The sequence below is a fragment of the Pimephales promelas genome, chromosome 24 (assembly GCF_988280905.1).
Source record: "Pimephales promelas chromosome 24, fPimPro1.hap1.1, whole genome shotgun sequence".
In the NCBI taxonomy this organism is placed as follows: domain Eukaryota; kingdom Metazoa; phylum Chordata; class Actinopteri; order Cypriniformes; family Leuciscidae; genus Pimephales; species Pimephales promelas.
This window is the reverse complement of record NC_142792.1, coordinates 25,085,150-25,157,238: the sequence shown is the minus strand read 5'-3', so window position 1 is coordinate 25,157,238 and position 72,089 is coordinate 25,085,150. Positions and strand designations below refer to the sequence as shown.

General features: G+C 38.7%; 2 protein-coding genes and 1 pseudogene across 2 annotated transcripts; 1 reads left to right on the top strand and 2 right to left on the bottom strand.

Annotated features, from left to right (window-relative positions):
• The first annotated feature begins 20,083 nt into the window (after positions 1-20,083).
• LOC120485528 (uncharacterized) lies at positions 20,084-33,205 on the top strand. The gene is made up of 3 exons (XM_039681346.2): positions 20,084-20,155; positions 21,331-21,563; positions 30,798-33,205. Exons 2-3 carry the CDS (start codon positions 21,392-21,394, stop codon positions 32,609-32,611), a joined length of 1,986 nt encoding a protein of 661 aa, XP_039537280.2. The 5' UTR covers positions 20,084-20,155; positions 21,331-21,391; the 3' UTR covers positions 32,612-33,205.
• A 6,952-nt stretch (positions 33,206-40,157) lies between these two features.
• On the bottom strand, positions 40,158-44,643 carry LOC120485539 (uncharacterized protein C14orf93 homolog). Its single transcript, XM_039681368.2, has 8 exons — positions 44,218-44,643; positions 43,994-44,107; positions 42,977-43,288; positions 41,292-41,575; positions 41,096-41,157; positions 40,907-41,004; positions 40,693-40,811; positions 40,158-40,566 (listed from the first exon to the last, which is right to left on the bottom strand). Exons 3-8 carry the CDS (start codon positions 43,173-43,175, stop codon positions 40,258-40,260), a joined length of 1,071 nt encoding a protein of 356 aa, XP_039537302.2. The 5' UTR covers positions 43,176-43,288; positions 43,994-44,107; positions 44,218-44,643; the 3' UTR covers positions 40,158-40,257.
• A 1,427-nt stretch (positions 44,644-46,070) lies between these two features.
• Positions 46,071-47,016, bottom strand: LOC120485544 (uncharacterized; annotated as a pseudogene).
• Positions 47,017-72,089: the final 25,073 nt, after the last annotated feature.

The window sequence follows — 72,089 nt, the reverse complement described above, 5'->3', positions numbered from 1 at the left end:
ATTGTCTTTTCTCCAGGCTTTGTGGTCTTTGCAACAGTTGTCGTCATCATAGCTCTCATCTTCATATTGGGCCCACGCCACGGGCAGACCAACATCCTGGTCTACATCACTATCTGCTCTGTGATTGGTGCCCTGTCCATCTCCTGCGTGATGGGATTGGGCATCACCATTAAGGAGGCCATCGCTGTGGGAAGCCAGTGTTGCGACAACTACCTGAACAAAGCACTGAACATCTTCAACACATCCCTGGTGACGCCTACTACGTCTTCTGCAGATGTTGGCCTTTAACCTTAATGGATTTCCATGGAGCATGTCTGTCAATAACTAGCCCAACTTCGGTATTAAAAAAATCCCATGCAGCTTCAACATCAGGAATTAAGTAGAGGCTATTCCCGATTTATCCTTCGAAGGTCATTAACAAAAAGATTATTATTAAATAATTTAGTTTTCTATACCTTAATATATTTAGGAGGAAGATGAGGAGCTGCAATTTTCCAGATACAATGGATAATGGAATGATCGCTAAAGCAGTCAGAGAGAACTCCAGAAGTCATTATTCTGTTTGGATGAGAAACAAGAATCCAATCAATGAGGGATTTAGTCAGAATTAGAGCAGACTCTGGTGGGCTCAGTGATGATTTGAGTCAAATAAGCAGCATTACCCCATACTACGTTCTTTAAATGTAGAAGAATCCTTCCAATTTAAATTAATATCCCCCAGCAGAATAATTTCTCTTGAGTCTCCTAATAACGATACCATAGCTAAAAGGTTCTTAACAGACTTCAGTTTAGGGGATGTAGGTGGTCGATAAATATTACCTTTATTTGCATGAAGTGTTATCTTAACAAAAATACCTTGGAAAAGCTCAGGTTTCACCTCAGGAATAATTAGCTGTGAACTCAGATTAGATGAAATATAGGTAACGATTCCACCTCCCCTGGAACCTCAGTCAGCCCTATACTGTACATTACATAATTTTCAAGGTGAATAATGGCGTCAGTAGTACTATTAGTAAGCCATGTTTCAGACAAAGTAATTATATTGGGATTAATATAGGATAGCCAGGCTCTAAGCTGATCAATTTTAGGGAGTAAACTACGGATGTTAAGATGAATAGCATGGAGACCTTTACCCATAAAATATATATTTGTAATCAATGAAAATAATGCTAGCTAGCCTTATGAGGTAAAATCGTGAAAGTGAAGAAGAGGTGAACATGAGGGCCAACACCATATACACACACACTCAACCATACCTACATTAAAAAAAAACAACAACAACACAATAATAGACCAACGCTACTTTTGCGTCATCGAAGGGTAACGCCCCCTTTTGGGGGAAAACACCTCTATACTGTCTATGGGAAAACAAACGGATTCCCATGAGAACAGAACTCGCACTAGATCTGCAAAGTTTCTTGATAGCAAAAATGGCACAAACTTATAGAAGCTAACGTTACTGAATACGGGGTTACAGAGGTGTCCCTTTGAAATGGTCGAAAACTGGATTAATGACCCCACACAGCGGCCAAATATGGACTATTCAGACATCTAACGTTACCACTATCTCGTGGAATCACCAAGTAAGTAGCCTTTTTTTTCATTAACACTCACAGTATGACAAACTAGACGATGAATGGATCATATTTAACTTGATTTAAGCTATTGACATAGTCTAATAATGTAACGTTAGCTGCTAACAGCTAGTCTTTCTAATAGCTAGTCGACAACAAAACTGTCAATAGCTTAAATCAAGTTAAATATGATCCAAGTGACATGGCCTCATCGTCTAGTAGTTTGTAATAGGCTACTGTGAGTGTGTAAATGATAAATAAATAAAAAAGGCTACTTACTTGGTGGTGATTCCACGAGATAGTGGTAACGTTAGATGTCTGAATAGTCCATATTTGGCCGCTGTGTGGGGTCATTAATCCAGTTTTCGACCATTTCAAAGGGAAACCTCTGTAACCCCGTATTCAGTAACGTTAGCTTCTTTGAGTTTGTGCCATTTTTGCTATCAAGAAACTTTGCAGATCTAGTGCGAGTTCTGTTCTCATGGGAATCCGTTTGTTTTCCCATTGACAGTATTGAGGTGTTTTCCCCCAAAAGGGGGCGTTACCCTTCGATGACGCAAAAGTGGCGTTGGTCTATACAAAAATCCACACACAAAAGCAAGATAACAAATTCAACTAAACTGTCTTCATTCACTCCCCTGATAATAGAACCACTAAGTTACTTTCCGCAACGTAATTAAGTGCTTCGAGATTTATAATAAGTCCCTTGAAATGAATAGGTAAAATAAATCAATAAGAAAAAGAATACACACTCAATACATTTTTGTTTGCTTTATACCAAAGACCCAGTGGTGGAATAAAATAAAACAGCATATATTAAGCAACCAAAAAACAGCAATCTTCAAGGTCAGAGAAAATCAAACACTCAAGTACACAAACTTTCTTCCTTCCCTTTTCTTAAAAAAAAAAAAAAAATCATCTCTCTCTATGAGAACAATTCTATCTGTCACCACGAAGTGACTTCAGGCCGTACGACAATAAACAAACAAGCATGACAGCAGACGTAATTGATCTTTTTACTTAATGAATGAGGATCAGAAGAGTCAAAAGAATCTAAGTACTTGACAGCCTCACTTAAATCACCAAACTGGATTTGGTCCGACCCTCGGCTGAATTTGATAATAGCAGGAGACAACGAAAAAGCCTCAAACCCCAAGAGCCCGGTTCATTACTGGAAAGCAGGGATGTCTAAGTCGAGCGGTGAAATCACTGTAGTCAACAGTAAAGCGGATAGTTTGACCATCAACAACCACAGGTGTTTTCCTTGAGAGGCCCAGGATCCTGTCTCTGTCAGTGAGGCGAAGACAATTAAAGATCATGTGCCGTGGGGAAGAACACGGGCGGCCAACGTGATGTGCTCGCGGAAACTCCGGAAGGTTGAAGGCCAACTCAGGAAACCATGTAGGAAAGATGCTCAACAGGTAGGACAGCGCATTACTATGTTCTACTCCTTCTTTCAGGTTGATTATACGTAAGTTGTTCCTTCTGCCCTAGACCTCCATTGTGATTAATTTCTCCTGAAGTTTCTTTAAAGCCTCAGACTGCACAGTTACGGCATCCTCAGCGCGTTTCACTTGAGCATGAAAAGAAGTAGTAAGCTTACGTTGGGAGTCCAACTCTTTCGAGTGTTCCTCCAGTGTTGTTTTAATGGAAACAAGCTGATTTTCCAGACGATCAAAGCTATAATTAAAACTATAATTAAAAAAAACACATACTTTATATTTTTGTTTCAGGTTTTCCCATTTCTTTTTTCTCTGAACAACAGACATTTTACCCTCAAGGCTCTGCTCTGTGACAGAAAATCTGCAATAAATGCACAGAAATCAAGAATTACAGGACTGCAGTAAGACTTGAGTAGAATTATATACATCTATAAATGATGTACTACTGAATCTACAGCACTTGGATAAAATTACATTTGTCTTGTATACTTACTCAAAACCTTTTATTGCTGTGTTTCTTTTGCCAGACACAGCGGAGGGAAAAGTTTACGTGAACTTATAAAAAAAAATTTTTTAAATAGAGTGTGTATCATTTAATTTCTTTATATTTTTTTCGCAATTATTCTAGCAGCTGAAGAAATCTTTCCTCTCTCTCTTTTGTCTCCCTTTCTCTCTCTCTCTCTCTCTCTCTCTCTCTCACACTTCTCTGTCTCTTCTTTCTTCTCTTTCTCTGGCCTCCTGTTCTACTCTCTTCTCATTCTCTCGTCGCTCTCTTTCTTTTCTTTCCTCCTTTTCCTCCATCTCTCCACCCTTTCAATGGCATCTCGTTCTCTTTCAGCTTCCCTCTCCTCCATCTCTCGGATCAGCTCCTCAACTTCTTTTCTTTTACTCCCTACTCTTTGACGCTCTGACCTCACTGAGGATAGAGAGGTAACAGCAACATTCGGGACAGATGAGGCAATAAGGGTGGGTTGTGTGTTGGAGGGTCTGCCCCCTATTTCCTCATCCATGGCAGAATACCATTTCCAGGATGCTGCTGTTACACCCCCATCCTCAGCGCTCACCCCAGTCTGTGGACATTTCAGATCCAACAAATATAGATTCCTTCGAATTTTTTATGGATCAGAGTCAGACAGATCATAAAAACACAGCTTCAGCCATCTTGATCTAGGATCTAAGACGTATAGACTATTTTTATGATACTTTCAATGTGTGTTTTGAGTCCCTTTTAAAGCTTGAAAGCTTCAGTCCTCATTCATTGCAATTGCATCTAAGAAACCAACCAGGACAATGGAATCACACGAGGGTGAGTAAATCATGTCAGAATATAATTTTTTAGGAGAACAAACCATTTAATAAACGTGTGTGTGTGCACGCTTTATAAGAGCTCCAGCATGCTCTTGGTGAACAGTGTTTCCAATGAACTCCAGTCTGGCATGTCAGCTGTATTGCCTTTACGCCACAGTAACACTGCATCCTAACACTTCAGCTGAAGTCATTTCAACAGTAATCAAAGTGTTTTTGATGTTTATTATACTTTGAACCAATGAGATTTCACAGTGGAAGCAATTTACCACTAGTTGGGAACTTACAAGATTTTACAAATTTAAGATTTTTAAGAAATTACAAGATTTGCAATGCACATATGTAATTTATCGCTTTTTGTGTCCTGGCTAGGTTACTGTGTAAAAAATATGACATTCAAGAAGAACTATCAAGCCCCACTAAGAAATCCATTGATCCTACAACACTCCTGTCATTTCCAAAATTTAGTAAGCTGCCTCAATGTCTACTCTCTATACTTTAGAAACCATGTAGAGAGAATAAATGCACATATAAACATGCAATTTGTTTAATTTCTTTGTGCTCTGCCAAGCTGTTGTTTTAATCAAAAGTGTGTGTCCCATGCAAACAGCCAGCATCCCAACTAAAATGGAGCCTAATAAGATTACTAGGTTTTGGTACAGCAACTATGTCTTACTCAAACTAAATAATTACCAGCTCCACATGCAAGGGCATAGCCTAGTAGAGTACGAGTAGAGATAGTAGGCATAGCCTAGTATCAGGCAAGCCAAATCTCTTAGAATCTTTAAATCTCAGCTTAAAACTCATTTTTTTAGGTTAGCTTTTAATTGATTTATTGTCTTTTATGTTTGTTGTTTTTTATGTTAATTTTACTGTGTATTGTCTCTTGTGTGTGTTGTATCTTTGCTATTTTAATTGTTTTTGTACAGCGCTTTGAGATGTACATTTAAAGGCGCTATAGAAAAATAAAGGTTAATATTATTATTATACTATTACGGAAAATAAATCCTACCTTGACAAGAGGGTTAATGGCACCAACATTGGGGTTTGTGTTGAAGATTTTGTTGAAGTTGGTCTCTCTGTTTACAAGCTCCAGTTGGTAGAACTTCTTGTCATCCATCCTTTAAAGAAAAGTAGATGCTCTCACGATTTTCATGGAATTCCATTTGTCTACTGAACATGAAGGGCACTAAACACAAAAATTGTTTTGCAAGCTTAAATACATGAATAAAAAATTATTATAAACTTCTATTAAAAACACTAGTTCATGTGATGATAAAATGCTTGAATTTCAGTTAGTTATAGAAATTATATTGCTTTTTTTTAATGGTTTAAACACCAAAACCATGCCATGAGAAACTGTAATTTGGTTTTTTACGTTTAACATTATAATATAAAATATAAATTCATAAATGTAAATATGAACAATATGGTAACTATGTATGTTCTCCCTACCACTAATGTTCCTCAAAATAATTATAAACTCTCATTAAATTTAACTACATAATGACGTGACCTCATCATTTAACTCACAATTGACATTGATACTGTTTTCTTTCTTTCTTGACTTTCATCAAATATCACTTTTTCACTCTGTCACATAAAACAAAGAAAAATATAACTATAAAAGTAATATATTCAATATCAAATTCATCTTTGGTTTGTTCAGCTAATTCAACTTTATTTGTGATAATGAGTCAGTGAATTAAAAAAACGTTTTAGCTGGTCGGTTGCCAGGGGCAACGCCTTCAGAACTGCACAGAGGCGCGACTAAACATGCCAGAAATAGCGAGAGAGAGAGAGACAGTACAGAGTAGTATTTGTTTACATTTTAGCGATGCACGGCAGTGTCTTTGGAAGATATGGGGAAGGAAGAGAAATGAAAGTGGTTCTATCGGGTTTATAACAATGCTAGCAGGCTTTATTTAGAGAAACTGCTTGTCGATAATCTGACAGCCGCAACAGTGAGCACAGCATGATTTCAAAAAGCAATACTTTCAGCACAGTTCGCCTTTTATTTAACACAAACAAATGAAATGAATACTCTGTTATTCAACTAGAGTTCTTTAATTTGTTATAGATATATCTGTACCTCGAAATGTTAATGAGGAACGATTCACATTGACAGGGGAATGTCCGATCTGGTAATTCTCTCAAATTCTGCACAAACCTACATACACAAGAAAATTAATTTGTTACAATACCCAATATAGTCTAACAGCAAATAAAATTCCAATAAAAAAAACTTTCAATTACCTCTTCTGTTCTGAAAAGAGCAGGCCACCTGGTTTTGAAGTCTGCAAGTGGTTCCTTGATCACCTCATGCCTCCTTATTGAAAAACTCTTGTCCATCAGCATTCTAACATTTTTCTCATTGTTCTTCTTTTTTACTTCATTCAGAAGTGTTTTTCTGACTGCCTCAAGAGTTTCATCCGTTTTCCTTTGTGGATGGGGAGGACAGTAATTGACCTCAGCTTTGCGTGGTTTTTTTACCTTGTATGCGGGACTGGATATACCACCTGGCTTGTGCTTGACTGAATTAACTGCAACTTCTGTGCAGCCAAGATTTCTTAATTTCGTTCAATAGTTGCCAAGTTTATATTTTATACTGGCTTTCCATCCACTGTATCCAGTAACCGAACCTCTGTCTTTCAAGCAAGGATGCTTTTGAACGAGTGCTGCAGATCATATTCTGCATCAGAAGGGTAGACTTTGTACTTCACAATTTCTTTGGCAAGTCCATCTAAAATTGATATTTTCAGTTTTGGGTCAGGACTGAGTAAAGTGCCCCGTGTTTTGAAAGCTGTATTACTTTGTTCCAGTTTGAGCTCTGCATCATATGTGAAACGAGGCACAGTGAAAACAGCAGGCCATGCAGAGGACTTCATGGTAGAGGACGACTCAGGAGAAAAACTCGCAGAAGATTCAGAGTGTGTTGAAGTAGATGGAGCAGATGAAAGTATAAGTGCGTCACAGGATGAGATTGACAGAGCTGGTGAGGAGCATGCACTTCCAGATATGTCCACATGTGGTATGGTACTTGATGCTGTCAAAAATACCACTTTCAGTGTACTTTTATCGTGAATTTCTGATGTGGACATGAGATTCATGAACTCATTGTCAAAGTCTGGATCCATTAATTGCAATCTAAAATCTCATTGGAGATTACACTGCTTTGCAATTTGCTTGGTTAAATCATCAACAGAAGTAGGCATCCCATCCTGAAGGATAACTCTCTGAGAGTTGTTCTCTCCAAGAATAATTCTTATGCTACGTTCACACCGGACGCGAATAGGGCGTCAGGCGCAAATTATTTCAATGTTAAGTCAATGCAAAGACGCTTTACGCGCATGAAAAATTCCTGCGGCGGGAATGAGGCGTAGAGCGCGGCGTGGAAGACGCGAATACGCCTCATTCGCGCGAAAGGCGCGAATTGAGTGTCTGGTGCGTTACGCGCGAATGATTCAGTTAGTGCCATTTGTGCATTCACGCGTTTGACGCGAATTCGCGTCTGCCGCCCGAGTTGAAAAATCTGAAAAAAATCTTGTCACCTGCCAATAACCACTGTTGAGATCAATAGTAGAAAAGATGGCTGCCCCAGAGAGTGATTCCCGAATCTCTGTGATATTGGGAAGAGGGTAAGCATCACTTTCTGTTACAAAATTGACTTCTTTTTTTTATTTTATTTGCAATGTCATGAAGCCATTTGATAGATGTACCAGTGATAGTAACTATAGTAACTATAGTAAAGTTGGCCTAATAGGCTAGTAATAAATGAACACGCATACAAAAATGTCTTTCGTCCTGTAGGCGTCCTGGAGAATATTTCTGTTCATCCTAAACACATTTTCTGTCGTCCCCAGGATTAGGTCCAACACCCTATGGGCGGGTTTGAAAGGGTGGGATCTAGTACTTGTAGTCTTTACTGAAATCCTCTTACACTTCCTCCTATAATGACGTAAAATTTCGATTTTTGCATCATTTTAGGAGGAAGTGAAAAAGGTAAATAGCAGATTTCTCTCATCTCAGGGGAAAATGAGAGAGTGTTGCACGACAATTCAATAGTCCCTTCCCCATAAAATTTTGAATTTAGTAGATGTGATTTCCTGCATTCTGGTGCATTTTAGGCCTTAGACCTATACCAATAAAATAACTTAAACCAGTCAATACCAATGGTCAAATAATACAATAATAATAATAACAGTTTGACAGTTAATGATAATGAACAAGTTGCATGTTTATTATGCTCTGTGTGCTGACAAAAAAAAAGTGCAAACGCATAATATTGATAAATTATAATATAGGTAATACAAAAAATAATAGATAATACAACAATCTAGTTTAATCCATCCCCAGCTGTAGATTACATATTTTTGACAAATTGACAATTGGATAATGGATAACAATGTGTTGATACTAGAGAAAGAGAGAGAGAAAAGGCTGTGAAGGAGAGGGTGGGACAACATTCTTGAGGGTAACACCCAAGTATGAGAAGAAAGTTGATTTTAACTAGTATGAAACACAGTAATCTAGCTCAGAACTTAAAAACATTAAAAACAAAGCAAACACACAGGTATTAATATTCCTATAACTATTTTAATATCAAATGTGTGTGAAACAGTGTTTATGTGTGTGTGAGTGAGTGACAGAGACAGACAGGTCAATTCCCACGACTTACTTTACATTATTTCCACTCGACGTCACTGACGCTGCCATTCTGCTCTCATCTGAGGTAAAAAAAAATGTCCCGTGGTGCGCGTGCACGGTGCACTCCCCTAGTCTGATACTGTGGGCGATATTTTCAGCGCCCCCAAACCATAAAATTTGACTACGCTGATTGGCGAAATATAAACTTTTTTGCATAGCAACCGGGGAACTATTGGCTTAAATTCCAGCACTGTGGGGCTGAGCGAACTGGCGCCCTGAGAAGACAGCCTATTGGCTATACTACCACACCAACATGATAAAAGTAACGAAAGTGAATGCAAATATCATTCTGGTGAGTTCAAAACACTTTTCAAAGTAAAACCATGATTAGCATATAATTAACATTGATTATTTTTCAAAATTATAAATTATAATATATATTAAAAAAACAGACAGACAGGTCGGAGGGAGGGCGGCGCCCCAGCGCCCTCTATGGGCGAGCCGCCCCTGCAAATGGGTGTCCCTTTAAGTACATCCTCCAATGTAATGAGTTTAAGGGTTCATCGTCATCACAAATTTTAGGGAGCCCAAGAAAAAAAATAAGAATTGTACATTTACATCTTGCTCTAAGACATTCTTTTGCCTCTATCCTTTTTCAAATCTGTCTGGATTGTTTTGAAATAGTCCCTTATGACAGTTTGAGAACCTCCCATAAGGTTGATTTAGACACATCTCCTCTGTCATTTATTTAGAGTAAGCTGTTTTCTCTGAAATGTCCCTCATTTGTCAAAATGGGGTTAAAAAGCTAAACATTGTGAGTATTTCTATGTTAAAGTCTACTGAAATTGAGACTGTGCAGTGATGAAATTTTGGAGGGTAAAATCTAGAACAATGGTTCTCAACCTTTATTGAACAAACGCCCCCCTGACCTCTTCATGATCCGGTCGGAAAAGCAAGGAGCAGAAGACGAATCCTCCTCCACAAAAGAGGGAAATGCTGACCATGCGTGGCCCACATGACACGCCAGCTACAGGCCCGAAAGGTTGCCTTGGCCTCCTCATCATTTTGAAGGTCGATGAGAGTTTCTTGAATTTTGGCCTCACTCCTGGACACATCCACTTGAAATGGCTCCATCACCCACTCAGGGACATCCAATTGGCCGAGGTCCTTGAAACTGATCTCCATGTTCTTCTTCACTGCCCTCAAGTGATTGGTGTAACGCAGCAGGTGGTTATCGGTCAGCTCATCAACCACCTGAATGTAAGTACAGAAAGGCAGTCAATATTATTAAGATAACATGTTAGGCTGCCTTTGTAGGTTAAAATATACCTAATACTACTACTACTATTAATAATAATAGGCGACCTTGGCCAGCTGAGGGAAATGACTGAATTGACGCCTGCTCAAATTTTGTTTGTAAACGAGTTTGTTGGCGAGGAAACTGCAGATGGTGGCCTTTGAATGGACAAGTGTCACGGCATCTCTCTGGAGCTTGAGTGACACATCATTCATCTTCCCAAAGAAATCTGCCAGGTAAAAGATGTCACTGTGACACGACCACAGCATGTCCCTTAGGGCTGCGTCGGCACCGGCAAGAAACTCTTGGACACTTGTGAACAACTTTCACAGCTTAGCCACACAGTTGCCCTTGGATAGCCAGCGTACCTCAGTGTGGAGCAGCAAGCTCTGAAATGTTTCGTCATTCTCTCGCACAGCTGCCTGAAGATCTGGTCATTCAGAGCATGGGTCTTAATTTTGTTTATGGCCCTGACAGCGATGTTCAGAGACTGGTGGAGAGAAGAACTCATATTTTTGGCCACTAAATTGTGATGGTGTAACGTGCAGTGCACTGTTAACACCTGCGGCACACACTCCTTTAACAAAGTTGTGATGGTGGGTACCTGCCAACCATAGCGGGAGCTCCATCTGTGGCACAGGCGAGGATGTTGGCAATCAGAAATAGGAATACAGTTCCCCAGCAGGTAGTCACTCAGAGCCCTGAAGATTGTCTCCCCTCGTGTGTCAGTGGAGAGATATACACTCTCAGTGTGACACTCTCAGACATATAATGCACATACGCCATCAGCAGAACATCATTGTCTATTGTCGTGTTTTCATCCAACTGGATATTGAATGGGTTTTTACGGAGTGTGGCACACGACTGCTGCTCTGTATCCAGCACCATCTCCTTTATTCTCCAAGCCACTGTCATTGCTGAGCAGAATGGCCTGCATCATTGGCGATGGGTCTCTATCCATGATGGTGGAGATGGCTTCTTTAATCGCTGGGATAACCAGCTTCTCTTCCCTTTCTAAATGACAACCCAGACTTTGCTATCAGAAGAGAGATGCTATATGAGGCCAGTAACCCACTCTGTGTCTGGTTTACCTTCATAGCAAACATCTTGGAGATGGACTGTTTTGAAAGGTTCTGGAAACACGCTGCATCCTTGGATGCTTTTTTTTTCTGACATTTTCACTGCATGGCTTCTAGTTCACGACACCTGAAGAAGAAAAAAATAAGCTGACCTCATAATTGTCTTAATATTCAACCATACATAACTGAGAAAAAAACAGAGGGAGAACTGTGATTACCCTAACAGTGACACTAATACAACTTACTGTCCAACCACCGAAAGTGAGCCTCTCGGCGGAAACTTTCTATGCTCACAATGCTGTTGAAGCAACTGCAGGGGAGGGCAAGGGAGCCAAGTGCAACATCACCATCTTGAAGCACAACCTGCGGTAAGATTTCACGAAGGACCAGCGGAGGAAGCTATACATTAACAAAACATAACAATCTGAACTTGTGGTTATTATGATTCCCTTACCTTTTATAAATTGGGTAATAACAAACACATACCTCCTGTATGTTCAGGGCTTGGTCAACAGTTGCCACTGTGATGGGACAAATGAATAATGTCAGTAAATGACAGTCAACATTTAGTATAAATAATAGAGCACCTCAAACAAAATAAATCATACCAGTTTTGAGTGGCTTTAGCAGTTCGCCTTCTTTTTCTTTGCTGGATTTCCATGACCAATCTTGATAAATTTATGACATAAAAACACATTAATAATACAGTATATCAAGTTTCATTGCATGACAAAATGACAGCTAAAAGTCACACTAACTGTAAAAGCATTTTGCCATCCATGTCATTATTTTTTAGAAAAGGACTATAAAAATAAAGAAAGAAAGAAAGGTATGTCTTGGAAAGGTAGGTTATACTTTGTATATCTGACTATAGTTGGGGAAAGCACAAGTTTATCAAAACAATTCTTAAACTTACAGAATGTTTTTTTAATGAGCTTGGAAAACCCACCTCTGAAAAGTAAAATGTTCCCCCCAAGATGACATAGAGAGCATACTGCAACATGAATGATGTATTAATAACTGCACATGGGTTTAATTCTGACCAGGCACCTGCAGAATCAATAGTAACCGTTGATCCTACCATTAGAATGAAGACTCCACAGCTGCAAGACATCTCTTATCGAGGAATATCCTAGATATAAGTCAATTACATATGATATGATTTTTAACTAGTACCTCTAAATTCCTAATTCATTAAAATTTTCAATCACATTTGGTGTAAAATGAAACATACCCCAAGGTCCTCAGAGTAGAATTCTGTCCATGTCCAGGACACAGACTCTGAGCAATTTCTCTTTTGTCACAATAAATGAATGCCCCAGCACTTTAAGATATACACTACAAATAGTCAATCAATCAAACAAACAAGGCTTTTAAAAGATAACTACCCTGCAATACTACATATGATTAACAACTAAATTTGAAATAGAACAGAAAATAAGAAAGGCGGAGTTAACTCCCATGGATTTCTTCTCAATGCAGGGATGCATATATTTAATAAATATATGACCCTAATATTAAAGTGTGTTGCAAGTAAAGTGTTTCTTAAATTGTATGCAATGAGAAAAAAGCCAATGGGGAAAAAAAGAAAAGAAAAAAGAACTCAACATAGAACAAGAGAACACAAAATTCTGTAACAGGAAAACCTGTATATGGCAATGTAAGTGCCATCTCCAAAACCTGGAGTTTTCAGGGAACTGAGAATTCACACAATTTTGGCGTCATGATCTGAAAAAAATATGTTTTTACCCTGTGTTAGGAAACGCATAATATCAAGGAAATAATCAGAAATATGTCGTTGATTTCAGTATGCACAACAATTGGTGTTGTGTATGTTTAATTGTATGTTTATAATGTTAATTGTATGTCAATTGAATGTTTATGTATCATTACATTAAAGCAGACTCACACACAGCATCCAATGCCCTGGCACCCAAATGGGAAGACCACAGCATCATTGCTCATAATTTCAATCTACATTATATTAAATATTATAGTATATTAAAATTAGTTTATTACATAAACTATTAAAATGTATATTTTATAGTATATATATGTTTAATGTTTAAAGACATTCAAATTGTCAGTGATCCTTACAGGTAAGTTTTTTTTATCTGTTTCTTACATTTCCTTCCACCTCGCAAAGGTTTGTCAGTGTTAATAAGTTTTTCTGTTTTATGACAATAGAGCCCACAAGTGCTGCTTCATCATCAGCATTTGCAGAACGAACTTGAGCCATCTGTCAAGAGAATGGAAATATTGTATTACTTACAAAACAGATTCTTAGTAGTCTTATTCTAAAAGACCTGGCATTGCACACAGTGAATATTGTTGGCTCTATGATGAATCAGTTGTAAGTTGCTTAGAATATGACTGTCTGAATGCATAAATGAAAATGTTCAATCTTATTAAAAAAATAGTTGTTCTTACGCATTCCAGCGAAAAGTTGTTTTGCAGCTTGTGTGCTCACTCTGGGACAATATGAATCTTTCTAAATGCCTCATTATGCTTCTGCATCAACTCCATGGCGTAGCTACTGCATCGTGGCCATTTTCAGTGTTGGGAGTAACGCATTACAAAAGTAATACATTACAGTAACATATTACTTTTTGCTGTAACGCAGTAGTGTAAGGCATTACTAATCAATTTTCAGTAATATTTTACTCGTTACATGTTCAGTGAGGCTTGTATTACAGTTGTATTACAGTGTATTGTCTGCTTTTACTTCTTAAAGGCAACAGACTATGTGAAAGTTTTAAAGTAGTCTTTTAGTGCCAGTTCAGAGCGGTCGCGTCTGTAACATTGTTTTTTCCTCATAAATGCGAACATGAAAACTAAAATAAAATGAATATTTTAAGTTCTATGGAGACTGGAGAGCCAACCCTTCCTCATCCGATTTGCGCAGTGTAATTAACAGAATTACAAAAAATGTACTTTGCCTCCTATTTTTTTTGTCACGCATGAATGTGTGTCTTTTCCCTAATATTAAAAATAAAACATAGACTGATATTTGTCTAATGTCTGGAGTCCTTTAAGGAAGTAGCCTATATACGTTTCAATACATGAATTTTCTGAGAATTTTTATTTCAAGTTTTGACTGCAAATGTCACGTCCATAATGCTGGACTTCCCCAATTTTAAATAATTTATCCTCAACTAGTTTTGTGGTGTAGGTCTACGTATTTTATAATGTTAACTTCAAATAATACTAATAGCCTAATTTAAAGATAAGGCAGCATTGGATCTGGACGGTAAGGAGAATAACGCTGGAGTTGGAAGAGGTGTGTCTCGATTCTGTAGGTTCGTGGATCTGTCGTGTGGCGAATCGCGATTTCGGTTTCATATTGCATATCGTTACAGCCCCAAAGTTAAGTACTACTTAGTTATTTTGGTGAAAGTAACTCAAAAGTAATACATGTGTAATGTAACGCATTACAATTCTGGGACAGTAATATTGTAAGGTAATGAATTACTTTTAAATAACAGTAACAAGTAATACCTAATGTATTACAGTTTTGAAGTAACTTGCACAACACTGGCCATTTTATGCTTCTGCGTCAGGTTGCGTTGCATCGCGGCGCATTTCACCGCCAGAACGCTAGTGTGTGGTTTGCAAATCTCTTTGCTAGTTTGTTTTGGTTCCGTGCACCGGTTCCGCACTTTGTAGTGCGCTGAAGAGAAATTGTACAGATGGTCGTACTTTCGTACTTCCTCGATAAAACATTCCTCAACTTGATCCATCGTTGAAACAAACAGGTCACTTTAAAATGGCGCTATAGCGGGAGGGGGAAACCGGAAAAGCTACACTCCGGAAATGATCTGACCAATCACCTCGACGCGTAGTAAAATTTTTTGGAGGTGCACGTCGAGCTACGGCAGAAGGGTCGGAGAGGTGTTTGCATCATCGCAGAGGGGTCTGTGGGGGTACGCTGTCGATTCAACGCAGAAGCATTAAACAGGCTTAAGTGTGTCTCGCTTATCCTTACTGTTGGCCTCGTGGGACTTGTCAGATAGAGCAAAGTGCTTGGAAGAACCAGTCACTGGATTGCAATTACCATCCTCATCCATCTTCTTCACTTTTATCCAGGGTAGGCTGATAGTTAGGGTTACGCTCTGTGCAGCGGTTATTGTTTTGTGTAGATTCCGCAATTCGTCCCTCAAAGGGTGTAAATGGCATTGGCCGTTTCTCAATACCAAGTACGCAGACTTCGGACTTGCGTCCTTGGTAGTTCAGACTTGCAAGTTCGACTCCGGAGAACGAACTCCCGAGGATGCGAGGACGCAAGTCCGGTTCTTCTGCAAATGGAACAGAGCGTACTTGATCGCATCACTCAGCACGCTCTACTCTATATTTTAGGCAACAATAAAACGAAATTTGCTACAACTCTGCATCTTTTCGTCAACAATAAGACGAAATATGTTATAAAACACCCCTCTGACTCTTCATTAACAAAAAACAACATAGCCTATAATAGCCTAATGGCCATGTGGTTCAGGCAACGCGATTCTCTTCACTGCATATATTATAACAAAATGAACATGATCTTTTTGTTTTCATTTTAAAAATATGAAACATTGGATTTTTATTGACATTTATCAAACAGAGACAGGGTTATGTCATTTTATTTTATTGTTCATATAGTGAAGACAATATAAAAAAAATAGCCATGAAACCTTAAAAACTATGGAACAAATGGAACAAATGATAGTTTAATTAGACCAAAGATAGACTTATACACAAGACGAGTTATACGTCAAGGTTTATCCACTAGACTAGAGAGATCAGAGCCGGCGGCAAACGTCAGAAGCACTAGCCGAGGATAAACTGTTCCAGTCGGGGTTGATCTCGCTGAGTGTCCGCTGTAGGGTTGGATGTCAGAACTCCGAAAACGTCAGATGCATTTTACAATATAGGTGCTATCTTTATAAAAAAAACTACAGATTTGAGATTTAAACAACCACATTCTCGCCTGAAACACTCTTAAAATTACATTTCATGACTCAATAACAGTAGTATTTTGATATTTCGCGGATTTTCTCCTCTCCCATTTACGCTTGCTGGTTGGTGCGAGGTGCATTCTGGGTTACCTGGCTATCTCAAGTCCACACAAGTCACCTCTCGATGCATCCTCGGTAAACGGGGCGGATCAAGAACACATCCGGGGATTTGAAGTGGACTTGGCTAGATGCGAACTTTGAATTGGAACAGTACTTCGGCAGCGACTGATGACGTTTCACAAGTCCACAAGAACACAAGTACAGACAAGTACGCATATTGAGAAACGGCCATTGTTTCTGGCCTCCTTAACCCTCTGAGGACCAAAAACGCACTCCTGCGTTTTGATCGTTTTTTTTTTTTCACATAGCTGCAACATTGACTTAAAATACTCCGTCATTAAAGGGATCACTTTGAAATTAATTTTTGATATGTTTTAGCTTACCTCAAGGGCATCCAAGATGTAGGTGTCTTTGTTTCCACAGTATTTTCAGGCTAAGGGGGTCCACCAAAAAGCATGCACAGAGAAGTCAAAATTAAACATGATTTAATGACTTGTAAATGTAAGTACACATTGATGGACTAAAACACGAAACGACCGTCTTGTGTGAGAAAACGAACAGTATCTCATTTAACAAAGTTTTTTTTTTTTTCAATAAATTCATCTAGTTTTTGCACAAATATTTTTTCAAGGACTTTAGAAAATTGAGATAATAACGAGATTGGTCTATAATTTGTAAGCATATGCTTATCACCATCTTTGTATAGTGGAACCACCTTTGCTACCTTCATCCTATTAGGAAAGATCCCTGTCTGAATTGAAAGATTAAATATGTAACTTAAAGGTTTAACAATACAATCTATGGTTGTTTTTTTTTTCACAATAATCATATCTACAGTAACCCATCCATATCTGTAGATGTCTTATATTTTAATGCATTTACTATAGATATAATTTTATTTTCACTAACATATCCAAGAAACATTGCTTGGAGTACTCTACTCCCCTTTATCCCTCCATTCTGTGACCCTAAGTTATGTTTTTCAATATTCTCTGCTAGCTTGGGTCCCACATTTACAAAATAAGAATTAAATTCGTTTACTTCTTCGTTTAAGTTTTCAATTTTCTTATTATAATAAAAAAATAATAAATAATGGACAATACTTTTCATATAATGTAAGATATTTATCTAGAAAAGCTTCATATGCTGCATTTACTTCCCCAACATACACCTCTTTCCAGTCTTGGGCCATGTCCACACTAATACGTTTTCATTTGAAAACGTATATTTTTCCCGTCCACACTGAGACGCGGTTTTAAGTCAACAAAAACGTATCGTTTGGAAAACGCTCTCCAAAGTAGATAAATTTGAAAACGCCGTTTTTCGCGTTGTAGTGTTGACAGTGAAACCGGAGGTATTTCAAAACGATGACGCAAGTTAAGTCATGTGATCCATGTAGTATTAATAGATATTCATGTTTATCGGTATTGTGCCTGTTATGTGTTATTCATTTTTACACTATTATTTGTGAGAATAGTGTAATGAAGAATAGCACATATTAAGTAACATGAAAGTAACATATTTTAGCAATATGTTACTTTCATGTTACTTAATGTGCTATTCTTCATAGCACAGTACTGCAAATAATATACTTACATTTGCTGTCCTGCGGCAAAACAGGAGAGCAGTTGCGTTTTAGCCCAAACATATGGTGACTGAATGCGACCTGGACGCATCAGTGATGGTGAAATATTTTGCTAAATAAAATTATCCTGTTATTGTGCGATAACATTATTATTTATTTTCCCATCTGTATCATCTCAGTGAGCTTTTGTGAAGTTTCACGCATGCGCAGTAAAGTGAATTTAGAAGTTTCTCATCCACACTGAAATGTCGGAGAGCCCCGTTTTCAAATGTATCCGGATTAATGTGGACGTAGCCTTGCTCACTCAAATCATTTCTAAATCTACAAATTGCTTCATCTGTCCTTTTTCTAACATATTTAGTCCTACTGCCAGCTTCCCAGATAGCAAACTGACATTGAATCAACGTGGAAATATGACATCGAAACAACGTTGATCTGACATTGTTTTGCTCATCGAATTAACGTTGAACCAACGTCAGATGCGTCATTCTTTCAAAACTAACGGAAAATCAACTTGAAATCAACGCGTTGTTTCAACGTTATGAAAGCAAACCAATTCTCGATTTTCATTTAGCTTTGAAGAATGCCGCGTCTGACGTTGGTTCAACGTTAATTCGATGAGCAAATCAACGTTGTTTCAATGTCATGAGAGACGTCGTTTCCACGTTGATTTAATGTCAGTTTGCTGTCTGGGTTCCTTCTCATTAAGTATTTGACAATCCAAGACACAAAAAACAGGTAAATGGTCGCTTATATCGTTGATCATCAAACCACTCTTAATTTTACTTTCTAAAACATTTGTGAAGATATGGTCGATCAATGTCAAACATGTTGATGTTATCCGAGTTGACTCGGTGATCAATGGAAACAACCCTCAACTGTGTAGCATCTCCAAATAATCGCTAGCTGCAGCTTGTCTATTCACACTCAACAAATTGATGTTTGTATCCCCACACAAAATATAACTTTTCTTTTCATTCAACTGACATAACACCTTTTCTAGCTGTTCATTGAATGTTTAAATCTTTGACCCATGTATTCTGTAAAAATGCATGTAACAACAACATTCCTCTTCTTATCCATAAGGGACAAACTTGTAAGAAGCTACCTTCCAGGTCCTAAACAAAGAACATGGTTACAAAAAGTTTGTTGGGAACCTATAGATGTGGGTCTTGCAGTCATTGTGAAGGTGTAATTCAGAGTAAGATTTTTTTGTGATTTGAGAACGCAGAAAGAATTCAAAACAAATGGTTTCAAAACAGCTTCAAAACAGTGGGTAGTGGGTAGAGGATGTAAAACCAAGATTGGTAGACTGTAATATGTTCTGATTCAGCAATCAAAAGTCTCGAAAGTTGAAATAAATCAGCAAGGCAAGATATTATATATGAGATTTTCACAAGTTTGTTAAGAATAAGTAAAGTAAGCTTGACATTGTTCTTGTGGGAGGGGAGGCTAATGAAGTGGTTGTTAAACTATCTAAGCAAGCTGTAAATCACACAGATAATTATTCAAGTGACTGAGCAAAAGAGTTTAATTAAAGAATTGATAAACAACAAATTGAAAGAAGTATGGAACAGTGCTAACAAAGGTAAGACATGAATATTATACATAAACAAGTAGGAAATGGAATAAGAGTTTTTAGGAATAGAAAAGAAGATACATTTATTTTTCGCATTTGAATAAGGCACACTAGACTAAATCCTTCTTTGTTCAAAATAGGAAAACAAAACGGGTAAATGTAATTTTTGTGATCAGGCAGAAACCTGAACATGTTTTAATAAAATGTATGTAAAAGAAAGGTTAGAACTAACGAAGGAAGTAAGAAACTTGGGTGTTGAATCACTTAATATGGACAGCATTTTGAAAGTACAAGCAGAACAAGATAAAATATATAGTTCTATTATGAAATATGACAAAGCAATAGGAATAGACTGGAGAATTTAAAGTAATTGGGTTAAATTATTATAATTTCTTTCTTTCATACCTTTATTAGTTGTTCATTTCTACATGTTTACACTCCAGTCCAGTTGGTGGCGGTAATGCAACAAAAGTTGTTTTGCTAACCGCCATAAAACTCCACTAGAAGAAGAACAGGACTTTTATTTTGGCGTGGCGATGCTACGTCATAGGGTCGCGCTCCTTGTTCTGTTGTGATTCTGCTGGAGAAAGGTTTGTGTTTTTAAGCATTTAAATCATTGCAAACTGTTCAGTTTATTTTATATTTTTAGAAGCGATATTAAATGAATTGTTATTATTGATACACCGTTGTAATTATGTATCTAACAGTAACTACTGTTAGTTTTTAATTTCAGAAAAGTTCTTCAACACATTAGTACAGAAGTGCGTCTCCTCGCTGTATCAGTTTCTCATAAAAACAAATGAGGCCAAGAGGAGCTTTATTTATTTTTTCATTTTTTAATCAAAGTAGGAAACAGTCACAATGTAGAACAAATAAACGAAAGGGAAAAAAAGTCACAAAACAGGGGTAACGTTGTTTTTAAAGCTTTCTGGTTACATGAGTCAGAGACAGATCCAAAGTAATGTTGTACTTAATTTAGTATATATATAAAAAAAAGATTAAGTAAGCATATATTGTTTTTGTGTAATTGCTCTTTTTCCAATTGACAATTCCTAACAAAACATTTTCCTTAATAGAGAAAAATCTTTATCAATATTTTCAAAAACAAAAGTCTTTCCACTATAATTTAGAGTAATGGCAAAGCCAAAATAAATGCACCATAATCTCTGGGTGCTGTTCACAAAAATTAAAGGTAAAATAAAAAGTATTAACGGAATATACATGATGGACAATTGGAATGGAAACTTCTATTATCGTATTCAGAATTAAGTATCTATTCAGAATCAGCCAAAACTTTTCTCCAGACAATATCAGGAAGAAAAGCTACCAGTAAACTGTGACATTTGATGCACATTTATTGAGAAATAGAATAGAAGTTTTGATCTATTAGAAGAAGTGGATGCAAATTAATATTTCTTTGAATCACCACGTGCTGCAGCTGACATTACTTGCTGGTCAAAACAGTGTAAATACAATGAGAACACAAACGTGTATTAACAACTTTTTTTTGTTACAAACAAATCACAAATGTTTTTGTTTAATCGATTGACTGTGACAAGTCATTAAATACCAAATATGAATCATAAATACCTAAATATGAATGTCCAATATTGAATTATTTTAGGTGTTTTAGTCTAATCAGGAGATGTATGTCCTGACTGACTCTCTTACCACTGCACTGAATGACTGAACTAGAGCTGATTGAGACAGAGAGATTTAGTGTGGATTTATTTTTCTTTCTGTTAATTATTCTCATCTTAAACAGGACAAACACACAGAAAAACTCCTGGTGAAGCGACTGAGATCCACGTCACACCATTATAAAGATGGCGGCTATTAAAGAGGAGAGTGAAGACATGAAGATTGAAGAAACATTCAGAGTGAAACGTGAAGAAAATGAGACACAAACAAATATGGCATTTAAGAAAGAGGAGAGTGAAGATATGAAGATTGAAGAAGCTTTTGGAGTGAAACAAGAGGATACGGAGGAACAAACAGGTTGGTTCTGTCAGGCCCACTATCATTGAATGCGATTGACAGATAGCATACAGTTTGGATCGACGTTATGCTTCTGTTCTGGGCGAGAACTCCCTGCCAGTCTAGCGTAGATAAGAGCAGAGAAAGCAGCGATAAACAGAACATAAATGTATTGCAGATATCAAATCAAAGTTTATTTATAAATCACCTTAAAAAACACATTGTGTACCAAAGTGCTGTACAATTTTAATGAATTTGATAAAATACAATAAAATACAAGAAAGAATACAATGTAAAAATGAAGAAGTAATAAAATACTATTGAAAATCAAAGTCTAGCGGTCAGCAAAGGCCTCATCAAACAAATATGTCTTAGAGGGATAGTTCACTTTGAAATTAATTTTTGGTATGTTTTAGCTTACCTCAAGGGCATCCAAGATGTAGGTGTCTTCGTTTCCACAGTATTTTCAATTTTGATAGTTTTCGGTCAAACCGTTGTTGTCTGTCAGTCATATAATGCAGGTTTAGGGGGTCCATGTCAAAGAGCATGCACAGAGAAGTCCAAATTATACATGATTTAATGACTCGTAAATGTAAGTACACATTGATGGCCTAAGACACGAAACGAGCGGTTTGTGTGAGAAAACGAACATTATTTTATAGTTTTTACCTCGTGTAACAGCCATGTCCAACTGATCTGACGGCACGGGCGATTCGGTCTGCTCATGCGCCGGAAGTGATCGCTTGCGTGTGTACGTCACTCATTGTTTACACAGAGATTTCGGAAGTTTTACCTTTCACTGTGAAGATCTAAACATATTTAGATATACAGGAAATCGCAATTGAAGACGATTTCGATATATCTAAATATGTTTAGTGAAAGGTAAAACTTCCGAAATCAAATCGAATTGTGAAATTTGTGTCAATACCTAGCCTTAACAATTAATAAATTCACTTTAAAGAAAGGCTTTGAGCTTTCTGTTTGAGGTCTCTGTGAATCTTTTAGTGCCGCTTCCAGAGAACTGTCACGTCCGTAACATTGTTTTTTCCTCATAAATGCGAACATGAAAAATAAAAAAAACTAATATTTTATGTTCTGGGTAGGGCTGAACGATTAATTGCATTTGCGATAAAATCGCGATATGATGAAACGCGATTTTGTAATCGCAAGAGCTGCGATTAGTGGTCACGTGACACGCGGGAGCAGTCTGCAAGATCAAGCATCAACTTGTCACGCTACGCAGTCTGGCGTTCAGAAAAGAACAGTTTATTTTTAATGTATGTGATATTGTGTTATTTATTCTCTCCCCAACAATCCTGGATTGATTCAGAGAATTTCAGAATCGAGTCTGAGCCTAGTTTTTAAACACAGATGCGTGATGACGCTGCGCGTGCTTCAGAAACGAACCGTGTTCTGCTTGCTTCTATTCTCTCTCTCTCTCAAAACATAGTAAAGTAAAGTTCGGGGTTGAACCGAATTACAAGGACATTCGCGGGCTTGCTGCTTTGCTTGATGTTATAACGTTACTCTTGCAGTGTGTGTTCTCTCCCGCGGGAATTTTCCTTACAAATGCTTCACAGCGGCATTATTTATGTCTTTTGGAATGCAGTTGGCTTATATATTAAAACTATGAAAATCACTGAGAAGGCTGCTTCATTTTAAAATACTAACGCGCGCTTTGTGAAGAGAAACTTAATTATTTCACACAAAAAGTATTCTCGTCGCTTGATAAACTTATAGTTGAGCCACGGTAGTCACTTGGGATATTTAAACATTTTCTTCATTGACTTTCTGGGCCGTCAAGAGCCAGTCCCTTAGGAGCCAATGTGGTAGTGATACAGCTCTCAAATTTAATCAAAAATATCTTCATTTGTGTTCCGAAGACGAACGAAGGTCTTACGGGGTTGGTACAGCATGGGGGTGAGTAATTAATGACTTAATATTCATTTTTGGGTGAACTAACCCTTTAAATGATAATGAGCTTATCTCACTCCGCCCCCTGTTCTGTGGGTTTTGACACAACGCACGTGTTGCCTTGACAACAGTTAAGGGTATATTTTGGAGAGAGAATGGCAGTGGGCTTGCCCATTATAAAAGCGCAAGCGTCAATGTCAGCCTTGCTCATATTTCAACATGACATCATGACTTTTGTGTAAACATACACACCACTTTCAAGTCAAGTGGCGTGTTATCTATACGCATTTTGAGCTATCAGCGTGTATGTCTACGCCGTTAAATGTCCGAGTGATTCCACGTGTATGTACATGCCTTTAAATGTCCGTAACGTTAAGTCAACGGCGTTCATAAACACGCTGAAAAGCAGCACGCGAAAAATGAAAATACGAATTGGTGTGTCATACACATGCAATTTCATGAAATCAGTCTCCATATTTTAGTATTTGCTGCCTCCTGAGTAGGGCTGAGCGATATGGCTGAAAACTGTATCACGATATCAGTGTTTCATATCGGTCGATATCGATAATTACTGATTTTTTTATGACCCATTTAAAATTAGTACCAGGGGAAAAATATATTGCATTTAAACATTTTTATTTTAAACTTAACCTTCCTATGATCATAATCCCAGGACAGAAATGTCAACACAACCATGGAAAACTCAAATAATTAAAATCTAAACATAAGTCTAAATTCACAATAAGACCTGCAAACTCCTCAGAGTAAAAAAGGTGACAGTGGCATGATGATAACAATACTAGGGGTGGAATGGTAGGCCAACACAGAAGTCATGGTTCGGTTCAGACATCACAGTTCGGTATGATTTTGGTACAATGGAGAGAAAAGCAAAACAGAAATATAGAAGGCATTTTTATAAACGTCTTAAGCCTTGTATTTTTTAAATAAGTTTTATTAATAAAGGCATAGAACCAGTTTATTTATAGTGCACTGATAATAGTTTTATATAATTAATTCATTAATTAAATCAATAGAAAGATAAAAGACATTGAGATATGATTGGTAATTTTACCTGAATTGATTTAAAATTAATTTGCTATATTACAGATCAATATAATTGTTTTCCTTAATTTTAACTAACCATAACTTTATACTCATCAACCTGATGTTTCTTCTGACGGAGAATTTTTTTTTTAATGTTTTATCAAACAGATTTTTTATTGATATCGATCACTCGTCTATCGTGATACATATCGTTATCGTATTATCGCCCAGCCCTACTCCCAAGCATCATAGATGTATGAAACTACAAATTTTTTTTTGGTTATTAGATTTTTGTTTTAACACACACACACACACACACACACATATATATATATTTATATATATATACACACATTAGCAATAATAAATCAATAATTAAGATAAAACAACTAAATAAATAAAAAAACATATTTTATCAAGGGTACTATACCAGAAGGATAATAAAGATGCAGGAAAAAATAAATGAAAAAAATAAAAATAAAATAATATGGAAACAAAATATGCTTCAAAATATACTCAAAACTATAGAAGTATAGATTGTATAAAATAATAACCTAATCAAAAATCTTGATATTTAAAGCAATTGAATAAAGCTGAAAGTAGTCTACGACAGTTGGAATTACAACCCAACAGGTAACCATAATCCAACTGTAAATGTATGAATAATAATGTGGAAAAAAATTAAATTAATCAAACAGAGCAAGAACAATAAGAAATTAAATTAAATAAATTATTTTAATTTCTTGTTCTACTTCTAATTCTTGCGCATGAGGCGTGGAAATCTCTTAAACTCTCTTAAACTTTAAAAAAAAAAAAAAAAAAAGTGGGGAGCAAATAGAAACTTCTCTGGTCCAGGCTTTAAAAACCCAGCATTTGGGCAAAACAAAAACAGAACAAGGAGAAGATTGGGTGCACCCATGTCTATAACTCCTGTGACACAAAAATGAAAAATAAACTAGGATCTATTAATCATTCAAAAGTACAGAGAGAAGAAATGCACTAGTTCAATATCCCAGCTTAAATCAAAAACTTCACGATAATAAACATGTGAAAACTCTCCCATTCCTTTTGCTAAACACCCATCATTGGATAAACACAACAATTACATGGATCATATTAAAATGAAAAGCCAAAAGAGTTCACATATTACTGTCCATAAAGGCTTTGGCATCTTTCGGGTCTCTGAAATTTGTGCCGTTGGCTTTGAAGACCAACATGGCTTGGAAGTTCATTTGGAAGCGGATGCCTTTCTTCGGGTTGAACACTCTCCTCGTAGCACGCACCATGGGCGAAATGTCAGAGGCGATACAGAGAGGTTGATCCTTGTATTGCTTGTAAAGCTGGCCTTTGCGTCTAGCAGCGGTCAGAATTGTAGCAACATCTCTAGAGCGATGAATCTTGATAATAACAGGACGGGGCCGACCATCCGAAGGAGTCCCAAGCCCTCGATGTCCACGGTCAATTGATATCAACGGGACTGGCAGCTCAAGCAGTTTTTGGATGAATTTTTCAAAGAAAAGTATGGGGTCACTTCCCTCGACGGACTACTTGGAGTTAAAGCTTCTGATATTGTCCCTTGTGGAACACCCCTCTAGATCCGTAACCTTCTTCACGTTCGCGTTCAGTTTCTCAAGTGCGGCCAGTTTCCCTTTAAACGGAGCAATGTCATCTTTCAGAATGGAGATATAAGTTTCTGTTTAAGCTAGGCGCGTCGCAAGGGAGTCGGTGGCTGCAGCAACCTCATCAATGCATTTGATGATGCAATCAACTTTCACATCCAGCCCAGAATCCAGCTTAACAAAAGACTCATTCAGCATTTTTTGCGTGCACCGACCTTCTTCTGCAACGATCCCCATGTGATAAATCAGGTAACGATCTCATTACTAACCGCATGGCTACTGCTACTACTAGCCTCAGTTGAATCAGTACAAACCTCCGTACAGCCTCGGGAGTGGTCCGGCTTGTTCTGCTTTGATGGCTTGGGCATGATAAAGAAGCAATAAGGCAACTAAATAATGACTGGGGTGAAGGTAAGATAACAATGGAACGTGGAACGGGAGAGGCGAAACCGCGACTGATCAGTCCGCTGCCATTACCGGAAGTCGAAACTATACATGTTTACTCAGAATGACTTGTTCTCCATTTGTGAAATGTGACTTGAGGATGTCCAGCCCGAACTCATGAAAGTTCGTATCTATGGCACGAATGTCATTTCTCGTGGCATTTATACGCCAAAAGCAGTTTTGCGTGTATTTGGCACGCGATTTTCGCGTACATATTATACGCACTTTTTTGCGTATAATACACACGAACTCCCCACCCACCTCCCCCCTAAACCTAACCCAGGGTTTTTTAGTGCGTACCATATACACGAAAAAAACACTTTTGGCGTATAAATGCCACGAGAAATGACACTCGTGGTATAGATACGCATCTTCATGAGACTGTGTTGGGATGTCAATTTACACATTCACATGGTGCATCGCTAATACGACGTGTCACCAACACCGCCTCAGATACATTCTCATCCTGTTGTGGATGCGCTCTTCCTGGAACAATGCGCTGAAACATGTGGTTTTGTGATTTGAAAACTAAGTGACAAATATCACAATTAAATGGTTGATATCATCGTATCTATAATATAGAAGGAAAATAAGTTCTTACAAAGTCTGCTTGAAATCCATTCTGCACGATCCTCTTGTTTGTTAAAAGTGTCAGGGTCTGAATCGGGCTCGAATTATTTTGAAATTGACGTTATCCTTAATATTTACATCTTAGGAGAGCTCACGGTTACGAAAGGGATAGGACATTTCCTGAAAATACACTAAACGCTGCCAATCACAACACACTGGGCCAGCTAGCCAATCAAAGCACATTTCAAACTTCGAAAGGAGGAGCTTAGTTAAAAGCAATGCATTCGATAAACACAACAATTACATGGATCATATTAAAATGAAAAGCCAAAAGAGTTCACATATTACTGTCCATAAAGGCTTTGGCATCTTTCGGGTCTCTGAAATCAGCTCTCACAGCCTCAGTACGACCATTACTGTGTTATGTAAAAGGCCATTGACCCTAACCACTTGAGATCTATCAGTTAAAAAGTCAAGAATCCACTTACATATGGACTCCTTGACCCCCAATCCCAGAAGTTTGTCACACAATCTCATTGGAATAATATTATTAAAAGCAGAACTAAAATCAATAAACAAAACCCGTGCATATGTAGCTGGCCCCTCCAAATGTTGAAGAATATTATGAGTACAAAGAGAAACTGCATCTTCAACAGACCTGTTCTCCCTATACGCAAATTGGTGAGGGTCAAGTGACGTTACTGAGAGGTAATTAGCTACTAGTCGCTCAAAAACTTTCATGATAACAGAGGTTAGGGCCACTGGTCTGTAGTCATTCAAACAATTCACATTCAACTTCTTAGGCACAGGAATGATTACAGCTGATTTGAAGCATGCTGGAACTTTACATACTCTAAGGGACCAATTAAAAATGTCAGTGAAAACATATGACAACTCATCGGCACACCATTTAATAGTGGCAGCAGAGACCTGGTCAGGGCCTGATGCCTTCCTACAATTTTGTTTCCTTAACAATGATCTGACCTCTGTTTCTTCTATCAGAAAAGGTGGTTCAAGAAGGCCTGTATCATTGAGGAAATTAGAGCTGACTGCACATTCAGAGTTACTTTCAAATCTACAGTAAAATTCATTTAGTTTATTAGGTAGTAAAGGGTCATCATCATAAACTGTGTATTTGTTTTTATAATTAGTAATCTGTTGAAGGCTTTGCCAAACACCCCTGTTGTCATGGACACCAAGCTTAGCTTCAAGCTTGGCCCTATAGTCAGCTTTAGCTTTTCTAACAGCCCTTTCAAATGCATATTTAGCCAGAGAATACTGATAGCTATCTCCACTCTGGAAAGCACTTTTTCTCTCCAGATACAACATTCTAATATTCTTACTAAACCATGGCTTGTTATTGCTATAAACAGTCACAGTTTTAGAGGGAAAACATAGATTTTCAGCAAAGTGAATATATGAAGTAACAGTATCACAGTATTCGTCCAGGGTAGTGAATTCATCCCTAAAGACAGACCAGTCAGTAGTATGAAGGCATTCTTTCAGTTCATTTTGTGCTTGTATAGACCATTGTTTAATCACTTTTTTTGTCGGCTTAGTAGATTTCAGTCTCTGACGATATCGAGGGATGAGGAAGATAGTGTTATGGTCAGACCGACCCAAAGGGGGCCAAGTAATAGAATGATACGCATTCGCAATCACACAGTAGCATTTATCTAATGTCTTTTCACCCCTGGTAGCAGTATGAATCTGCTGCTTGAACTTGGGTAGTGATCTCTTTAAGTCCACGTGATTAAAATCGCCTAAAATCAAAACCACGGAGTCCGGGCTAGAATTCTCCACCTCGGTTATGAGAACCGCCAGCTGCCTGCAAGCCTCTTTGGCTCCCCCATTAGGTGGGATGTAAACAGCGGCGAAAATGACGGAGGAGAACTCCCGCGAGAGATAAAAGGGTCTGCATTTAACAATGAAACATTCCAGCTCAGGTGAACAATGTCGCGAGAGAACGACAGTGTTGGTGGACCAGCTTTGGTTTATATATAAACAGACACCCCCACCTGACTTCTTCTGTGAATCCTGCCGCGATCGATCAGCTCATAGAAGTGTGAAACCGGGCAGGAGAAGACCCTCATCCGGCGTGCTGCCATCCAGCCACGTCTCGGTCACGCATATAACAGAACAGTCAGCAGCGTCCCGCTTAGATCGAATTAGGGTAGCCAGCTCATCCTGCTTGTTAGTCAGGGAGCGGACATTCGACAGGATCATGCTGGGAAGCGGAGAGCGATGAACCCTCTGTCTTAGTCGAACCAAAACTCCCGCTCGTTTGCCTCTCTTCCTTGGAGATCGCTTGTGTTTGTAAACTATATAGCGCTTTTCTCGGCACACAAAGCGCTTTACATAGAGAGGGGAATCTTCTCAACCTCCACCAGTGTGCAGCATCCACCTGGATGATGCGACGGCAGCCATAGTGTGCCAGAATGCTCACCACACACCAGCTTACTGGTGGAGAGGAGACAGTGATGAAGCCAATTGGTATATATGGGGATGATTAGGAGGCCATGATGGACAGAGGCCACTGGGCAAATTTGGCAAGGATGCCGGGGTTACACCCCTACTCTTTCGAAAGACATCCTGGGATTTTTAATGACCACAGAGAGTCAGGACCTCGGTTTAACGTCTCATCTGAAGGACAGTGCTCTTTGACAGTATAGTATCCCCATTATTATACTGGGGCATTAGGACCCACACAGACCACAGGGTGAGCACCCCCTGCTGGCCTCACTAATACTTCTTCCAGCAGCAACTTGGCTTTCTCAGAAGGTCTCCCATCCAGGAACTAACCAGGCTCAGCCCTGCTAAGCTTCAGTGGGCAACCAGTCTTGGGCTACAGGGTGATATGGCTGCTGGCACTCATAGAGAATAATGTGTTCGAATTTTAAAGACGTGGCACTGCGCGACGCGATGCTGAGCTTCTCGTCCGGTGTGCGACCCCCTTTAGAGCGTCCGCTCTTGGATGAGATGGCAAACAATAAAATAAAAAAAACAAACGGTCTAATCATAGACTGCAAAAATAAGCTAAACATGGCACTTTTAAAACCGAATAGTTTATTTATAGATCGAATACGGATATTTCACGTCATATTCGAATGCATATTCGAATATCGAATAAAAAGTGACAGCCCTACTCAACAGCGTTGATAAACACGCTGAAAAGCGATTATGCGTGTTGATAGCACGCATAGAAAAAAATGGAAATATAAATTGCCGTGTCATACATACGCCATTTCATGAGATCAGTCTGTTATTTTTATATGCAAGTAATGTTCAATGATCTGTTTGCATTATTTAGCCATTGTTTTATTTATTTGAATACAAGTGGTAACAGTCAGATAAATAGGACTTTAAATATCATTATGTTTGTCCACAAATGCAAACATATTTCTTAAGTTATCCCAGAGAATGTTGTCATCGATGTTGCCGCAAGATCTAATGAGAATAGAAACTGAAAAAAACAACAACAAAGACAACAGTTAGCCTGCTCTGCAAAACTGAACATGAATAAAAGGATGCTATTTTAGGCCAATTTGAAAGTTTTTTGTTTTGTTTTGTTGTTTTAGATGCTAGAAAATATCTATTTTTTTCATGTCTGTTGCTTTGTGTCATTAAACTGGGTTTAAATTGTATTTGTCACTTTTCACCATAGATCTGATGGCACTGAAAGCAGAGAGCCAAGAACCGGATGAAATACGAAATCTTTATGGCAATCATCATGATTTTGCAACTGGAGAAAAGCCTCACACCTGCCCTCAGTGTGGAAAGAGTTTCATTCGAAAAGAAAGCCTTAAACGCCACATGAGAATTCACACTGGAGAGAAGCCCTACACCTGCCCTCAGTGTGGAAAGAGTTTCGCTGATAAAAGAGGCTTTGAATACCACATGAAAACTCACACTGGAGAGAAGCCCTACACCTGCCCTCAGTGTGGAAAGAGTTTCATTCGGAAAGAAACCCTTAAACGCCACATGAGAATTCACACTGGAGAGAAGCCTCACACCTGCCCTCATTGTGGAAAGAGTTTTGCTAATAAAGCGAGCCTGAAATACCACATGAAAACTCACACTGGAGAGAAGCCCTACACCTGCCCTCAGTGTGGAAAGAGTTTCATTCATAAAGAAAGCCTTAAACTCCACATGAGAATTCACACTGTAGAGAAGCCTCACACCTGCCCTCAGTGTGGAAAGAGTTTTGCTGATATAAGAGGCTTTAAATACCACATGAAAACTCACACTGGAGAGAAGCCCTACACCTGCCCTCAGTGTGGAAAGAGTTTCGCTGAGAAAAGACGGTTTAAAGGCCACATGACAATTCATACTGGAGAGAAGCCTCACACCTGCCCTCAGTGTGGAAAGAGTTTTGGTCAAAAAGCAAGCCTGAAATACCACATGACAATTCACACTGGAGAGAAGTCTTACACCTGCCCTCAGTGTGGAAAGAGTTTCACTCTAAAAGATAGCCTTAATAAACACATGAAAACTCACACTGGAGAGAAGCCCTACACCTGCCCTCAGTGTGGAAAGAGTTTCATTCGAAAAGAAACCCTTAAACGCCACATGAAAACTCACACTGCAGAGAAGCCTCACACCTGCCCTCAGTGTGGAAAGAGTTTCGCTGATAAAAGAGGCTTTGAATACCACATGAGAATTCATTCTGGAGAGAAGCCTCACACCTGCCCTCAGTGTGGAAAGAGTTTTGCTGATATAAGAGGCTTTAAATACCACATGAAAACTCACACTGGAGAGAAGCCCTACACTTGCCCTCAGTGTGGAAAGAGTTTCGCTGAGAAAAGACGGTTTAAAGGCCACATGACAATTCATACTGGAGAGAAGCCTCACACCTGCCCTCAGTGTGGAAAGAGTTTTGGTCAAAAAGCAAGCCTGAAATACCACATGACAATTCACACTGGAGAGAAGCCCTACACTTGCCCTCAGTGTGGAAAGAGTTTCGTTGATAAAAGAGGCTTTGAATACCACAAGAAAACTCACACTGGAGAGAAGCCCTACACCTGCCCTCAGTGTGGAAAGAGTTTCGCTGAGAAAAGACGGTTTAAAGGCCACATGACAATTCATACTGGAGAGAAGCCTCACTCCTGCCCTCAGTGTGGAAAGAGTTTTGGTCAAAAAGCAAGCCTGAAATACCACATGACAATTCACACTGGAGAGAAGCCCTACACCTGCCCTCAGTGTGGAAAGAGTTTCACTGAGAAAAGATGGTTTAAAGGCCACATGACAATTCATACTGGAGAGAAGCCTCACACCTGCCCTCAGTGTGGAAAGAGTTTTGCTTATAAAGCAAGCCTGATATACCACATGAAAACTCACACTGGACTGAAGCCTCACACCTGCCCTCATTGTGGAAAGAGTTTTGCTCATAAAGCAAGCCTGATATACCACATGAAAACTCACACTGGAGTAGGGTTGGGTACCGAAACTCGTGTCAATAGGGAACCGGTTCTGACATAAACAGTAGTAACCAGACAGAATTAAAGCTGCAAGCAGCATTTATCGGGGTTCAAGCATTTAAGCCCCTTAGGCACAAACGAATTTAAAGACAGTAAGTTTTATTTTTCAAGAATGTAAACACTTAGAAAATGGAGGAAACCAAAGGTAATTTATAAAACATCATATAAGAGATTCAGTAAAGAATCCTTTTGTACAAATGTAAATAATATAGGTTGGATTGATATTTATAAGGAAGTTCATCTTCATCTTGTCAGCATTTGGAAGTTTATTGTATCCTTTAGTGGACAAACATGCACCTATGAAAAAAATGCAGTGAAGAATGTGGTGAGAAGCATTCACAGTCTCCGTTATTAATGCATCAAAACAGCACTGATGTGGAAACCAGGAAGAAACATTGTGCCTTGAATGAACTATCCAGTGTCCACAGATCAGCAACACAATCTGTAACCATGGAAGTTTGGCAGGAATAGTAAGTTAGGCTACAATGCTTTCGAAATTATGAATAAAATTGCAACCCTCAAATGTTAATCTGAAATGAAAAATAAACTGTGGTTTAAAACTATTACAATATTACATTAAATTTTTTTTCAAGGAGCAAGGAGCTGTTTTTGTTTTATATAATCATGAGAAGAGTCAAGTACATCTCCATCTTTGCTCAAAGTAAAAAAAATTATTTATGTGATACTTTATGATGCTATTTTTAAAGGGGGGTTGATTGCGATTTCACTTTTTTTCATTTTAAATAGTTTGTAATGTTGCTGTTGGTGCATGTACAGTATCTGCAAAGTTGCAGCGCTGAAATTTCAATGTAAGCAGAGATATCATCTTTTAAAAATCAGGAAGTTTACTGCCTACAAAAAGGACTCGATTGGGACTACAACAGGGTTTTAGACGTCTCTAACCCACACATTTACATCAACCCTCCCTCCGGTAAATGCAAAAAGGGCATGGCCATATTTTTGTGGTTCGTCGAGTGTGTTGTGTTCATCCAGCTGTCATGTCTTCTGAGTTCGAGCTTCCCACGGACGCTGTAGTTCGTCAACAATGGATACAATTTATGTTTGATTATGTTCCTGAAAATGACGATCGTAATTTAGCTCTCTGTGCTGCGCATTTTACGGAAGACAGCTTCCAGAATCTCAAAGAATTCAATGCCGGATTCAACAAGAAACTGTTACTAAAACATGAAGCAGTTCCAACTTTAAAACCAGAGACACCAGTTGTTGGCCAACAACCTTTAAGTAGGTTATAATAATTTCTGAAATTTTCTCTCTCTGATGACACACCAGCCTGACGCATCCAAAGTTTCCAAGTACACTCAATCACAGTTCACGTTCGATAATGATTTAGTGAAAGGAGTTTCTGGAGAAACGTTCCGTGTGCTCAGCCTCGTCTGACCTGTTCTCATCTGATTCCCTCATCTGTTCATGCTGACTGACTGCAGCGCCGGCGCAAACTGTGGGCGGGTCTAATGAATATGCTGCTAATGTTGGCTCTCAGTCAGTCACTGCAGCACAATCAGTGATAGGATGAATCACGTTTCCTTGTAGAAAACTTTAATTCTTTCTTTTTCTTAACTTTTTACAACTCTTTCTCTGCAGAAACAACATGACATCATGACTTTTGCGTAAACATATACGCCACTTTCGAGTCAGGTGGCGTGTTATCTCCACGCATTTTGTGCTATCCGCGTGTATGCGTATATGTCTACGCCATTAACGTCTGCGTCATTCCGCGTGTCTGAACACGCAGTCAAATCTCCAGTCATAAATGCCATTAACCCCAGTGATGGTTAAGTTTAGGGATGGGGTTGAGGTAAGTCATATCTTTTTTTTTTACCTAGGATGGTAAGGGAACAGTCATAATTGCCATTAACCCCAGTGACGGTTAGGTTTAGGCATGGTGTTGAGGTAAGTCATATATTTATATAACGTTAAGTCAACGGCGTTCATAAACACGCTGAAAGGCGATTATGCGTCTTGATAGCACGCCAAAAATGGAAATACGAATTGGCGTGTCATACACGCGCTACTTCATGAGATCAGTCTGGCAGAAAGAACATTTCTGCAAGTAATTCTCAAAAGTATGTTTTTCAAAAAAACGCAATTTACTTGAAATGGCGAGCCAATCCGAGGCATGCATCTTGTCTGGCTGGAGCCAACGATTCCAACGATGTAAAACACTTGAGCCTACGCCCGATTGAGGAGTTATGAGCCATTTCGTACTTTTGCCCGCTGTAGCGCCCCCGTCAGGCCGATCGGGGCGTGCCTTTGTGACGCTGTCGGCGGATATGAGTACTACCAGCCCACAAAGTTTCAAGTTTCTAGGACTTAAGGTTCGTCGAATTAAAGAATTGATAAACAACAAATTGAAAAAGTATAGAACAGTGATAACAAGGGAAAACATGTATATTATACAGAAAGAAGTAGAAAATGGAAGAAAAGTTTTAAGGAATAGAAAAGAACTATATTTATTTCTTGCATTCGAATAGGCTAAATCCTTCTTTGTTCAAAATAGGAAAACAAAACGGGTAAATGTAATTATTGTGATCATGCAGAAACAATAGCCTCTATGCAAGATCGCTTACGGGTTTGTCTCAGCACGCCCAGTTGCATCCGGTGCTGCGTCAGAAGCAGGTTTATAAAAACGTCCTGTAGTTAACGTGAATGATGTTAACAACACTGTGAGGCAGTTAGTTGTCACACAAGAGTAAAAAAGAGAAATTATTTAAATTATATATTTCGAGCTACATCAACAACTTTGAGGGTTAGTATTCTCTCATATCATACGAAATTCGACTAGCGAATAAGTGTTTCTAAAATCGTTGTCTCCGTTTCTGAGAAAATGGATTTTATTAAAGTTTTGCCGCTATACACTTTGCCTGCAGAACACGCTTCCGGAAGTAAGACGGACTGAGGCCGTTTCTCAAAACCAAGAATGCAAAGAATGGACTTGTGTTCTTGGGAAGAAAGCTCTTGCTAGTTGTTCTTGGAAGAAGGAACTCACGAGGTGACAAGCACACAGAACGCTGCTGACAGTTTGAGACGATGTGTTCTTGCTGGTATTGCGCAATAGTACCCCCGCACAGACGCCGTCTGCTGTGCCCAAACATAACGAGAATTATTATACAGCCAGGCTTTATCGCCCAAGCCTAAGGTATTACTCTACATACACTACAATGTAATGTATATTCATAACAATGAAGCAACACCTGTCTCATTTTAATTCTGCTTCTGTTGTTTGTTTGTGTACATCACTAGCCAACAGCGGTAAAAAACGCTGGTAATACTCAGTAATATTCAGGTAACTTTTGACCTGCCTCTCTCTGCTTCCCGCTCCTTCTGCGAATGCTGAAATGAATTATGGGATATTTCTGCTGTCAAGTTCACACAAGTTACCAACCGATGCATCCTCCGTAAAATGGGAGTGTTAAGAACATATCCGGGATTTTTAACCATTCTTGCCTAAATGCAAACTTGTGTATTGGGACAGTACTTGGGCCGCGATTGATGACGTTTTACAAGTTCGCTTTTTCAAGAACAGAAAATATTTATAGCTACACAGCCTTAGATGAAATCGACTGCAAATAAAATAACACATTACATCTCTCAAGATCTCAGTAGAGAATGACTAAACAATCCAATCCAAAAACAGCATTACCAGCTTCACTTATTACAAACCATTTTGACAATATTTCTTTATTAGGAATAGGAGAACATCTTCAGCATATAGTCAGATATGATGCTCCAAGCCCCCTATCTTAACAGAAGCTATATGCAATGTAATGTAGTCTTGGCAATAGGACTGCAACTAACGACTATTTTGATAATCGATTAATCGGATGATTATTTTTTCGATCAATCAATAAAATTTGCCTTTTTGTTTATTATAACTAAATAAAACCCTAAATCAGGTTTGTGGCGTGCAGGACAAGGCCGAGGAACATGAGATGCAAGGTGTGTCTCACGGGTGTCGTTCATTATCACTCACGCCACCGGCCTTGCGGCGCTCTCTCATGTTCCTTGGCCTCGTCCTGCTTGCCACAAGGGTATTTATGTGTAAAAGTGTACTTCAAAAAGTGCAAAAGCCACACATTGCATTTTACGAACATCAATATTTGCATTGTTTTTAATGATAATTGGTGATGGCAAGTTGACAACCATATATATATATATCCAACATATTATGTTAACACAATTTTTGTTAAAATAAATGTACACAGCCATGTTGTTCAGATGTGAAGATATAAACTAAAAAGATCTCAAATATGTAATTAATTTAATTTTTAGGCCTATTTAAAATGAAAAGATAAGGATAAATTGATCAAATAAATATAAAAAGACTGAAAAACAAGTGTTTTAACGTAGAGCTGCAGTAGATCGCGTTTGAAAAACAATTAAAATTTAAAGGGAACCTATTATACCCCTTTTTACAAGATGTAATATTGGTCTCGGGTGTCCCCAGAATGTATTTGTGAAGTTTCAGCACAAAATACCCCACAGTTAATTCATTATAACCATTTTAAAATGTCATTTTTGAGGCCTGTTTTAAAAAGTCCTGTTTTGGTGTATACGACCTTAAATGTAAATGAACTGCATATCTCCGCCCTGCCTTTGGATGAGGACGTCACTTGCATACCTATGGCAGTCGGTCTAAGCAGAATGGATGAGAATGAGAGACCCGCTGTTTTGGATGTCATTCAGCCGTACATGTTTTAATCGAAATCTATAAATAGTCTCTGATCAGACCCAGATGACGAAGAGACTTCGGAAGAATGAGAATGGACCAGTACGTCTCGGTATGGTTATTTGATACATTTATGTACTTATAGAGTTGTAATCGCGTCCTCCTTTTGCAATTATGGAAGTGCAAAACACAGACGCATACTAATGTTGGCACAATTTTTTTAAACTACATACACATTCTGTGATAAAGTTTGCTACGTACAAGCGAAATTACATTTATGTGAGGGACCTGTTGCGTCATGTTTACATTACTTGTCATTCAGGTGCTTCTGTGGCAAATGTGAGAAGATGGCGACAGAAAAAAACATTTAACGTTATGCAGTTTTTAATACAATATCTTGAAAAGTTTATATATTTATAAACATGTGGTTACACACTATACAAACAATGTTTAAATTATATACACAGACATCCTACGTCGACGACAACAACAACTTTAGACGCATTTGAAATCATAAAATACACTTACTGGAGGTGACGGTGGATCACAAACAGTAGACGATGATCCACAGTTGAGGATTAACTTTGAAGCAAGACCTGCTTTGAATTGACCCTCGTTCACAAAACAGTCAGTCAGAAAATGATTCGCTCAAACATAAACTTATTTACGAAGGAAAGGTGCCACTTAAACTTCCAAAATACAAAACATCCACTGTGTTTTCAGTGGCTCTGATGTCGGAATTAAGTGAAAACTACTACAGGGGTTGGACAAAAAAACTGAAACACCTGGTTTTACTACACAATAATTTGTTAGAATGGTGAGGGCCTCATTTTGCATCCAAATACAGCACCAATTGACAGATAGAAGTCCTTCACAGTGACCAGAGGGATTATGAGCCGTTCCTCTTCCAGAACAGTGTCCAGGTCACTATATGATGCTGGTGGACTCGCTCCTCCAAAACACCTCAATAATATTCAGATCTGGTGACTGTCAGACCATGGGAGATGTTCAACGTCACTTTCATCTTCATCAAACCCTTCTGTCATAAGTCTTGCTGTGTGTGTTGGTGCATGATCATGCTGATACACGGTTTGAGCATCAGGTGCTCATGATCCTCCAGAAGAGTTTGGTAGTCCTCGGCAGTGTCGTGTCCATCAAATACAATCAGGATTGTCATGATATTGGAGCTCAAACCATCACTGATCCACCCGTGCTTCACTCTGAAGATTGGCCGCCAGGCATATAGATGTGAAACCTCCAACATTGGCCAGTGTTTCAGTTTCATTGTCCAACCCCTGTATTTATGTCATTATAACATCCCATCCCACAGCAGAACACTTATAATTCTTTGAGACATTACCGGCTGTCGTTGAAACAATGGAGGATGCTGTACAGATCACAGAGGGCGGGGTCTATGCCACAACCACACTGTCAATCAAATCCCTTGCTCAATTCTACATCACAAAGTGCTGAATCTTAGAACAGCTCGTTCTGAGACAGTGCACATGATTTATTGAGATTGATTTATTGAAAAAAACACTAGGTGGATTTTTATCATTCTACAGTGGTTTTGCTCACACACTGCCGACACACATTTATGTTCAAACACCATGTAAAAGTGAATTTTGCAAAATAGGGACCGCATGAACGCAAATTTTATTTGAAATATTTATTTATATTTACTTAATAATATATTTATATTGACTTTTCTAAATTATTATGAAGGAACGTTTTAATTTTTTTCATCAGTGCCATTGGTTTTTGCAGCTCTGTCATGCTTTGTTGGAGACATATTAACTGTGTATTATTCTGTATACCAGGCTTGTGCACAATTCAGAATTGAATTGAGAATGACTACTAAATTCCAATTCAATTCTTGAATTTGAATTGATGTCAAAAACAGGATCTAGAATTACAATTCGAATTTGAATTAAAGGAAGCAGAAATTCATATAGATATTTTAAGTGAAGTGTTTAACAATGTAGCTTTACAGTATGTCATATGATTGCATTACATATTATATACATTGTATTAGTTTGAACACCACATGTTCTATGATTTCCCCAGAAATTAATTTCAAAAGCTGTAGTCACAGAACAAATAATAAGTTTGATTTATTGTGTTTGTAACGCCATTTCCCAGAATTACTTAAAACAAATTATTTTCTTAATTAGTAAATTTTTAGGGGAAAAATTTTCAAAATAAAAGGAAATTGCTTTACCTTAATAAAGTAATCCAAATTAATTAATCCTAACCACATTTATAATGGGTAACTTATAACAGTGAGCAATTACGATCGCAGGGTAACGTAACGCAGGGCTAGTTGTAACGCACTTGTTTTAAATACTTCCACACGCTAGCATGACGAAACTTGGTGTATTTACTAGTTGCCATTTCAACACTATACAGAGAAAAATTTGTGCCAAAATTCAAAGATCTTTGTAAGATATCACTGAACATTTATTTAACCATAGCAAAAGTAAATTTCCCACTTAAAGTTAATTTTTCAGCTCTATTTTTTTTGTTTATTTAAAATGAGACAAATCTGATATTATTTGAATATCCAATTTGTTGTTTAACAGTTGATATAGTTCTTTAATGCTTTGCTAACTAGCAGAAGACACTAGCAGGGTTTAAACCCCAATTTTGCACGTCGTGGTGCATGTTGTAACACTGCATTACAATGTGCCCCAATTAGAAATATGCTATTCTACAGTTTTATGAATTGTATTAAGAAAACATGAAAAACATGTAAATAAAGACTGAGAGTCAATGTTCAGAAATATATTCATTACATTATTATTTCCACCAAGAACATGAATGAATTTGAGAAAAATAAATTTTGCCAGGGACATGCTGTTTATTCAAAGAAAGAGCTTTATTAGCACAGACACACACACACTATATACAAACATATCTGCCCACGCAACAAATTTGAAGCTCACGAGAAGCCCAAAATCCTACAGCACCATGAAGTTTCTGTTTTCAGCTTCGGAGCTGCAGGTAACTAGCGGCATTCTGTCCGAATTTGGTCCAGTTTGCAGACGTCTGTGGTGCGTTGCCCTGTACTTCGGCATCGCCTCTAATCTCGACTGCAGTGTGGCACAGAGCTCTGTGAGCTCCTGGCTGCGAAAAGACGGAGGTCGCACAATCCATCCAGACACCCCGTCAACGATGCCGTCTTCCTCATCAGACATCAGGTCTATGGTAGCGCTCTTCCAAAGGTCCACCTCATCCTCAGCTAGCACACTCTGTCTCGCTTCTAGCAACTGTGAAAACAACCAATAAAGACAATCAGTACTGCGCGATGCACTGCGTTTGGACACAACACATCTATTAATGCACCTGCAAAATAGTCACATTGACCAAAACATATCTAATCAAATAAATCTTACCCTCTTTCTTCTCGCTCGACTCCGAGCTGAACTCTTCACAGCTTCTGCCTGCGATGCAAGATCCGGTTGTTTGTACCTGAAGTTCCTGCGCACGGTCTCGTAATATGTTTTACAGGCAGCTGGAAAACGATTAAACGAGAGCGATATGAATAAGAAACAATGTAAGTCATAGTAAAATTAAACAATAAAGGAGAAAATGGTAAAAGTTACTTACACACAATGTTGTCATTATCAACACCATGTAAATCTGGACTTGCAGACATAGCTCCGAGCAAATATGAGGTCACAGCCTCGTTATGAGGCGAGGCTAGTCTGAGAAAACAAAATGTACGGTTAAGATCGGTACCAATTTATGGATCTATTTCCTTATTCAGGAGAATGAAAGTATACTTTTCAATCTTACCCTTGCTCCGGTTTGTAGCGCCTACTGTTTGTCTCAGAGTTGTGAAAACGGCGTACTGCTTCCTGTAAATTTCAAGACCAAAAAAATACACTTTTATAAAGCAGCAACTTACACTTGTTCTTTTACAAGGATAAGTTACTTTTAGCTTGTGCTAATTAAATAAAAGCTTTGCTTCTTGGCTGCTTTAGCTTCTTACCGCAATCTTTGGATTGTGCACCCGTCTTCTCTTCCTAGAGCTAGTCTCTTCCACACAGTTTTTCGACTCCAAAGCAGCCAACCTATCCTCTATGGACAGCAACCTGGAATTTACTAAAGTGAACTGCTCATTTACAACGGCACCAAGCTGCGTAAGCTGATGAGACAGCCCACTGATAGCATTTAACAGTTTCTTCTCTGTGGTCTGCGGACCGTCTGAAAGGGGTTGATCGCGTCTATGAAGAGGAGTTGAAGGGGAGTTGAAGGGGAGACCTCGTCCAGCAACTGTAGATCGCAGCAAAAACACAGGAAATATAGGAAAAGGTCAGAGTAAAGGAGTAAAAAAATCATCATGAGTCATCATGACATCGCACCTGATTGGATAAGGTCTAGAAGGCTCGTCGGGCTCCTCCAATCACATGTGAGGTCATTGTTATACGGAAGAACTCACGAGACAAGCTCGCATGCCTATGATATCCTTAACCTCATCCTTAACCCTAATCCTACTCAGACCAGCCATTATAAAGCAGTTTATAGTTGTTAATGTTGTGTCAAAAGATTCTGCATTCAAATATGTTATTGCACAAGTTTCATGGCTTCATCCCCATCCGGACAGATATTTTTATGGAAAGCCAATAAAAGTTTGGAGCTTGCAGGAAACAGACGCATCATACCCAGCATCATTTCTGCCTGTTGTGTGTGGTTAACACATCCACTGTGCATTTAAAGGGATACTCCACTTTTTTTTGGAAATAGGCTCATTTTACCACTCCCCCAGAGTTAAACAGTTGGGTTTTACCATTTTCGAATCCATTCAGACGATTTTATGATATTTAGAAGAATATCAGTAACCAGACAGTTTCTGGTCTCATTGACTTCCTTAGTATATTTTACCCACATTAGCATGTGTAAACTCACAGCATTTTCATTCACATGTTAAACGCTCTCCTAGAATTAGGGGCAGGGGGTCATGGGGGGACAAATGCCAACCAAACCCCACGTCAATTTGCAACAATTCACGTCAGTTTTCGGTGTTACCTGCAAATTACCGTGTGCAGTCATAAACCTGAACTTCAACACCATTGACGTCAATAGAATAAAAAATACTATGGAAGTCAACTGTTTTGTTCCAATCGTTCTTCAAAATATATTGCTTTGTGTTCAGCAGAAGAAAGACGCTCATAAAAGTTTGCAACAACTTGAGGGTGAGTAAATGATGACAGAATTTTCATTTTTGGGTGGAGTATCCCTTTAAGAAGATTTATACAAAAGAGCTTAGCAACAACTGTAACATTGATCACTCAAATTTCACGGTTTATGCCAAATTAATGTGTTTCTTAGATACTGTTGCTCTAAGCAGCGGTTATCATTTCTTTTCACTTGGATGTTGATTTGGGTTTATTGTTGCACATAAAATTTTGTTTGGGCTACACCTGTATTTTTTTTCTTAATGTGTCGTAATATCAAATGTCCAACTTGGAAGTGGGATTTTCTCAGGTTAAAGGCAACATTAGTATTGATCATGTGATCTCAACATGTCTGTCCACATGAGGCGACCCAAATAAATAAATGCACTTTAATTAAAACACTCGTATTATATTTGTCAAAAATATCATTCATTTCTGTAGAGCTGGACATTTTAATGAGGACCAAATGACTGAGTTCAGCTTTGAGAATGAATCTAACCTGTTCGTTCCTCAGTGTCTTCATGTTTCACTCTGAATGTTTCTTCAATATTCACATCTTCATGTTGCTCTCTGAATGTTTCTTCAATGTTCACGTCTTCATGTTGCTCTCTGAATGTTTCTTCAATGTTCACATCTTCGTCTTTCACACTGAATGTTTCTTCAATATTCATGGTTTCACTCTCCTCTTTAATAAACATCTTTATAACAGTGTCACGTGGATCTCAGTTGCTTCACCAGTAGCCCTGCAGTCTTCAAGAGTGACCAAAGCGTTGCAACATTTGTGATTTTATACAGATTTCAGGGGGCCGTCCTTACAGAAGATAAAGCAAACAAAGCATGTAAAGGATGTAAGCAGTTACAGGCACTTTCACAAGCTCTAATCCAATCAGCTCAACTATAGCAGTGATTATCATAGACATCAGGAAGAGTCACACCTTCATCCATTCATTCACACTAAACTCAGCTATTGATCACCATCAACAACGACACCAATTACAGTAATGAGACAGACCATTAAAGATGTAGCCCGGTGTGTGAGATAGTGACAACACCAGACACAGAATGAAAAGTATAAAGGGGTATTTTATTCCAGACAGCACTTGGAACAGCACAGCGTTGATTAAGCAAAATTTCGGGAACTTAGAGTAGAAAGGCTTGTTAAATGATTTAAATCAATAAAATCTTCTTCTCACATCAAAATGATTCTATCTCTCTTGTTCTCAGTCACAACATTAAATGAATCAATCTCAAAAACTAGGCTAGCTAATAGACAGTTGGAGCCTCTCATTCTAGAAACAAATACACAAATAATTATAACATTTGTCAGCACAGAAGACCCCCAAAAAACAGCTTGTTACATGCGAAAATACAGGACAATGAAATTAAAGAAGTTACATTTTTTAGTATGTGCAAACCCCTTCAAACATGAGCATCAGCACATACACACTTATGTCTTACATCAGCACATAAACACTTGTACAACTTCAGAAATTAAATAAATGAAATTCAAACATACTTTTCATCACCACTCAATAACCTGTACGTTTTCACTCGATTTCCCCTCTGATGTTTCGCTCTCGCCCCAGAAACACACGCAGAGTGTGTTTCACACACAGAGCCGTCTTATCCCCTGTAATTAATTAGACAAAATGACCACAGATCAAAAACACTGATTCACATCAAATTATACACAAAATAATCCTAACGTTCCGCTGGTAATGATGATAGTTTATCACTTACGCTTCGAGAGAATTGTGTTGTTGGTATTTCCACACACAGAGATGCTTCTTCTCAACAGAAATCAACACAATACACAGCCCAAGCAAACACTGAGGAGAACTTCGTGCATATTTCTCACTATTTGGCTATATCATAGGCTTTTTGAGGCCTTGATTCGACACAGCGTCCGCATGAACATCTTCCAAAACCACCTTGGGAAAACGCGCTGCTCACAGCCCACTCTGTTCTCTTCTTCTTCTTCTTCTTCTTCTTCTTCTTCTTCTTCTTCTTCTTCTTCTTCTTCTTCTTCTTCTTTGTTACGTTTAATGGCGGGTAGGGATGGCTGACGCGAAACAGACGTTCCGAAGCTTTGCGAGATCCCGAAGCGCAGATGATTCGAAACACTGATCCGAAGCGTGATTCAAAACACCCACGTCACGTGACTACGGCTAAACGAAGCTTCTAAGCAGGTGGAGTGCTCCGCCGAATCGAAATGATTTGATTTGTGTGGTGGGACAAATTTTAGAATAGTAAGGTGTTTGTGTGGTGCGGTGTGTGTGTGAGTACACAAATATCTTTTTGCTTTTTCCCTGACAACTTTGAAAAATACAAATACAATGGCAATGATTAATGTATGATTTGACAGGATATAAAATATTACCCGAGCACTCTGCTTTAATACACGTAGCCATAAAGCCGGGTATTTAGAGAAACGGGTATTTCCCCGTCTCCGTTTTCAATAATAACGTTGTGCACACACCCGCATAAATACACGTTTTGTCTATCAAGATAATCTTTACAAGTTAATCCAAAATGTATACATTTTGAAGCCTATAACGTGAAAATATTTAGAGGCTTTATTCACCACAGACTTTATTTCAGGCGATTTAGCAAAAACCCATTCAAAAATCCCATAGACTTTAGAGCGAGGGAACCGGGGGTGCTTCTCATTTCTTATTTGTGCATCCTCGTTTCCTTTCCTTATTCCTTTCCTTGCGTCTCAGCTCCACCCCCTGTAGGGAAGGAAGCGAGGAAAGGAAAGGAGGACAGAGGAATCTAATAAAAGCTTTTTAATATACATTGGAATACTTGATCACTTGAGCGTCACTCCACAGTGTCATCAGCAGCGCTAAAAGGATCTGCCCTTATGATGTTGAAGTTTGGTTATTTAATAAATTCATAATAAATAATAATAAAGATAGGCTATACTGTTGAAATATCTGAGATGTGTGGTTTATATAAACTGCAAAGGTAAAGTATAAATTTAAATGATTGTGACCGATGTGAAGGGGGGAGGAGAATTTGCACGTGCGTCACGTTTAGTCAAAATAACAGTTCCTCGTAGGATGCACCTGTGTATCCTCGCTTATGACTCCTCAGGAAGCCTCCTCACTCCTCGATCCTGGACTCCTCACGGTGCAATTCGAGAATTGAGATGTCCTTCAAGATGGCTGAGCTCGATCGGTTTCCGGGTCATAGGAGGGAGGACGGAGGAGCGAGGAGACGAGGAGGGATATAGACCATTTCACAAGATGTAAACAACACTGGTCCAGAAGCACTTCCTGTTTCAGTTTGTAACTGTTTTCTTTATTTCACATGTAAAGAAAACATCTTAAAGATGTTTGTTTAATTTTTTGATTCAGTTTTAAATGTTCTGTTGGTTGTATTTTATCCCAGCTTTTATGTAGTGTTAAAAAACTGAAACAGGAAGTGCTTCTAGACCAGTGTTGTTTACATCTTGTGAAATGGTCTATTGAGAAGCACCCCGATAGTGGTAAAATACTAGCTCACTTCCGCGTTTTGGCCAACAGAGTGACGTCGTAACTTCGGCACTCTATAGCTGCAAATAAAATGAGTTTTCAAGTAGGTGGACGAGCAGTTTTGGCACACATTCAGTTGCAGTGTGAACATTGATACACAGATTTCACAGATACATATTTTGAAAGGTTTTCTTTTATGAAACTCATTCCACACTAGTGACATTTAAACAGTTTTTCTCGAGTGAATCCTCATGTGCGTATTAAGGTTTACTTTAATAATGAAACTTTTCCCACATTGACCACATATGAAAGGCTACTCTCCAGTGTGACTTCTCATGTGGGTCATAAGGTTTCCTTGTTGTGAGAAGCTCTTCGGACACAGTTTGCAGATGTAAGGCTTTTCTCCAGTGTGAGTTCTTATGTGTGAATTAAGTGTTTCTTTACGTTTGAAACCTTTTCCACACTGAGCACATACAAACGGCTTTTCTCCAGTGTGAATTCTCAGGTGATTCTCAAGACTATCTTTTCGTGAGAAGCTCTTCTCACATAGTTTGCAGGTGTACGGCTTCTCTCCAGTGTGAGTTTTCATGTGGAAATCAAGGCTTTGTTTATGTGTAAAACACTTTTCACACATCTTGCAGGTATAAGGCTTCTCTCTAGTGTGAATTCTTGTGTGGACTTTAAGGCCTGGTTTTTCAGTGAAACTCGTTCCACAGTGTATGCACTTGTAAGGCTTCTCTCTAGTGTGAATTCTCATGTGGACTTTAAAGCTGTATTTCCGATAGAAACTCTTTCCACACTCTTGGCAGGTTTAAGGCTTCTCTCCAGTGTGAATCCTCACGTGAATGTTGATGTATCCATGTTTAACAAAAGTCTTTCCACACTGTTGGCATTTGACATTACTTCTAGTTTCTGTCTTTTGGCCTCTTTTTCGTGGGTAAGCCTTTTCGATCCCTGAGCAACTTAAAGATTTGTCTCCATTTATGAAATCACAATGTTTCTCATTCTGATCCGTCTCTTCCCTTTCATTCAGTCCTTCATTCTCTTCTTTCAGCTGCATCAGGTCTGAGGGGAAAAAAGAGAAATACAAGTTAACCTGAGTTTTCCCAACCACGTCCCTATTAGAAAAATAGTGTCGTATCATGTACCAGTATGACAAACATTGTGAATAAGGGTTCAAATATGCAAAAGTAAATAATTTGATGGACCAAGAGGATATTTCTGAAGAACATATGGCAGTTTAAATGCTCAGGAAAACAAGGGACTCAAGAACAACCATCACAAAACGAAAAAGTTTTGGATCATCCAGGTAATGACACAGTATTAAGAATCACGGGTATGTAAACTTTTGGGTAACGCTTCCTTTTACAGTCCAGTTACCCATGTAAATACTATGTACTTATTTTAGTAACTACAATTACTGGGTAATAACTAGTACTAACCATGAACCTACCCCTTTTCCATGTACTTACCTTATTAGCCAGCACTTTCTAGGTAAGTACACTGTAAGTACTGTACTGTAAAAGGAAGCGTTACCAACTTTTGAATTGGGCAATTTTTTATAAATTCATTAATTTCAACATTTTTTATGTAAAATGTCTTATTCAGGACAGTACAGTACATCTTAGCTTATTTTGTTTAAATAATAAACATTTTGTAGATTTTGCAAGGTGCATGTAAACCACCCGTGGGTGTGATCTACAAATGTATGATACTATTGAGGACCAATTTCAAAAAAGGTAAAACTCAACCGTTTAACTCTGGGGGAGTTGTAAAATGAGCGTATTTCCAAAAAAAAAAGTATCCCTTTAAAACAGTCGTGAGAGGTCTACAGACACTCAATTTTTATACTTTATTTTTCAGAGTACTTGTATTTTAATTATGCATTGATATATACAGAAAGTTTAAACAAATTTGGGAAAAAGTTTTTTTTTTTATTTTTTTTATAAAATTCCAGCCTACAATATCTTTAATGAATGGTTTGTAACATACTTTGGTTAAAGTTCCTTAATGGTTGTGTAAAACAACACCCTTTTTACCTCCTCAAAAACAGCTCTGTTCACAGTGGCCTTTTTCGGTGCATGTCTCTTTAAATTATTATGAGCAACTGCTCACCCCACCCCTCTCTTCCGTGAGTCAAGACTAGTGATGGGAAGTCTGGTTCTTTTCTGTGAACCGGTTCCTTCGGACAGTTCGTTTTAATGAACCGGTTCAAAAAATGATTCACTAGTTCTTTTATGTCCTCACGTAATGACGTCAATTTTATCATCCCGGCGGATACAAAATGCTTTAAATTAAAGGCATTTAATCATAACTTCAGTTAAATAATATTACTCATCGTCATAATTATCTTGTAAAAGTTTCTTACTTTTACGTTTAGCAAACGAACACTGTAGCCAACAGGCGATGTGCAAACATGGATGTTTTACATGTCTTAAAAGGGTTAGTTCACCCAAAAATTAAAATTAAGTCATTAATTACTCACCCCCAAGCTGTACCATGCTGTCGTTCATCTTCAGATAAACAAATTAAGATATTTTTGATTAAATTTGAGAGGTGGATCACTGCTACATAGGCAGTTAGGCACCCTAATGGATTGACACTTGACGGCCCGGAAAGTCATTGAGGAAAATGTTTAAATATTCCATGTGACTACAGTGGCTCAACTATAAGTTTATCAAGCGATGAGAATACTTTTAGTGCGAAATACTAAACAAAAATAACGACTTTATTTGACTATTCCTAAAACGAACCAAAACCCCTGAAAAATGTTAAAGTATAATTTTTCGCCCTTGGTCCAGACCAAATGAACTGAACTAAAGATGTGGAAGCACCCTGAATGTCTACCAGGCTTTGAAAAATAAAATGTGTTTATTATACCAGGCTGTTCATTTTTGGAGGAAAAACGTGAAGGATTAAAGTGTTCATGACACAAGCATTGTTTTATTTCAGGAAAGGAGCCTGGAGGCCTGCACGAGCAAAAATAACAGCAGGTTAGCAGTAAACCATTAGATAGTTTTAGGACAGAACTGTAGCTAAGATTTAAAAATGAAACGTGACAGCGCATGCGCAGGCAAAACTGCTGTGGTGAACCTGCTGGGGTAAAACTGTGGTCTGCAGACAGATATTATTGAGACACATAAAGTCCTGCCTTGGCAGGCCGTATACAAATGGCTGAGGGTGGAAATATGCTAATATTGGACAGTCCATCAGTGGTCGTGGGTGGAGCATGAGCAATATGCCATCATATTGCTCAGAAAATCCAAACGGCTTGGATATTGAGTGTTTAGGATTTTTGAGGATAAAAAAAAGGATTGAATGATTTTTTTTCATCGCATGGTGGTCCACACACTGCAATGACATATTTATATGCAAATATAATGTAAAAGTGAATTTTGCATCCAATGACCCCTTTTAAATATTGCTGATTACCTACAAAGCACTAAATGGTTTATCTCCCCAGTACTTGAGCGAGCTCTTAAAGAGATACTCCACTTTTATGGAAATAGGCTCATTTTACAACTCCCCCAGAGTTAAACAGTTGAATTTAACCGTTTTTGAATCCATTCAGCCGATTTTCTGATATTTAGCATAATATCAGTAACCAGACAGTTTCTGGTTACTGATATTCTTCTAAATATCAGAAAATCGGGTCCATTCAATCACCTGATGGAGTTTTGGTTTCTCACCACTGTTGTTTTGGCTTTTGGCTTGCTTAGTCGGGGAAATTTAATATTCAACAATATGATTGATCTGCCTTACTTTGGGTGGACGATGACACATTTTTCTTCTAGAAACAAACTTGTATTATTTTCATGTTATCAGTAGCTGCATTTACATGGACCCTTATAATCGGATAGACGGTTCAATCGGACTAAAAACCTTCATGTAAACACCTTAATCGATCCGATTGAGCTCGATCCGATTGGAATTTCGATCGGATTGAAAGGGGGAGTTTATTCCTTTTGTAATCCGATCGAGAGAACATGTAAACACTTGATTGGATTGAAAACTGAAAGGATTGCGCATGTGCAATGAAGTATAAATGGCGTGATGATGTATGGCGCACGGAAATGAGTGTCCCGTCATTATTAAATTCTCATTTCACTCAGCGTCTGTGATGTGGAGCAGGACAACCAGTCCTTGTTTTGGATTCTCATCCACAGACGGGCATTTTCACGGAATTACGTTTTTGAAGTTTACACAGAGATAATGTTTATCAAAAATGTTCAAAACTTACACCATGTAACCTATTACATTTGCATTCTCGAGCAACCAAATGCTGTTGTTGTGCAAATGAACGGCCAGAAAGCATTTAAAGTGTTTTGTTAGAGCAGTGTCGTGTTAGCTAAGTTAATAACTAATGATCGTTGCAATGAAAGTGAATCAATCAAAACGAATTTTAGATGGACAATAACTTTATTCTAGAGCTGTCATAAAGCAAAAAAAAAACAAAAAAAAACAAAAATTGGTTGTAATTTTCTTATTATCACTGTAAAGCTCCTTTGAAACAATCTATATTGTTAAAAGTGTTATAAATGAAGGTGACTTGACTCAATTTGTGTCTTTGATTTCAACTGTTTGTGTCGACAGATATTTTTATTGTAAGAGGATCTCAATATTGATATCTTCCAAGTGCTTCATCACACAAAAGGCAAAAAATAGCATTCATTGCTAGTTTGATACAGCGAGCGCTTTTGAGATGATATTAAAAAAAAAGGATAGGCTTATGGTTTGAATCATCAAATATTGACTGTTTTTATGTTCAGGTGTGTAAATATATTTATAATGGTATAACGTAAAACCTTTTGACCCTCTGTATTTTATACTGCAATGTCCATGCTTTGTTAATGTTGCATAATTAAGTGATAGAAATGAATGTTTTCAATTCAGAAGTATATATTGGGTTTACTGTTACACACTCAGATGACATTGTTCAAAAATATCATTCATTTCTGTAGAGCTTAACATTTTAATAAAGATAAAATGACAGAGTTCAGCGTTGAGAATGAAACCAACCTGTTTGTTCCTCACTTTCTTCTTGTTTCACTCTGAATGTTTCTTTAATCTTCATGTCTTCACTCTCCTCTTTAATAAACGCCATCTTCATATTAGACACTATTTACAATAGTGTGTCAGTTTTTCTGTGTGTTTGGACAATAAGATGAGAATAATTAAATATAAAATATCAGAAATACAAATAAATCCAAACTAAATCTGCGTGTCTCAATCAGTTAATGGGCTTAAATGACCAAAAACGAGAACAAACACTATACAGACACTTCCTATTTAGTATACTTCATACAAATTGGTTTGTTTATGTTGTATTCACCCATGTTTATGTCCATGCGTCCTCACTGTTTTGACCAGCGTGCGGCGATTCCTGAATCATTTCGCTAATCATTTGATTCGATTGACTCGGGGTTTCAAAAGCTCCATTCCCAGACAGCAAACTGACATTGAATCAACGTGGAAACGACGTCTCTCATGACATTGAAACAACGTTGATTTTGCTCATCGAATTAACATTGAACCAACGTCGGACGCGGCATTCTTCAAAGCTAAATGAAAATCGAAAATTGGTTTACTTTCATAACGTTGAAACAACGCGTTGATTTCAAGTTGATTTTCCGTTAGTTTTGAAAGAACGCGTCTGACGTTGGTTCAACGTTAATTCGATGAGCAAAACAATCTCAGATCAACGTTGTTTCGATGTCATATTTCCACGTTGATTCAATAGTAGGGTAGGAAGGGGGGGGTTCACCTGCACCCGAAAGATATATTTTTTTAACCTATTTTTTTGTAATCCTTAAGGTGTCTAGAAAAGGAATTTTGATGTTCCCCGCGCAAATTTTTGTCCCATATGTGATTTTTTGTATCATCTTTTGTGTCCGTGCTTGATTTTTGGCTGCGGAAAATGAAAACTTTAAACCTACATAGAATCTGAACAATACATCCTACAGACACAATCTATCCCATTTTCTCTTCGTCTTTGCATAAGGAATTGATAGATATGAGGATTGTCTTGATTAGATGATGTATAGTGCATAAAAACTCAAATAAACACCAAAAAATGTCAAAAAATGGTGACATTGGATCACTGGAACTCCTCCCCTATGGACCCTTCTGATATATGTTTTCTAACTTTTGTATTTTTACAGTCTTTAGGATGTCTAAGAAGCAAATGTTGATGATCCCCACCTGAAATATTGTCACATGTATGTATTTTCTGGCTATATTGGTTGCCACCCTGGATATCCAAAAAAGCAAAAAAGCACATTTATAGGCAGTCTGTTTTTCTCCTTTAGTTTTCGATTTGATAAATCTCCTCCATTTTTCATAACTGGCTATGTAAATTATTGTTGAGCACATGTTGAGCTTGTTCCCAATGTTCACTTGTTGCACATTAAAAATATAACATAGATATTTTAATTAAATAATACATTTTAAGATACAACGTGTTCAAAAATATACATTAATTAAAAATCACATCATATAATTAGGATTCACTGGTAATGTGAGGTTTATTTAACATACATTTTTAAACTAACTACACAAATACATAGCCTACACCATGCACCAACACACAATTAGAAAGGTCTTTCTTGGTGAAGAGCATTTAGCGTTATGGAAGCCCACATTAACTGGCAGATAATGGTCTCTCCAGGTTTCTGTTAAGTTGAAAAAAAAAATTTATGCTTAATAATTAATTAATTATACTTTCATTATTATTATTATTACTACTGGTGAGGGAATGTGTTTCATCTCGAAGTGGGACAATCTGAACAAAATAACAACAAACATTCATGGCTCAAATGTGGTGAACTGGACCGGTGGGATCATGATACAGGAGGTGAAACCTGAATTTGATGCCCCCAACTCTCTGGAAATTCCACGAATGCTCCCACTCTACGAATGGAACAAGACGCGCTCCCTTATGGTAGATATACCTGAGACCCTAAATTCATCATCAAGTCATGATTAGATGATGTATAGTGCATAAACACTCAAATGAACACCAAAAAATGTACAAATAAATTGTGACATTGGATCACTGGAACTCCTGTCCTCAGGACCCTATTGATATATGTTTTCTAACTTTTGTACTTTTACAGTCTTTATGATGTCTAAGAAGCAAATGTTGATGATCCCCACCTGAAACATGTTGGTCCAAATGAACATCTCCCATAATAAGTAGGTACTATTCAAACCATTATATTGGTGTTATATTTATTGAAACAAAACAGAAAACCACTCATATATTCAAATACTGTATGTGTAATGTATATATGAAGAGTTCAGATGCAAAAGCCTCTAAGTGCCATTTGAAATTTGGTTCTAGAATGACCATTTTTATCAAGCTTGTGTATTTAAGTTCAGTAATTTCACTTAAATGACCATTAATAGGTAATCTTCATTGTCATTTAAGTGAAATTACTGAACTTAAATATACAAGCTTGATAAAAAATGATAATTTTAGAAGAAAATTTCAAATGGCACTTCGAGGCTTTTGCATCTGAACTCTTCATATAGGGTATAGCAAATCCCCATTAGAATAAACTGAAATAGAAAAAAAGTGATTCTAATCAACCCCTCCTTGCACTTCCACCTTAACGTGGTGGAGGGGTTTGAGTACCCGAACGACCCTATGAGCTATGTTGTCCGGGGCTATATGCCCCTGGTATATGGTAGGGTCTCCCAAGGCAAACCGGTCCTAGGCGACGGGTCAGACCATGAACGGTTCAAAAAACCTTATGAGTGAAGTGAAAACAAGGACAGCCAGGGCCCCACCTTGGAGCCAGTATGTGAGCGCCTGGTGGCAGGGCCTCCAACACGGTGTCCGGCAGGGCTCAGTCCGAAGAAGCAACGTGGGGCCTCCTTCCCGTGGGCTCACCACCTTCAGGAGGGACCGTAAGGGGCCTGTGCTGAGAGGATCGGGCGGCAGTCGAAGGCGGGGGCCTCAACAACCCGATCCCTGGACATGGAAACTAGCTCTAGGGACAGAATGGCCCCCCTGACCTGAACCCGAGTAGTGTTTAGTTATTGGACTTCTGTGCTAGTCACAGTTTGTCCACAACGAACACCATCTTCAAGCAAAAGGGTGTCCATCAGTGCATGCAGCACCTGAACACCCTAGGGCGTAGGTCGATGATCGACTTTGTGGTCGTTTCATCTGACTGCAGCCATATGTCTTGGACACTTGGGTGAAGAGAGGGGCAGAGCTGTCAACAGATCACAACCTGGTGGTGAGTTGGATCAGATGGCGGGAGAGGAAGCTAAACAGACTCGGCAGACCCAAGCGTACTGTAAGGGTCTGCTGGAAACGTTTGGCAGAGATCTTCAACTCCCACCTCTGGAGGAGCCTCGACCAGATCCCGAGGGAGGCTGTAGATATTGAGTCCGAGTGGACCATGTTCTCCACCTACATTGTCGAAGCGGCTGGTCAGAGTTGCAGCCGTAAGGTCTCCGGTGCCTATCGAGGCGGCAATCCCCGAACCCGGTGGTGGACACAGGAAGTAAAGTATGCCGTCAAGCTGAAGAAGGAGGCCTATGGGGCCTGGCTGGCTTGTGGAACTCCTGAGGCAGCTGACTGGTACCGGCAGGCCAAGTGGACTGCAGCCCGGGTGGTTGTGGAGGCAAAAACTCGGGCCTGGGAGGAGTGCACTTTTATGATGGACAGATGCACTTTTATGATGGACAGATGCACTTTTATGATGGACAGATGCACTTATGTGATGGATAGATGCACTTTTATGATGGACAGATGCACTTATGTGATGGACAGATGCACTTTTATGATGGACAGATGCACTTATGTGATGGATAGATGCACTTTTATGATGGACAGATGCACTTTTATGATGGACAGATGCACTTATGTGATGGACAGATGCACTTTTATGATGGACAGATGCACTTTTATGATGGACAGATGCACTTATGTGATGGATAGATGCACTTTTATGATGGATAGATTAACTTTTATGATGGATAGATGCACTTTTATGATGGATAGATGAACTTTTATGATGGACAGATGCACTTTTATGATGGACAGATGCACTTTTATGATGGATAGATGCACTTTTATGATGGACAGATGCACTTTTATGATGGACAGATGCACTTATGTGATGGATAGATGCACTTTTATGATGGATAGATTAACTTTTATGATGGATAGATGAACTTTTATGATGGACAGATGCACTTTTATGATGGACAGATGCACTTATGTGATGGATAGATGCACTTTTATGATGGACAGATGCACTTTTATGATGGACAGATGCACTTATGTGATGGATAGATGCACTTTTATGATGGATAGATTAACTTTTATGATGGATAGATGCACTTTTATGATGGATAGATGAACTTTTATGATGGACAGATGCACTTTTATGATGGACAGATGCACTTTTATGATGGATAGATGCACTTTTATGATGGACAGATGCACTTTTATGATGGATAGATGCACTTTTTTTTCTCAGTGATCGTAAATAAAACTAAATTCCATTTTCTCGGTTTAATGAAAACCGATAGGTCGTTATGGCACATAGACATATACACTAGACCTCACCTTGGCTACAGAAGTTCATTGGAACGAATGCGTCAATAGAGCTGCCATCTTGAAACAGGGGAGCCCCTCCACTTTAATGCATCAGCGTCAATGTAGTAGACACAGTAAATCACCATAAATCATCATGAATGCGATTTTTCTTGTTTTTTTGGTTTGTTCCAACGGTCAGACATGTATTTATCATTGATTCCAGAAAGAAAAAAAAAAAAATTTTTTTTAAAAAAAACATTCTTTCTAGTTCAGATTTAATCAGTGAACATCATACGCTGCACAAAAGTCCGCCACCATCAATGAATTTGAAGTAAAGGCAGAGATAGCAGCATTACCTTGCTACTTCCTATGACAAGACCCCTGTTCCAAGATGGCGGCGGTTTTGACAAATGCTTAGACCCCCAAGGTGAGGTCTAGTGTATATATCTATGGTTATGGCAGAGGCGAATAAACATCTGGATATCTCTCCACTGGAGCGTGTTAACGCAAACATGTAAGTTTCACGTTTGAGGGGGTTAAACCGTGACATCTACACATTTTCCAAAGTGGACTATTTATGCTGCTTCATTAAAAATGTGACATTTAGACGTTTTTTTCGCCGTGGATCGAGGCAAATGAATCCTTTTCACCTTGAAAATAATAAATGTTTTTTGCATTTTAAATAATAGACCATTTCTCAGTGATCGTCAATAAAACAAAATTCCATTTTTCTCGGTTTAATGAAAACCAATAGGTCATGATGGTAAGTTTCAGTTTAAGTGTAAGTTTCACGTTTGAGGGGGTTTAAACCGTGACATCTACACGTTTTCAAAAGTGGACCAACGTGATTATTTTACGTCTTGTCGTGATACCGGGTTTAAGAAATGTTGTTTTGGCCACTTTGTTTGATATAATCACAACAATTTAACGTAAGCAAGAATGGGATTTGAACTCAGATCTTCTTTATTAAAGCCCAACGCTTTATCAACTGAGCCACTGAATCTGTTGAGTTCAAGGGTGTATTGAATGAATTTTTATTGACGGTTTGGTTTTATTTGTTGGAAAAATAAATATAGAAATATAATTTGACACAAGAGGGCAGTATAGCCCTATTTATGGTTTTGAGTTTAAACTAAACCGTGACATCTACACATTTTCCAAAGTGGACCAACATGATTATTTCACGTCTTGTCGTGATACGGGTTGGGCACTGAAGTTACAGGAGTTTCTTCCCGCAACGGAACTAGGTCGAGTATTTAAAAGGTTATGGTTAACACCGTTAACGTGGTTTAACGTCGATGTAATACGTTGTTGTAGCGTACCTTTTGCTTAAACGAGCAGCTGGGGGACGCCCAAGAAAATAGACATTTTACTCATTAGGCTGCTTCATTAAAAATGTGACATTTAGACGTTTTCTTTGGCGTGGATCCAGGCAAAAGAATCCTTTTCACCTTGAAAATAATAAATGTTTTTTTTTTTTTGCATTTTAAATAATAGAACATTTCTCAGTGATCGTAAATAAAACAAAATTCCATTTTTTCGGTTTAATGAAAACCTGACATCTACACATTTTCCAAAGTGGAATATTTAGGCTGCTTCATTAAAAATGTGACATTTAGACGTTTTCTTCGGCCTGGATCCAGGCAAATGAATCCTTTTCACCTTGAAAATAATAAAAAAATGTTTTTTTGCTTTTTAAATAATAGAACTTTTCTCAGTGATCGTAAATAAAACAAAATTCCATTTTTCTCGGTTTTTCTCGTTTTTTTTTTTTTGTATTGTGTTTAATGTTGTTGTTTCTTTTTCTCTGTCCAGCGATTTGATCAACGCATGGTTGTTGTAAAGCGGTATATAAATAAAAAATTGATTGATTGATTGATTGATTGAGATATCGAAACTCAAACTTTCGACCCGAAAAAAAAAACGACAGTGTTACCCCTTACGTTTTTTTTTTTTGGGCGAAAAATTAAGTATCCCCAATCTTCTCAAAACTCTGGATTCTGATAGAGGGCCATGAGACTTAGACCTGAGTGCAACAATGGAGGCTCTAGACCCTTCCAGAGCTGAGATATCGAAAATCAAAATTTCGACCCGTAAAAAAAACGACAGTGTTACCCCTTACGTTTTTTTTTTTTGGGCGAAAAATTAAGTATCCCCAATCTTCTCAAAACTCTGGATTCTGATAGAGGGCCATGAGACTTAGACCTGAGTGCAACAATGGAGGCTCTAGACCCTTCCAGAGCTGAGATATCGAAAATCAAAATTTCGACCCGTAAAAAAAATGACAGTGTTACCCCTTACGTTTTTTTTTTTTGGGCGAAAAATTAAGTATCCCTAATCTTCTCAAAACTCTGGATTTTGATAGAGGGCCATGAGACTTAGACCTGAGTGCAACAATGGAGGTTCTAGACCCTTTGAGTGCTGAGATATCGAAACTCAAACTTTCGAACCGAAAAAAAACGACAGTGTTACCCCTTACGTTTTTTTTTTTTGGGCGAAAAATTAAGTATCCCCAATCTTCTCAAAACTCTGGATTCTTATAGAGGGTCATGAGACATAGACCTGAGTGCAACAATGGAGGCTCTAGACCCATCCAGAACTGAGATATCGAAAATCAAAATTTCGACCCGAAAAAAAAAACGACAGTGTTACCCCTTACGTTTTTTTTTTTTGGGCGAAAAATTAAGTATCCCCAATCTTCTCAAAACTCTGGATTCTGATAGAGGGCCATGAGACTTAGACCTGAGTGCAACAATGGAGGCTCTAGACCCTTCCAGAGCTGAGATATCGAAATTCAAAATTTTGAACAGAAAAAAAAAACGACAGTGTTACCCCTTACGTTTTTTTTTTTGGGCGAAAACTTAAGTATCCCCAATCTTCTCAAAACTCTGGATTCTGATAGAGGGCCATGAGACTTAGACCTGAGTGCAACAATGGAGGCTCTAGACCCTTCCAGAGCTGAGATATCGAAATTCAAAATTTCGACCAGAAAAAAAAACGACAGTGTTACCCCTTATGTTTTTTTTTTTGGGTGAAAAATTAAGTATCCCCAATCTTCTCAAAACTCCGGATTCTGATAGAGGGCCATGAGACATAGACCTGAGTGCAACAATGGAGGCTCTAGACCCTTCCAGAGCTGAGATATCAAAAATCAAAATTTCGACCCGAAAAAAAACGACAGTGTTACCCCTTACGTTTTTTTTTTTTGGGGCGAAAAATTAAGTATCCCCAATCTTCTCAAAACTCTGGATTCTGATAGAGGGCCATGAGACTTAGACCTGAGTGCAACAATGGAGGCTCTAGACCCTTCCAGAGCTGAGATATCGAAAATCAAAATTTCGACCCGTAAAAAAAACGACAGTGTTACCCCTTACGTTTTTTTTTTTTGGGCGAAAAATTAAGTATCCCTAATCTTCTCAAAACTCTGGATTCTGATAGAGGGCCATGAGACATAGACCTGAGTGCAACAATGGAGGCTCTAGACCCTTCCAGAGCTGAGATATCGAAAATCAAAATTTCGACCCGTAAAAAAAACGACAGTGTTACCCCTTACGTTTTTTTTTTTTGGGCGAAAAATTAAGTATCCCTAATCTTCTCAAAACTCTGGATTCTGATAGAGGGCCATGAGACTTAGACCTGAGTGCAACAATGGAGGCTCTAGACCCTTCCAGAGCTGAGATATCGAAAATCAAAATTTCGACCAGAAAAAAAAACGAGTGTTACCCCTTACGTTTTTTTTTTGGGGCGAAAAATTAAGTATCCCTAATCTTCTCAAAACTCTGGATTCTGATAGAGGGCCATGAGACATAGACCTGAGTGCAACAATGGAGGCTCTAGACCCTTCCAGTGCTGAGATATCGAAACTCAAACTTTCGACCCGAAAAAAAAACGACAGTGTTACCCCTTACGTTTTTTTTTTTTGGGCGAAAAATTAAGTATCCCCAATCTTCTCAAAACTCTGGATTCTGATAGAGGGCCATGAGACTTAGACCTGAGTGCAACAATGGAGGCTCTAGACCCTTCCAGAGCTGAGATATCGAAAATCAAAATTTCGACCCGTAAAAAAAACGACAGTGTTACCCCTTACGTTTTTTTTTTTTGGGCGAAAAATTAAGTATCCCTAATCTTCTCAAAACTCTGGATTCTGATAGAGGGCCATGAGACTTAGACCTGAGTGCAACAATGGAGGCTCTAGACCCTTCCAGAGCTGAGATATCGAAAATCAAAATTTCGACCAGAAAAAAAAACGACAGTGTTACCCCTTACGTTTTTTTTTTGGGGTGAAAAATTAAGTATCCCTAATCTTCTCAAAACTCTGGATTCTGATAGAGGGCCATGAGACATAGACCTGAGTGCAACAATGGAGGCTCTAGACCCTTCCAGTGCTGAGATATCGAAACTCAAACTTTCGACCCGAAAAAAAAACGACAGTGTTACCCCTTACGTTTTTTTTTTTTGGGCGAAAAATTAAGTATCCCCAATCTTCTCAAAACTCTGGATTCTGATAGAGGGCCATGAGACTTAGACCTGAGTGCAACAATGGAGGCTCTAGACCCTTCCAGAGCTGAGATATCGAAAATCAAAATTTCGACCCGTAAAAAAAACGACAGTGTTACCCCTTACTTTTTTTTTTTTGGGCGAAAAATTAAGTATCCCTAATCTTCTCAAAACTCTGGATTTTGATAGAGGGCCATGAGACTTAGACCTGAGTGCAACAATGGAGGTTCTAGACCCTTTCAGTGCTGAGATATCGAAACTCAAACTTTCGAACCGAAAAAAAACGACAGTGTTACCCCTTACGTTTTTTTCTTTTTTTGGGCGAAAAATTAAGTATCCCCAATCTTCTCAAAACTCTGGATTCTTATAGAGGGTCATGAGACATAGACCTGAGTGCAACAATGGAGGCTCTAGACCCTTCCAGAACTGAGATATCGAAAATCAAAATTTCGACCCGTAAAAAAAACGACAGTGTTACCCCTTACGTTTTTTTTTTTGGGCGAAAAATTAAGTATCCCCAATCTTCTCAAAACTCTGGATTCTGATAGAGGGCCATGAGACTTAGACCTGAGTGCAACAATGGAGGCTCTAGACCCTTCCAGAGCTGAGATATCGAAATTCAAAATTTTGAGCAGAAAAAAAAACGACAGTGTTACCCCTTACGTTTTTTTTTTTTTGGGCAAAAAATTAAGTATCCCCAATCTTCTCAAAACTCTGGATTCTGATAGAGGGCCATGAGACTTAGACCTGAGTGCAACAATGGAGGCTCTAGACCCTTCCAGAGCTGAGATATCGAAATTCAAAATTTTGAACAGAAAAAAAAACGACAGTGTTACCCCTTACGTTTTTTTTTGGGCGAAAAATTAAGTATCCCTAATCTTCTCAAAACTCTGGATTCTGATAGAGGGCCATGAGACTTAGACCTGAGTGCAACAATGGAGGCTCTAGACCCTTCCAGAGCTGAGATATCGAAAATCAAAATTTCGACCAGAAAAAAAAAACGACAGTGTTACCCCTTACGTTTTTTTTTTTGGGGCGAAAAATTAAGTATCCCCAATCTTCTCAAAACTCTGGATTCTGATAGAGGGCCATGAGACTTAGACCTGAGTGCAACAATGGAGGCTCTAGACCCTTCCAGAGCTGAGATATCGAAACTCAAACTTTCGACCCGAAAAAAAAACGACAGTGTTACCCCTTTTGGTTTTTTTTTTTGGGCGAAAAATTAAGTATCCCCAATCTTCTCAAAACTCTGGATTCTGATAGAGGGCACTGAGACTTACACCTGAGTGCAACAATGGAGGCTCTAGACCCTTCCAGAGCTGAGATATCGAAACTCAAAATTTCGACCCGAAAAAAAAACGACAGTGTTACCCCTTACGTTTTTTTTTTTTGGGCGAAAAATTTAGTATCCCCAATCTTCTCGAAACTCTGGATTCTGATAGAGGGCACTGAGACTTAGACCTGAGTGCAACAATGGAGGCTCTAGACCCTTCCAGAGCTGAGATATCGAAACTCAAAATTTCGACCTGAAAAAAAAATGACAGTGTTACCCCTTACGTTTTTTTTTTTGGACGAAAAATTTAGTATCCCCAATCTTCTCGAAACTCTGGATTCTGATAGAGGGCACTGAGACTTACACCTGAGCGCAAAAATGGAGGCTCTAGACCCTTCCAGAGCTGAGATATCAAAACTCAAAATTTCGACCTGAAAAAAAAAACGACAGTGTTACCCCTTACGTTTTTTTTTTTTGGGCGAAAAATTTAGTATCCCCAATCTTCTCGAAACTCTGGATTCTGATAGAGGGCACTGAGACTTACACCTGAGCGCAAAAATGGAGGCTCTAGACCCTTCCAGAGCTGAGATATCGAAACTCAAAATTTCGACCTGAAAAAAAAAACGACAGTGTTACCCCTTTTGGTTTTTTTTTGGGGCGAAAAATTTAGTATCCCCAATCTTCTCAAAACTCCGGATTCTGATAGAGGGCCATGAGACTTAGACCTGAGTGCAACAATGGAGGCTCTAGACCCTTCCAGAGCTGAGATATCGAAATTCAAAATTTTGAACAGAAAAAAAAAACGACAGTGTTACCCCTTACGTTTTTTTTTTTTGGGCGAAAACTTAAGTATCCCCAATCTTCTCAAAACTCTGGATTCTGATAGAGGGCCATGAGACTTAGACCTGAGTGCAACAATGGAGGCTCTAGACCCTTCCAGAGCTGAGATATCGAAATTCAAAATTTCGACCAGAAAAAAAAACGACAGTGTTACCCCTTATGTTTTTTTTTTTGGGTGAAAAATTAAGTATCCCCAATCTTCTCAAAACTCCGGATTCTGATAGAGGGCCATGAGACATAGACCTGAGTGCAACAATGGAGGCTCTAGACCCTTCCAGAGCTGAGATATCAAAAATCAAAATTTCGACCCGAAAAAAAACGACAGTGTTACCCCTTACGTTTTTTTTTTTTGGGGCGAAAAATTAAGTATCCCCAATCTTCTCAAAACTCTGGATTCTGATAGAGGGCCATGAGACTTAGACCTGAGTGCAACAATGGAGGCTCTAGACCCTTCCAGAGCTGAGATATCGAAAATCAAAATTTCGACCCGTAAAAAAAACGACAGTGTTACCCCTTACGTTTTTTTTTTTTGGGCGAAAAATTAAGTATCCCTAATCTTCTCAAAACTCTGGATTCTGATAGAGGGCCATGAGACATAGACCTGAGTGCAACAATGGAGGCTCTAGACCCTTCCAGAGCTGAGATATCGAAAATCAAAATTTCGACCCGTAAAAAAAACGACAGTGTTACCCCTTACGTTTTTTTTTTTTGGGCGAAAAATTAAGTATCCCTAATCTTCTCAAAACTCTGGATTCTGATAGAGGGCCATGAGACTTAGACCTGAGTGCAACAATGGAGGCTCTAGACCCTTCCAGAGCTGAGATATCGAAAATCAAAATTTCGACCAGAAAAAAAAACGACAGTGTTACCCCTTACGTTTTTTTTTTGGGGCGAAAAATTAAGTATCCCTAATCTTCTCAAAACTCTGGATTCTGATAGAGGGCCATGAGACATAGACCTGAGTGCAACAATGGAGGCTCTAGACCCTTCCAGTGCTGAGATATCGAAACTCAAACTTTCGACCCGAAAAAAAAACGACAGTGTTACCCCTTACGTTTTTTTTTTTTGGGCGAAAAATTAAGTATCCCCAATCTTCTCAAAACTCTGGATTCTGATAGAGGGCCATGAGACTTAGACCTGAGTGCAACAATGGAGGCTCTAGACCCTTCCAGAGCTGAGATATCGAAAATCAAAATTTCGACCCGTAAAAAAAACGACAGTGTTACCCCTTACGTTTTTTTTTTTTGGGCGAAAAATTAAGTATCCCTAATCTTCTCAAAACTCTGGATTCTGATAGAGGGCCATGAGACTTAGACCTGAGTGCAACAATGGAGGCTCTAGACCCTTCCAGAGCTGAGATATCGAAAATCAAAATTTCGACCAGAAAAAAAAACGACAGTGTTACCCCTTACGTTTTTTTTTTGGGGCGAAAAATTAAGTATCCCTAATCTTCTCAAAACTCTGGATTCTGATAGAGGGCCATGAGACATAGACCTGAGTGCAACAATGGAGGCTCTAGACCCTTCCAGTGCTGAGATATCGAAACTCAAACTTTCGACCCGAAAAAAAAACGACAGTGTTACCCCTTACGTTTTTTTTTTTTGGGCGAAAAATTAAGTATCCCCAATCTTCTCAAAACTCTGGATTCTGATAGAGGGCCATGAGACTTAGACCTGAGTGCAACAATGGAGGCTCTAGACCCTTCCAGAGCTGAGATATCGAAAATCAAAATTTCGACCCGTAAAAAAAATGACAGTGTTACCCCTTACGTTTTTTTTTTTTGGGCGAAAAATTAAGTATCCCTAATCTTCTCAAAACTCTGGATTTTGATAGAGGGCCATGAGACTTAGACCTGAGTGCAACAATGGAGGTTCTAGACCCTTTCAGTGCTGAGATATCGAAACTCAAACTTTCGAACCGAAAAAAAACGACAGTGTTACCCCTTACGTTTTTTTCTTTTTTTGGGCGAAAAATTAAGTATCCCCAATCTTCTCAAAACTCTGGATTCTTATAGAGGGTCATGAGACATAGACCTGAGTGCAACAATGGAGGCTCTAGACCCTTCCAGAACTGAGATATCGAAAATCAAAATTTCGACCCGTAAAAAAAACGACAGTGTTACCCCTTACGTTTTTTTTTTTTGGGCGAAAAATTAAGTATCCCCAATCTTCTCAAAACTCTGGATTCTGATAGAGGGCCATGAGACTTAGACCTGAGTGCAACAATGGAGGCTCTAGACCCTTCCAGAGCTGAGATATCGAAATTCAAAATTTTGAGCAGAAAAAAAAACGACAGTGTTACCCCTTACGTTTTTTTTTTTTGGGCGAAAAATTAAGTATCCCCAATCTTCTCAAAACTCTGGATTCTGATAGAGGGCCATGAGACTTAGACCTGAGTGCAACAATGGAGGCTCTAGACCCTTCCAGAGCTGAGATATCGAAATTCAAAATTTTGAACAGAAAAAAAAACGACAGTGTTACCCCTTACGTTTTTTTTTTGGGCGAAAAATTAAGTATCCCCAATCTTCTCAAAACTCTGGATTCTGATAGAGGGCCATGAGACTTAGACCTGAGTGCAACAATGGAGGCTCTAGACCCTTCCAGAGCTGAGATATCGAAACTCAAACTTTCTACCCGAAAAAAAAACGACAGTGTTACCCCTTTTGGTTTTTTTTTTTGGGCGAAAAATTAAGTATCCCCAATCTTCTCAAAACTCTGGATTCTGATAGAGGGCACTGAGACTTACACCTGAGTGCAACAATGGAGGCTCTAGACCCTTCCAGAGCTGAGATATCGAAACTCAAAATTTCGACCCGAAAAAAAAACGACAGTGTTACCCCTTACGTTTTTTTTTTTTGGGCGAAAAATTTAGTATCCCCAATCTTCTCGAAACTCTGGATTCTGATAGAGGGCGCTGAGACTTAGACCTGAGTGCAACAATGGAGGCTCTAGACCCTTCCAGAGCTGAGATATCGAAACTCAAAATTTCGACCTGAAAAAAAAATGACAGTGTTACCCCTTACGTTTTTTTTTTTGGACGAAAAATTTAGTATCCCCAATCTTCTCGAAACTCTGGATTCTGATAGAGGGCACTGAGACTTACACCTGAGCGCAAAAATGGAGGCTCTAGACCCTTCCAGAGCTGAGATATCAAAACTCAAAATTTCGACCTGAAAAAAAAAACGACAGTGTTACCCCTTACGTTTTTTTTTTTTGGGCGAAAAATTTAGTATCCCCAATCTTCTCGAAACTCTGGATTCTGATAGAGGGCACTGAGACTTACACCTGAGCGCAAAAATGGAGGCTCTAGACCCTTCCAGAGCTGAGATATCGAAACTCAAAATTTCGACCTGAAAAAAAAAACGACAGTGTTACCCCTTTTGGTTTTTTTTTTGGGCGAAAAATTTAGTATCCCCAATCTTCTCAAAACTCCGGATTCTGATAGAGGGCCATGAGACTTAGACCTGAGTGCAACAATGGAGGCTCTAGACCCTTCCAGAGCTGAGATATCGAAATTCAAAATTTTGAACAGAAAAAAAAAACGACAGTGTTACCCCTTACGTTTTTTTTTTTGGGCGAAAACTTAAGTATCCCCAATCTTCTCAAAACTCTGGATTCTGATAGAGGGCCATGAGACTTAGACCTGAGTGCAACAATGGAGGCTCTAGACCCTTCCAGAGCTGAGATATCGAAATTCAAAATTTCGACCAGAAAAAAAAACGACAGTGTTACCCCTTATGTTTTTTTTTTTGGGTGAAAAATTAAGTAGCCCCAATCTTCTCAAAACTCCGGATTCTGATAGAGGGCCATGAGACATAGACCTGAGTGCAACAATGGAGGCTCTAGACCCTTCCAGAGCTGAGATATCGAAAATCAAAATTTCGACCCGTAAAAAAAACGACAGTGTTACCCCTTACGTTTTTTTTTTTTGGGCGAAAAATTAAGTATCCCTAATCTTCTCAAAACTCTGGATTCTGATAGAGGGCCATGAGACATAGACCTGAGTGCAACAATGGAGGCTCTAGACCCTTCCAGAGCTGAGATATCGAAAATCAAAATTTCGACCCGTAAAAAAAACGACAGTGTTACCCCTTACGTTTTTTTTTTTTGGGCGAAAAATTAAGTATCCCTAATCTTCTCAAAACTCTGGATTCTGATAGAGGGCCATGAGACTTAGACCTGAGTGCAACAATGGAGGCTCTAGACCCTTCCAGAGCTGAGATATCGAAAATCAAAATTTCGACCAGAAAAAAAAACGACAGTGTTACCCCTTACGTTTTTTTTTTGGGGCGAAAAATTAAGTATCCCTAATCTTCTCAAAACTCTGGATTCTGATAGAGGGCCATGAGACATAGACCTGAGTGCAACAATGGAGGCTCTAGACCCTTCCAGTGCTGAGATATCGAAACTCAAACTTTCGACCCGAAAAAAAAACGAGTGTTACCCCTTACGTTTTTTTTTTTTGGGCGAAAAATTAAGTATCCCCAATCTTCTCAAAACTCTGGATTTTGATAGAGGGCCATGAGACTTAGACCTGAGTGCAACAATGGAGGTTCTAGACCCTTTCAGTGCTGAGATATCGAAACTCAAACTTTCGAACCGAAAAAAAACGACAGTGTTACCCCTTACGTTTTTTTCTTTTTTTGGGCGAAAAATTAAGTATCCCCAATCTTCTCAAAACTCTGGATTCTTATAGAGGGTCATGAGACATAGACCTGAGTGCAACAATGGAGGCTCTAGACCCTTCCAGAACTGAGATATCGAAAATCAAAATTTCGACCCGTAAAAAAAACGACAGTGTTACCCCTTACGTTTTTTTTTTTGGGCGAAAAATTAAGTATCCCCAATCTTCTCAAAACTCTGGATTCTGATAGAGGGCCATGAGACTTAGACCTGAGTGCAACAATGGAGGCTCTAGACCCTTCCAGAGCTGAGATATCGAAATTCAAAATTTTGAGCAGAAAAAAAAACGACAGTGTTACCCCTTACGTTTTTTTTTTTTTGGGCGAAAAATTAAGTATCCCCAATCTTCTCAAAACTCTGGATTCTGATAGAGGGCCACGAGACTTAGACCTGAGTGCAACAATGGAGGCTCTAGACCCTTCCAGAGCTGATATATCGAAATTCAAAATTTTGAACAGAAAAAAAAACGACAGTGTTACCCCTTACGTTTTTTTTTTGGGCGAAAAATTAAGTATCCCCAATCTTCTCAAAACTCTGGATTCTGATAGAGGGCCATGAGACTTAGACCTGAGTGCAACAATGGAGGCTCTAGACCCTTCCAGAGCTGAGATATCGAAACTCAAACTTTCTACCCGAAAAAAAAACGACAGTGTTACCCCTTTTGGTTTTTTTTTTTGGGCGAAAAATTAAGTATCCCCAATCTTCTCAAAACTCTGGATTCTGATAGAGGGCACTGAGACTTACACCTGAGTGCAACAATGGAGGCTCTAGACCCTTCCAGAGCTGAGATATCGAAACTCAAAATTTCGACCCGAAAAAAAAACGACAGTGTTACCCCTTACGTTTTTTTTTTTTGGGCGAAAAATTTAGTATCCCCAATCTTCTCGAAACTCTGGATTCTGATAGAGGGCGCTGAGACTTAGACCTGAGTGCAACAATGGAGGCTCTAGACCCTTCCAGAGCTGAGATATCGAAACTCAAAATTTCGACCTGAAAAAAAAATGACAGTGTTACCCCTTACGTTTTTTTTTTTGGACGAAAAATTTAGTATCCCCAATCTTCTCGAAACTCTGGATTCTGATAGAGGGCACTGAGACTTACACCTGAGCGCAAAAATGGAGGCTCTAGACCCTTCCAGAGCTGAGATATCAAAACTCAAAATTTCGACCTGAAAAAAAAAACGACAGTGTTACCCCTTACGTTTTTTTTTTTGGGCGAAAAATTTAGTATCCCCAATCTTCTCGAAACTCTGGATTCTGATAGAGGGCACTGAGACTTACACCTGAGCGCAAAAATGGAGGCTCTAGACCCTTCCAGAGCTGAGATATCGAAACTCAAAATTTCGACCTGAAAAAAAAAACGACAGTGTTACCCCTTTTGGTTTTTTTTTTGGGCGAAAAATTTAGTATCCCCAATCTTCTCAAAACTCCGGATTCTGATAGAGGGCCATGAGACTTAGACCTGAGTGCAACAATGGAGGCTCTAGACCCTTCCAGAGCTGAGATATCGAAATTCAAAATTTTGAACAGAAAAAAAAACGACAGTGTTACCCCTTACGTTTTTTTTTTTGGGCGAAAACTTAAGTATCCCCAATCTTCTCAAAACTCTGGATTCTGATAGAGGGCCATGAGACTTAGACCTGAGTGCAACAATGGAGGCTCTAGACCCTTCCAGAGCTGAGATATCGAAATTCAAAATTTCGACCAGAAAAAAAAACGACAGTGTTACCCCTTATGTTTTTTTTTTTGGGTGAAAAATTAAGTAGCCCCAATCTTCTCAAAACTCCGGATTCTGATAGAGGGCCATGAGACATAGACCTGAGTGCAACAATGGAGGCTCTAGACCCTTCCAGAGCTGAGATATCGAAAATCAAAATTTCGACCCGTAAAAAAAACGACAGTGTTACCCCTTACGTTTTTTTTTTTTGGGCGAAAAATTAAGTATCCCTAATCTTCTCAAAACTCTGGATTCTGATAGAGGGCCATGAGACATAGACCTGAGTGCAACAATGGAGGCTCTAGACCCTTCCAGAGCTGAGATATCGAAAATCAAAATTTCGACCCGTAAAAAAAACGACAGTGTTACCCCTTACGTTTTTTTTTTTTGGGCGAAAAATTAAGTATCCCTAATCTTCTCAAAACTCTGGATTCTGATAGAGGGCCATGAGACTTAGACCTGAGTGCAACAATGGAGGCTCTAGACCCTTCCAGAGCTGAGATATCGAAAATCAAAATTTCGACCAGAAAAAAAAACGACAGTGTTACCCCTTACGTTTTTTTTTTGGGGCGAAAAATTAAGTATCCCTAATCTTCTCAAAACTCTGGATTCTGATAGAGGGCCATGAGACATAGACCTGAGTGCAACAATGGAGGCTCTAGACCCTTCCAGTGCTGAGATATCGAAACTCAAACTTTCGACCCGAAAAAAAAAACGACAGTGTTACCCCTTACGTTTTTTTTTTTTGGGCGAAAAATTAAGTATCCCCAATCTTCTCAAAACTCTGGATTCTGATAGAGGGCCATGAGACTTAGACCTGAGTGCAACAATGGAGGCTCTAGACCCTTCCAGAGCTGAGATATCGAAATTCAAAATTTTGAACAGAAAAAAAAAACGACAGTGTTACCCCTTACGTTTTTTTTTTTGGGCGAAAACTTAAGTATCCCCAATCTTCTCAAAACTCTGGATTCTGATAGAGGGCCATGAGACTTAGACCTGAGTGCAACAATGGAGGCTCTAGACCCTTCCAGAGCTGAGATATCGAAATTCAAAATTTCGACCAGAAAAAAAAACGACAGTGTTACCCCTTATGTTTTTTTTTTTTGGGTGAAAAATTAAGTATCCCCAATCTTCTCAAAACTCCGGATTCTGATAGAGGGCCATGAGACATAGACCTGAGTGCAACAATGGAGGCTCTAGACCCTTCCAGAGCTGAGATATCAAAAATCAAAATTTCGACCCGAAAAAAAACGACAGTGTTACCCCTTACGTTTTTTTTTTTTGGGGCGAAAAATTAAGTATCCCCAATCTTCTCAAAACTCTGGATTCTGATAGAGGGCCATGAGACTTAGACCTGAGTGCAACAATGGAGGCTCTAGACCCTTCCAGAGCTGAGATATCGAAACTCAAAATTTCGACCTGAAAAAAAAATGACAGTGTTACCCCTTACGTTTTTTTTTTTGGACGAAAAATTTAGTATCCCCAATCTTCTCGAAACTCTGGATTCTGATAGAGGGCACTGAGACTTACACCTGAGCGCAAAAATGGAGGCTCTAGACCCTTCCAGAGCTGAGATATCAAAACTCAAAATTTCGACCTGAAAAAAAAAACGACAGTGTTACCCCTTACGTTTTTTTTTTTTGGGCGAAAAATTTAGTATCCCCAATCTTCTCGAAACTCTGGATTCTGATAGAGGGCACTGAGACTTACACCTGAGCGCAAAAATGGAGGCTCTAGACCCTTCCAGAGCTGAGATATCGAAACTCAAAATTTCGACCTGAAAAAAAAAACGACAGTGTTACCCCTTTTGGTTTTTTTTTTGGGCGAAAAATTTAGTATCCCCAATCTTCTCAAAACTCCGGATTCTGATAGAGGGCCATGAGACTTAGACCTGAGTGCAACAATGGAGGCTCTAGACCCTTCCAGAGCTGAGATATCGAAATTCAAAATTTTGAACAGAAAAAAAAAACGACAGTGTTACCCCTTACGTTTTTTTTTTTTGGGCGAAAACTTAAGTATCCCCAATCTTCTCAAAACTCTGGATTCTGATAGAGGGCCATGAGACTTAGACCTGAGTGCAACAATGGAGGCTCTAGACCCTTCCAGAGCTGAGATATCGAAATTCAAAATTTCGACCAGAAAAAAAAACGACAGTGTTACCCCTTATGTTTTTTTTTTTGGGTGAAAAATTAAGTATCCCCAATCTTCTCAAAACTCCGGATTCTGATAGAGGGCCATGAGACATAGACCTGAGTGCAACAATGGAGGCTCTAGACCCTTCCAGAGCTGAGATATCAAAAATCAAAATTTCGACCCGAAAAAAAACGACAGTGTTACCCCTTACGTTTTTTTTTTTTGGGGCGAAAAATTAAGTATCCCCAATCTTCTCAAAACTCTGGATTCTGATAGAGGGCCATGAGACTTAGACCTGAGTGCAACAATGGAGGCTCTAGACCCTTCCAGAGCTGAGATATCGAAAATCAAAATTTCGACCCGTAAAAAAAACGACAGTGTTACCCCTTACGTTTTTTTTTTTGGGCGAAAAATTAAGTATCCCTAATCTTCTCAAAACTCTGGATTCTGATAGAGGGCCATGAGACATAGACCTGAGTGCAACAATGGAGGCTCTAGACCCTTCCAGAGCTGAGATATCGAAAATCAAAATTTCGACCCGTAAAAAAAACGACAGTGTTACCCCTTACGTTTTTTTTTTTTGGGCGAAAAATTAAGTATCCCTAATCTTCTCAAAACTCTGGATTCTGATAGAGGGCCATGAGACTTAGACCTGAGTGCAACAATGGAGGCTCTAGACCCTTCCAGAGCTGAGATATCGAAAATCAAAATTTCGACCAGAAAAAAAAACGACAGTGTTACCCCTTACGTTTTTTTTTTGGGGCGAAAAATTAAGTATCCCTAATCTTCTCAAAACTCTGGATTCTGATAGAGGGCCATGAGACATAGACCTGAGTGCAACAATGGAGGCTCTAGACCCTTCCAGTGCTGAGATATCGAAACTCAAACTTTCGACCCGAAAAAAAAACGACAGTGTTACCCCTTACGTTTTTTTTTTTTGGGCGAAAAATTAAGTATCCCCAATCTTCTCAAAACTCTGGATTCTGATAGAGGGCCATGAGACTTAGACCTGAGTGCAACAATGGAGGCTCTAGACCCTTCCAGAGCTGAGATATCGAAAATCAAAATTTCGACCCGTAAAAAAAACGACAGTGTTACCCCTTACTTTTTTTTTTTTTGGGCGAAAAATTAAGTATCCCTAATCTTCTCAAAACTCTGGATTTTGATAGAGGGCCATGAGACTTAGACCTGAGTGCAACAATGGAGGTTCTAGACCCTTTCAGTGCTGAGATATCGAAACTCAAACTTTCGAACCGAAAAAAAACGACAGTGTTACCCCTTACGTTTTTTTCTTTTTTTGGGCGAAAAATTAAGTATCCCCAATCTTCTCAAAACTCTGGATTCTGATAGAGGGCCATGAGACTTAGACCTGAGTGCAACAATGGAGGCTCTAGACCCTTCCAGAGCTGAGATGTCGAAATTCAAAATTTTGAGCA

Coding starts and splice junctions, on each gene's coding strand:
- LOC120485539 (XM_039681368.2), bottom strand. CDS start 43,175: ATGTTTATTAAAGAGGAGAGTGAAACCATGAATATTGAAGAAACATTC. Junction 41,576..42,976: donor AGACACTGAGGAACGAACAG/GTTAGATTCATT, acceptor TGCGATCTACAG/TTGCTGGACGAGGTCTCCCC. Junction 41,005..41,095: donor CGCTACAAACCGGAGCAAGG/GTAAGATTGAAA, acceptor TTGTTTTCTCAG/ACTAGCCTCGCCTCATAACG.
- LOC120485528 (XM_039681346.2), top strand. CDS start 21,392: ATGGCGGCTATTAAAGAGGAGAGTGAAGACATGAAGATTGAAGAAACA. Junction 21,564..30,797: donor GGATACGGAGGAACAAACAG/GTTGGTTCTGTC, acceptor TTTTCACCATAG/ATCTGATGGCACTGAAAGCA.